The sequence below is a fragment of the Talpa occidentalis genome, unplaced genomic scaffold (assembly GCF_014898055.3).
Source record: "Talpa occidentalis isolate TD23 unplaced genomic scaffold, MPIMG_talOcc4v2.1 talOcc4.14, whole genome shotgun sequence".
Taxonomy (NCBI): domain Eukaryota; kingdom Metazoa; phylum Chordata; class Mammalia; order Eulipotyphla; family Talpidae; genus Talpa; species Talpa occidentalis.
In genome coordinates, this window is record NW_023601433.1 from 26,568,543 (window position 1) to 26,640,631 (window position 72,089).

Genomic DNA, 72,089 nt, shown 5'->3' on the forward strand with positions numbered 1-72,089 from the left:
ACCTGCACCCTGAGCAGCGGATTCAGTGTTGGGGATTTCTGGATATGCTGGTACCAGCAGAAGCCAGGGAGCCCTCCTGGGTATCTCCTGTGCTACGCCTCAGACTCAGATAAGCACCAGGGCCCCGGGGTCCACAGCTGCTTCTCTGGATCCAGTGATACCTCAGACAATGCGGGGCTCCTGCTCATCTCGGGACTGCAGCATGAGGACGAGGTCGACTACTACTGCAGAATATATCATGGAAACACAGACTCTTCACAGTGCTCCAGACCCAGGGGGAAGTGAGACAAAATCCTCCCCACTGCTCTGCTCTGCTGACAAAGGGAGCCTGGGGGGACCTTCCACACCCACATGGGTGGGCTCTCACCCTGCACAGACAGAGCCTCATACACATTCCTCAGCCCTGGGAGACCCTCAGGTTCTGGGCCTGTCCATGTCAGCAGAGACCTGGGCCCACAGCGCCCATCCCTTGATGCCCCACGTTCAGTTCCCAACTCCAGGAAGGACTTAATCTTTGACTCCTCATCTTGAATGTCCGATAGGGTTTGTCTTCTTCATAGGTTTGGAGGATTAAATTATGTCATCATGTGAATTATTTCATGTGTGGCCCCCACAGCTGCCAAATTCATTGTCCCCACTCACCCACCTGTTCTAGGAGCAGACACCCCAGGATGGCCTCTTCCAGATCCTCCTTGACTCCTGCTCTTTCCCTTCCCCCCGTTCCATGACTTACCCTTCAAGGCAGGGAATGTAAAGAGAACTGGTTTTCATTTGAAAAAATGAATTAAAACCCAGGATCTTTCAGATACTGGACGGTCATGATGGACAGGGTGTGAATCTCTGGGTGTCAGCGCGGTTGTCTGCAGCCCCGACACAGGTTCTCCCCTCTCTCCCTGGGCACGGGGACACGGGACATGGAGACACATGTGGGCTCAGTGTGGTGATAAGATTGGACAGTGCTGACCCGATCCTGACCGCAAATGCCCACTGGGCTCTCCTCTCACGTGGGCCCAGGCCCCTCTATTATGCCGAGAACCTGAAGGTGAATCCCAACCACTCGGACATTGTGGACTCCAGGGGAGAAGCCCTGTTGGTGAAGACATGAGCAGATTTGGACATTTTTACAGATTTCAATGATGTTCTCATCCAACCCATGGGCCCCTAAGGGCTGCCAACTGTGCTAAGTGGGCAAGGAGAGATGAAGACCCGCAGACTGTGCATCTGTGAAAAGAAGGGGAAAGCAGTGTGTCCTCCAGAACTTTGTCTTCAGTGTCCTCCTGTGTGTGATGTGGGGAGGGTGGGGTGGAGAAAACTCTCAGGTGTTACAGCTTCATAAGCAAAGTGGCCCTTAGTTGAGTGACCTGGATTATTCTTCAAAAGAAATGAGGTTTCTTATAATTCTAGTTCACTTGTTTCTAGTCTATTTTTATGTCTAATTTCAACTCTTCATAGTATTTATTTATTATGGGCTCTGAAAAATTTCCTTCTGGCTCATGCTCTCTACACTCACCTCCGTCTACTCAGAATTTTTCAGTTTTCTCGTGACTTGTGACGATGGAATCTGTAGAGCACCCCATGGCTCCTCCCTCTTCCTGCCTGAGTGTTGGGGCCTCCTTTATGGCAGGGGCTCACACCTTGCCCCTTGGTCTCTTGTGGAAAAGACAGAGGCCTCACCTCCATTCCCTCCATGAGGAGCCCCCTCACCCATGACAGTCTTTCGTTTTTTAAGATTTATTTATTTATGCATACAAGAACTGGGGTACAGGCCAGAGATGTGGGGGGGGGGAGAGGATCCACCAGAGACAGAGTGGGGAGCTGAACAGGTGGATCTACTGAAACACACTGCTGAAGGTAGTAGTGGACGAGTCAGGAGAAGTCTGCTGCACCATGTGGGTAGACCCCTGGCTGGGGATCAAACTCGTGCTGTAGCAGCTGCATTCAGCTTCATAGGTTGTGTCCTAACCCCTTGCGCCACCAGGGAGGCCCTGACCCCATGACATTCTACACTGCCAATGACACGGAGTAGCTCCACTTGTCTCGGGCCCTTTGCGTAGGAGGGATGTTTATATGCAGTGAGCTGAGGCTGTTGTGCAGACACCTTGGCTGTGGGTCTGGAATGTGAGGGGTGCTGGGCACCAGGCCTGGTCCAGGATCCACATGTCTCCTGCCCCACAGGGTGCTGTGTCTGGGCCCTGCTCAATCCCTGCCACCTGAGAGCTGTGAGAGCTCCCCTTGTCCTGCAGAGGTCCCCCACCTTTCCAGGTGTGACCCATTTCATATCACTTCTTGTCTCTCTTTACTGATCTGGATCCTGCCTTAAGTAGAGGAGGGGCTTGTACAACCTTGAAAAAGTACGTCTTCATGGAGATCTCTCTCCTTCAGTGTTGCGGGAAAGAAATACATTTGATGGTTGACGTCACAAATCAGATCAGGGGTTCATCTCCACCATGAACTCATCTCCTCTCCTCTCACCCTGCTTGCTCTCTGCACAAGAGCTGGCTGCAAGGAATTCTGGGAGCACGCCTTCGTGTCATCTGGGCGATGATGCCTACCCCCTGCCCGAGAGCAGTCATTTCTGCTGTTTCTTGTGCATTAGTTGAGGAACATTATAAACGTACACACACATGCCAGGGCATAGACCAGTGAAGTGATATGGTGCTTAGGAATTTTTCACACTCAGTGAGGAAGGAGATTGAGGGATAAAGAGGAAAGTTCAACAAGATGAGTCTCATTGATAATGGTTCAGGTGGGATGTTAAGTGAAGTAAGTTTTTGATTATTCTGTATCCTTTGTGCTTCTATAAATTGGCCTCATATATATTATCAATTCTCTAATCCTGCCTGTGATGAAGGGGGTACATCCTGCCGTGAAGAATTTTGTCCCTCAGACTTGACACCCTGTGTCTTCATCATGATCTCAAGCCAAGCCCTCCCCTCTCCCACACAGAGGAAGTGTCTCCTTGGGGACCTTATGAGAGACATGAGTCAGGAATGTGAAGCTAGGAGTATGAGTATGAGGGAGCGGGATGTCTGAGAACAAGGAAGCCTTGTGAGGGGTCAGGGCAGACCCTGCAGGCTCTGAGGGCAGGCAGGGGTTGGGGCTCATGCCCAGAGCAGTGAGGGTCCTCAGGGTATGAGCAGCTACTGACCTGACTGATGTGAAGGAGGAGGATACGCTGGAATGATTAAGAGTGAATGTGAGATCACAGGTACTTTTTCAAGGTGCTTGAGTCTAGAATTGGGAACATTTGTAAAATAAATAGGGGTGTGATGAGGAAATGGGTTGTGGTTTCTGAATTCACCTCTCCAACATTCCCAGAATCTATGATAACATTAAACTCTTACATTATTTTTTACTAAACTACAATAGAGGGAATAACATACAGGGATGAAAATTTTATTTAAACTAAAAATTGCATGTGATCTATGACAAAATTTTGACAAAATACATGATACAGATATGCAACAATTAAAATCTTGAGATTATGAACTGCATATGGAACTTAGAACAGTATTTTACAGGCTCCACTGGTGTGACGCTTCCAAAGCCTTTTATTAAACAGTCACTGAATCAATTCTTTTTTTTGTTTGTTTTTGTTTTAATAATAAATTTTATTTTTATATTCCCCATATAATTGCAACCCCTTATTTTGACCCCAATCACTCCCCTCCCGCCCCCTACCCCCCATACAGTGTCTCTGGTTCATAGTTTTTTGTTCATTTTGATTTTCACTTTCTTATAGTTATTCGTTTTCCTGGTCCCTTATTTAAGTTTTCTAGATTCCTGCTGTGAATGAGACCATCCAGTATTTTTCTTTTTCTTTCTGGCTTATTTCGCTGAGCATGATCCCTTCCAGCGCCATCCATGTTGCTGCAAATTGCATGTGTTTATCTTTTTTGAATGCTGAGTAATATTCCATGGTGTATATGTACCACATCTTCTTGATCCAGTCATCTATTTTTGGGCATTTGGGTTGTTTCCAAAGCTTAGCTATTGTAAATAGTGCTGCTATAAACATAGGGATGCAGGTGTTCTTTGGAATTGATGTTTCTGTGTCCTTTGGGTAAATACCTAGGAGTGGAATTGCTGGATCTTATGGAAACTCTATGTTTAGTAGGTCCAGAAATCTCCACACAGCTCTCCATAGTGGTTGGACCAGTTTGCATTCCCACCAACAGTGCAGGAGAGTTCCTTTTTCTCCACATCCTCGCCTACATTTGTTGTTGCTAGTTTTTTTAATATGTGCCATTCTCACTGGTGTGAGATGGTATCTCATGGTAGTTTTGATTTGCATTTCCCTGATTACAAGTCATGTTGAACATTTTTTCATATGCCTGTTGGCCATTTGCATTTCCTCTTCATCACTGAATCAATTCTAACCCGCAAACAAAATTATATACGTTACAAGATACTTTGAAACATTTGCTGAATTACCCACTTTTGATTATGACACTGAGTTTATTCTTAGAAATACCCATTCTGTATTTGTTACCTGAGCTTCCTCCAAAGCCCTGCAGCACTCCATGCCCATCCTCTGTGGCACCTGAGTGGATGCACATCTGGGTCCACTTTTTTACCTTTTTGTATAAAGTACTCATAATAGGTCTCTATGTATTTTTTTCTGCTTCCATGACAGTAACCAAATGCAATGTATGGAATCACAGTCCCTAGGAATCACACCTGCAGGAGTGAATAGACAGTTTATTGTGAGCTGTAGACACCAGCTGGGCTCTTGAGCTTTGGGCCATGGTGACTGTGTGCCCTGAGACCAGCAGGGTGCACTGTGGGACTGCCCTGTGCTCTACACACAGTAGCCTTGGGAGTGTATTCACTCTAGGTTGCCTGGGTCTAGGTCTGTGCCCTGGGAACTCTTTCTGAAAGCATCTATCTCCTAACTTTCTTAAATAGGATGCCCCTGTTTGCTGAGGATCCAAGAACAATTTCCTTCTCAGAGGGAAGGCTGAGTCGGCAGCTGCAAGCTCAGTTTGCGTCTCCTTGTTCTCATCAGAAAGGAGCTCAGGGAGAGGGTTTCAGAGCACAGTTGCCAGGGAAGGACGGCTCAGGACTCGCTATTTTCTTTGTAAAGACTTCATCGAATTCCCTCTTCAAACCTGTTCTCATTGTATCAGAAAGAAAGAGACTGGGAAGATGGGTAATATTTCTTGACTTGACACTTGACACCTTCATCAACGATTCTGTTTTCAATTTCCTGAAGGCTCCCATGAGCACCTTCACACTGTGCTCCAGCTCTTCACAGACGACATCTAACACACCACGTGTGGGAAGGCCACTCGGGCATGAATTACCCCCCGATCCTCTACATCCTCATGTGTACCCGAACCCCAGCATTAAGGCCAGCACAGAGATGTGATGCCATCAGCCTTTCCTTTCTTTCTGTATATCCCTCCTCCTCCTCCTCGTTTATTTCTACGGTGATCTGAAGCACGTCTGTGTCACACTCCAGCGAAGGCTACTCCAGGGGGCACGACGTTGGGTCCAGGCCCCAAACCAGCTGGTTTCGTCTGCCCCTAGCGGGAAGTCAAGCCAGGAAGGCATCAGGCAGATGCAGGTGTCTGAGCCTTCACGCAGGGGGAGGCTGCTGAGACCCAGCCGAACATGGCCACGGCCTGGGAGATAAGGAGGCTGTGTCCATAGCCCTGCCACACATACTGCTGGCCCAACAGCTACCACCCAGAGACACCCACCTCCAAGTCCACTCCCCATCCAATTCACACCTTCTCGAAGCCTTCTCTGGCTGTGCTTCATTTTTTTAACTAGGGACTTTGATAGCACACGCCTAAATTGTCAGCCTGTGGAGATCTGTATGTGCATTTCTTGCCACCTATGAAGACATTTGGGGCTGTTGCCTTCATGATGTTCTCTTGTGGGTTTCAAACCACTTGGCAGTACACATGACCAACGGAAGCTGAGTGTACCGAGTGGATATGAGTGACTGGTGATGAAACCCAGGTACTGTTTTGCTGACAGTACAAGTTATGATCAGGAAAGGGAGGAAGATTGACAGCCTGAATTCTGGACTCATGTCCTAAATGGAAGTGACTGGCCTCACACAAATGACTTTGCTGCTATCACTTGCCCACTTTTGGGGGCACATTCCATGGAAACAAGAGACTTAGATTTATTATATAAAAATAATAGCAAAGAATGGTTTTAAAGTGTTATTCCACTTATGCTATAAATTTATACTTCTCACCTATATATTCTGCAGATAAAAAATTTAAATTGTAGCCAAATATATTGATTTGTGTGCTCGGATTATACTTAGGCTTGTAAGTACGAACAGGGTAGTGGGTACCTTTGTGCAACTGGAACACATCGTATTTGCCTTTATAGAGTATAAGAGCTGGGCACCTCTCTTTACTTTGCAGGTCAGAAATGCTATCTGGGTCCCACTGTAGAGGGACAAGGTGCTCAGGGGCTGGCTGGGGGCTGCTGAGATAGCACAAGCCCTGCCTTTCCTGATGAAGGAGGCCCCACAGTGGAGTCCCTGAGGGAGAGTATTCCTCCAGGATATCCAGGGACCTTTGCCAAATTCTGGCCTTGACAAGAGTCGTTTCTCAGTCATGGATTTCACATACTGCCTCCCCTCTGCTCTCTAGCTCCATAGGCCCTGCTGTGGAGGCAGGGGACAGAGACTGGGGACAAGTCCACTAAATAGGGCCACCTCCTGTGGCCTCAGCAGGAGGTCTCATCCAGGGAACAGAGGAGGGAACTGCATGAAAAGTCCCTCTCTCAGTGACATACAGTTGCATGAGGGAAGTTGAAGAATCCAGCAGGTCCAAAGATATTGGGGTGCAGAACCCATGGTTGGCTGTGCCCATATCCTGGACCCATATCCTCCCCCATGTTCCTCGCTTTCTAGAGAGGTGACAACTTGGGGGCAGAGGGCTGACTTACTCTCTGCCTCTCCTCAAATACAGGTGTGTTGTCATGGGGCAACTTCGAAGGAGACTTGACATGACACACCAGACCCCTGACCCATCAACACCCCACCATCTGTGGACTCCTTTCTTGCAACGTCTTCCCCAACCCGAAATGAATCTGAGGATTGTGATGCTGAGAAGCCACACTCCAAAACGAAATGAAAATAGACAAAGACTTGAATGTAAGGCCTGAGATCTGAAAACAGATAGAACAAAAACAAACTCCATACAGCAGACTAGTGGTATCTTTGTGCATCTGACTCAGACAGGAAGGGAAATAAGAGCAAAAATAAACAAAAGGAGGGCCTCCCTGGTCATGCAGGCGGTTGAGCCCAGAGCTGTGAAGGTGTCTGCAGCCTCTGCAGTGCAGGTTCCATCCCCGCCACCTCAGAGCAACCCACATGTTGAGCAGACCTTTCCTGTCTCACCCGCTGCTCCCCTCAGCAGTGTATTTCATCAGTCTGCCTATTCCATTCCCTGCTTGTGTCTGGTGAATCCCCTCACCCTCCCGCACTTCTGTCCTGTACCCTGTTTCTTGTATAAATAAAATAAATCTAGGGCCTCCCCAGTGTTGCAGTGGTTGAGCACTGGGCTACGAAGCTGCCCGCAGCCTCTGCAGCGCAGGTTATGATCCCCGGCCACCTGCGAGGGTCCCGCTGGCATGCAGACCTCTCCTGCCACCCGCTGCTTCCCTCAGCAGTGTACCTCAGTCCTTCTGCCTGTTCTGCTCCCGCTCTGGCTCTGCTAAATTCTCTCACCCTCCCGCGCTTCTGACTGTACCCATTGCTTGTATAAATAAATAAATCTTTAAAAAAATAAATTAAATAAATCTTTAAAGAATAAAAATAAAAAATAAACAAAAGGAGCAACCTGGAACTCAAAAGCTTCTACAAAGAGAAAGAAAATATCAAAGCAAAAAGGTAACCTATGGGATGGGAGAAAATAATTACAATTCTATATCTGACTAGGGATTATCCAAAATATGTGTTATGAAAATATGTATAAAGAATACACAAAAACAACAACAAAAAACAAAAATCCGATTTTAAATGGGGAGAGGATGTGAATACACAATTCAAGAAAGAAGACATGCAGATGGCCAACAGGCTCATGAAAAAATGTTCACTCTCCCTTATTGTTAGGGAAAGGCGTATCAAAATCACAATGAGATATCATCATACATCTGGTAGAATTGCAATTATTATAAAATCTAGAAATAAGCATGATGGGGATGTAGAGAAAAGGGAACCTTCACCCACTATTAGTAGGGATGTGAATTAGAACAGCCTCTAAGGAAACTGTATGGAGGTTTCACCAAAAACCATATTTCTATGGAATAGAAATACCATAGGATACAGCTATTCCACCTTTGGATATTTAATTTTAAAAAGCCTAACTGTAAAAGATATAGGAATCCTTACATTCACTGCAGCATTATCTATAATAGTCATTATGTCGAAACAACCTTATTTCCCATCAGAAGATGAATGCATAAAAAATGTGATATCTTATATATACTTGATACATATGTGTATAATGAAATACTACTCAGCTACAAAAAAAAAGGATGAAATTTTGCCAGTGTGACCACTGGCAATGGACCTTGAGAGTATTACGGCAACTAAAACAAGTCGGAGAAAGTAAGACAAACACTGAATGATTTCAATCATATACGAACATAAAGAAACAAACAAAGCAAAACAAAACTCCGATACAGGGCACAGTCTGGTTGTTCCCACAAGGGAAGGGGCTGAGGGTGTGGGTGGAAAAGGAAAGGGACAGATGGACGGGGATGGATGGAAACTAACACTTTGGTGATGGTCATGACGTGGTGACCAGGTAGGTTGAGTTATAATGATGTACACCTGCCACTTAACCAAAGTTATAAACCAGTGACCTCAATAAAATGTATTGAAGGGAAATAGGCTCCGTCCTGCCACTCCATGCACAGCTGTCAGAGATGGATGCTACTAAGAAGGGTGACCTCCGATGCAGGACAGAGAAATGGCCAGAATGAGCAGAGTCTTTCCTGGCGCCAGGTGCTCCTGCAGCGCACAGGATCCCGAGGCGCCCTCTGGTGGTGGGCGCAAGCACTGCCCAAAGCAGGAAGACAGGACAGAACCTTTGGATCTTTAAGGCACCAGCTCTCCTGGGATACAGGGAGCAAAAAAACAGAATCTGCAGGACACAGGACTTTCACTCAACCTGGAAGCTTCCCATGTCTCCTGATGTTGTCTCTGGTCTGTGACTTTGCAGGGAAGAGATTTAGGACTGAGGAAACCAGAGACTCGGAGTGGCATTTGGTGAACTATGTTACCCCCTCACTCAGTGCCCCAGTCACTGTGTCTGAGGTCCCAGCATCTGCTTCTTTCAATATCTCCCCAGGAGACAGCAGGGGGGCCCTGGGGCAGGAGGAGAGAGGAAGCCGATTTGCATGAAGCATCTTTTCCCCCAGTGTGTCCAGGAGGCATGAAAAGGCCCGAGGACACCACACTCCAGCCCAAGAGCTGAGGAGGCCACATCTTGGGAGGGTCCCCACCATGGCCTGGATAGTGCTTCTGTTTGGGCTCCTCTCTTACAGCTCAGGTCAGCGGAAGGGACTCTCTCCTAGGTCTGGGGGGCACATAAAGCAGGGTGACCCGGGTCTCATAACAATACCTGCTTCTCTCCTATCATTTCAGGGGCTGATTCTCAGACTGTGACCCAGGAGTCATCACTGTCAGTGTCCCCAGTAGGGACTTTCACATTCACCTGTGGCCTTAGCTCTGGGTCAGTCTCTACTGGTAACTGCCCCACCTGGTTCCAGCAGACCCCAGGCTGGGCTCCACACAGGCTGATATACACAAATAACTGCCCCTCTGGGGTACCAAATCGCTTCTCAGGCTCCATCTCTGAGAACAAAGCCACCCTCACATTGTTACAGGCCAAGCCCAATATGAAGTGGGTTGCCTGACTGTGGGGCCTCACCCGTGCGCTTAAAAGGGACTTATTGATACTCAACTGCAGGCACACACAAAAGGTTAATAAAAGGTTTATTTACAAAAGACAGGGGAAATGAAGAAATGAATAACTCAGGGAGAGAACGAGGGATATAAACAAACAAATGCATCCTACCCGTTCTGCTGCCTTGGAATCCCAATGGCAGGCTGAGAGCTGGTGAAGAGCCAAGAGCCGTGAGGCCAAGAGAGAGAGACCCAAGGCCCATATGTCTGGTTTTATACCAAACCTGGCAGCTTAACTCCTCGCTCAGGTCCCAGCAAGCCTCCCTTTGGTGATGATGGGATTTGTCATATCTAGTGTCTTGATGGCTTTGGTCTGGGGTGGGCGTGGAGTCCACAAAGCCTGTATGGAATTAGCTCAGGACATCCTTCCCCCCTAACAACATCACTGGGGCTGAGACAGAGGATGAAGCCAAGTATTACTGTGTACTATAAGTGGGTAATGCCATTTACACAGTGATGTGAACTTAAGAGGAAGAGCAGCCAAAACTTCCTTAGATGCCCAGAAATGCTCAGCTTCAGAAGGAGGAAAGAGAAAGGCTCCCTACCCCGGAGGGAGGCTCCATGACCTTGTATCTGCTGGTTCAGCCCCAGGTGCCTCCTCCTGGCCCACAGAATATGTCCATCTCCAGTGTGACTCCTCTAGACTGTGCCTCCTCCCTTTCTCTCAACCCATGATGACAGGGAGGGGCCCAGCTTCAATTGTGTGATCAACGCTGAGACTCAGAGACCCCAGCACTCCAGGAAGACTCTTACTCAAAGAGCACAAACAGCTACACCCTCATCCATGAATTAACCGTGCAGAGAAAGGAGCATTTCCTCTTGAGGTGAAATGGGAGCATTACTGGGAACTTCTGAAAATACAATCCCCCTCTCAAGCCACTGAGCAGAAGCCTGTGCTGTGAGCAAGATTCTCCTTGAACCAGCATCTGAGACTTGTGTGACTATCAAAGATTATTCGGTACCTCTACCTCTATAGTTATCAAAGCACTGTTTAAAATCTTGTGAGAGTAACATTCTAGGACATACTCGCTCTGAAATTACCCTTTAAAAATTTCAAGACCTTCAGAAATAAATTGAAAATCTGAAGCCATCACTGAAATTGTGGTGGGTGTCAAAATACACTCTGGAATTGAGAATTTTCACCCACATCTTCTCTAAGGATCTAAGAGTTTAGAAAATCAAAATTTGATGAAGATAAAATATATAGACAACAGCTTGAGAGGATTCAGATGCTGATATAAGATATTTTTATTCAATAATCATAATTCTCTTGACCAAGTACAAAAATGCTTGGTACAAAAAAGAGAAAATCTCAGAACTTAAACTGTTATAAATATCAGCAAAATTAGAAAATAAAATTAAACTAACAGTTGAGCAAGATGAAATCTCTCTTCAGGCACTCAAGAGTAACAATTATTCATTTAAAGTAAACAAGAGGGGCCTCACAGGTGGCAGAAGGGGTTAAGCACAGCACTGTAAGGTATCCACAGCCTCTGCAGCACAAATAATGATCCCGGGTGGGCCAGGGAGCTAGCCATAAGGCACAGCCGACCTCTCCTAACTAGCCCACTGCTCCCCTCAGCAGCGTATTTCAGTCAACCTGTTCTGTTCCATGCTCTGTCTCTGGTGAATTCTCTCACCCCCGCACATCTGGCCTGTACCCCAGTTCTTGCATGCATAAATAAATAGATCTTTAAAAATATAAATTAAAGTAAAAAAGGGCTCAAGTTTTTTCTGCATATGTCCTCACATCGCTAATAGTCTCCTGTGTGTGCCAGCAGGGGCTGCTGTGGGACTTCTCATGAGGGCAAGGCTATAGTGAAACTCAAAGCATTCTGTGTGACAGATCTTGGCTGTGCTCATGGCCCCAGTGATGGTGACAGCAGGTACTTCCTCCCAAGGGACACACTCAGACACCCAAACACTTCAGGCCTCCTCCTGAGAGTGAAGCTCCGAACTGGGCTGCGGACCCAGAACTGAATGGTGGTGAGACTCATGTTTGCGTAGTGCACCACAAACACACCCTTACCCAGGGAGCTGAGAGAGAGAAAGGGACATCACAGACACCAGCACCAGCTGTGAGTTCAGGGGAACTTTGGAAAGTCTTCACCATTCACTGGGTACCTGTCCTCCACCTCCCCGTCCTTGCTCACTGCCCAGCTTCATGAGGTTTCAGAGTCCTGCCTTTCAGGGAAGCACTTGTCATTTCCTTCTGGTGTGTTGATTTCCTTTTCAGGGTCCAGGTGTCAGGCTGCGGTGACCCAGGAGCCCTCACTGACCATGTCCCCAAGAGGGACAGTCACTCTCACCTCTGGTTCTGGCACTGGAGAGGTCACCAATGGTCTCCGTGCATACTGCTTCCAGGAGAAGCCTGTTCAGGCCCTCAGGACAGTGATGTGTGGGAAAGAGAATAAACACCCCTGATGGGGCCCAGTTCTCAGGTCCATCCTTTGGGCCAAAGCCTCCCTCACTCTGTCAGGGGCCGAGCTCAAGGTGAGGCTGAGAACTGCAGCTCTCTGTCCGTCAGTGGGTACAACACTGTGAGAGGCCAGGATGGGGAGCCGGAACACAAACCTGTGCTTGATGAGACCAGGTACAAATATGATCTCTTGACATCAGGATGACACACCAGACATCTGAGATCTCGGGCAGCCTGAATGCTCACGATCCTTAGAGAGAAATGTGCAGGAATAGATCTGAATTGATTTCCATTCCTGTTGAGGCCTATTGTGGAGGAATATTGTGAATCACTTAGGAGAATCTTGTCTAGAAAATTCAATTCCAATTCTATATTCCAGGAAGAAGAGTTCCTTCTGCGTCAGATCTAAAGACGAAGTCAAAAATACATTCTGCAGACAATTCATCTCCAGTGATTTCCTTGGTCACCCAGGAGTTGACAAAATCAACAAAACAAAACAAAAAGTCTTCCTTTTCTGTATTACTAAATTTTATTTAATAAGAAAGCATTGTAATGCATTCTAGCTGTGTTGTGTTTTAAAGTACAATGTCTTGGGAAGATTCTTCTTCCCAAACGTTGCTGTTAAATTGCTTACCCTAAGAAGATATGTTGAAGTGAAATAACAAAAATTATTTCAAAAGATGATTTTATTTTAAATTTTATTTTGAAGATGAAGTCTTATGGGAGTAGGGTGGCCTCCTAATCTAATATGACCTCCAAGGACGTTCCTTGGAGGCAGAAATTGTAACTACTCATCTGAAGGTAAAGAAAATCCAAAGATTTCATACAAATCACCAGTAACTCTGAAGAGGCAAGAAAGATGCCACTCCACAGTTCAGAGGTAACAAGACCCTGGCAATTAGAGTTTGGGATTTCTAGAGTCCAGAATTATCAGACAAAACTTATACTTTCTAGATTACCCAGTGTGGTGCACTAATTGCTAAAGCATCACTAGGAGGCCAACACACCAAGCATCCGTTTAATTATATTTCTAAATTTGCATGCATTTCTTTCACCTCAATATTCAAGTTTTTTAAAAATGATTCATGTAATCTACATAATGAATAGGCTGAAAGATGAAAAATCACATGATGTTATCAATCAATCAAGATGGAAAAGACATTCATAAAAGTCAACCCCATTCATGAGACCAACCCAGAGAAGGAGGCAGCCCTTGCAGCATCCTCAGTGGTTATCGGGAACTAGGGGGCCCCTGCAGCTCAGGTCACACCTAAGGTGAAACCCTGAAGACGCTCTCCCTAGAGCTGCATGAGGTGAGCACATCCACGGTCACCATGGCCCATCAATCTGGACTGGATGATCCTGCAGAGTCACAGGCAAGAAAACCATGAAGGCCACAGACTCAAAAGAACAGGATGCATTTGCCCCCTTTATTACAAAGGAGATGATGCAATGCATAGAAATGCAAAAGAATATACATGTATATAAATTCCAAAAGTCATAATTTCAAGAAGTCTCTATAATGCCAGAACAATACAAATATTATTTAGAAACAATAAGTGAAAACTAACTGGCAATGCTAGCTAAAATCTGTCAAATCAAAATATCTGGGAGTACATTTATCAAATGATATAGAAACATACATGCAGAAAACTGGACAGTGGAGGTAAAAGTCATCTAAGGGATTGACATCAGTGGATCCGATCATAGAGAGAAGACTTGCCTTGGAAAAGGTATCAGTTATTTTCAAATTGACTTAAAGTTTATTTCTATTTCTACTGCAACAAGATAGAGCGTTTAGATCAGTGATAGACACATATGTCATTGTAACAGAATAGAAAATCCAGAAATAGACCCAGTAATGTAGGGATCATTGTTGCAAACATGCAAAAGCCTTTCAGACAAGGACAGTCTTTTCCACAAAAGGAGATAGACAGTTGCACATCCACTGGGGTCAATGAATGACTTAAATCTCTTGCGTCATAAAAAATTCACTCAAACAGTTGAAAGAGTTAACTACAAAATAAAAAAAAAAAATGAAGAAAACATGGGTGGAAATATCTGTAAACATGTTTTGTAAAAAATTTTTTATAAGACCCCAAAAGTATAATCCATCCTAAAATAATTTGGACATCAGTAATAATTCATTGTTCTTCATTCACTTTGTGAATTAGTAAAATGATTAAATTCCCTAAAAATAGAAGGTAAAGGTAGGTGCAAACTAATGTACAGGAGAGTAGTTGTAGTGCATTGCTTTAAAACATATGATTTTGGGAAACTGAAAATGCATCCAAATTCAAAATTGTCTACCAGTGGAAGAATAAGATGCCTGCCATGTCTTCTCTGGACATAAAAAATAAGCGGTTATTTATGTCCATGCGGCATCTCATTCACCAGGTCGTCACTGAGAGTAGGGGCGCCTCAGTGACCCTGTGCAAACTGCGGGTCACACAGCCTGTGAGTCAGTCCCAGGAGTGTGACCTACACAGTGACCTTGGGATATGCAGACCCCAGCTGGGCTCCCAAGGCTTTGGGTCTTGGTGAGTGTGTGCCCTGTGACCAGCAGGGGGCGCTTTGGGGCTGTCCTGTGGGTCCTGAGCACTGTATAGTAAGGATTATTTATGCAGAAATGCCTGAGTACTGAGGGGCTGAGCCCTGAATCCATGAGGGCACTCAGCAGCTGTGTCCTCTTGGGTTGGCACAGTCCCTTGAGCAGGGACCCTTGTGTGGTGCCAGCAGGTGCTTCCTCCCACCGATTTCCCTAGGGGTGAAGCCAACCTCCCTCCTGCTCAATGTGGGGCATGAGCTGAGCCCCACCACCAGGGCGCAGGGAGGTGCTGGGCAGTCCCTGGGTGAACAATTTGCATGCACAGCCCCTCCTGTGGCAGAGGGTGGGGAAGAAAAGGAGGCCTAGGGCAGCCCAGACCCAAGTGGACCTCAGGGGCTGTGAGCACCATGGCCTGGACGCCTCGCCTCCTAGTGCTTCTCTTGTTTTGCACAGGTAACTCAATTTGGGGACAGAAGATGCATGGGGGCCTGATAAATAATCTTGTGCCCAGTATCTCCATCTCCTATTCTCTCTCCCTTCCAGGATCCTGGTCCCAGTCTGTGCTGACTCAGCCACAGTCAGTCTCTGGGAACCTGGGCCAGAGGGTCACCATCTCCTGCACTGGAAGCAGCTCCAACATCGGGAGTAATTCTGTGCACTGGCACCAACAGCTCCCAGGAACAGCCCCCAAACTCCTGATATATTGGGATGATGTACGACCTTCAGGGGTCCCTGATCGATTCTCTGGCTCCAAGTCTGGCAGCTCAGCCACCCTGACCATCACGGGGCTCCAGCCTGAGGACGAGGCTGATTATTACTGCACAAGTTGGGACAACAGTCTGAGTGGTCCCACAATGCTCCAAGCCTGTAAGGAAGTGAACAAAAACCCCCTTTCTCTTCAGCCAAGGGCAGGCACCCCTGGCAGCTGCTGCTGAGGCTCAGCCTGGGGCTCTGCTTCTTCTCTGCTGCTGTCCTGGCCCAGGCTCCACAGGGCAGCCCCTGGCACAGGCCCCTCCCTCCCTCTGTCCTCAGAGTCACTCCCAGCAGCACATCCCCAGGTGAAGCTGTCACATGGTGTGACCAGGTCACGTCAGGATTGCCTCAGCTGCCTGGTTTTAGGGCCATCCTGAGCAAGCAGCCTGTGGGCCAGCGGTGGGGCTCCAATAGCAGTGACACTTGCCTTGTCCATAGCACAAGCCTTAATGGCACTGCAAGTCTCCCAAACCTGCACACCTGCCCTTGGGTTTGGACTGTGCTACAGCTGCCCTGGATACTCAGGGGAGGTCTGGTCCTGTTGAAGCAAGGTGGACACAGTGAGCACATGGGCTCTCTGCATGACTCCATCCCACCCGACTGAAGGGTCACTCCTGCCCAAGACCACCCAACCTCAGCTTAGGTCTCCTTTGAATTGTGGCAGGTTTTCACATTCCAATGTCACCCAGTAATGTAAACAGACAAAACATGTTCAAGCTCAATGAGCAACAATCAAACAGCTGGAATTGTAAATGGACCTTCCGGGCTTGAATGACTCGGACCCTATAGGTGGGTGTGAGCCATGGGAACAGCCAGATTGGGCCCATTCATAAGATGGCTTCAGATCAGATGTCTCAGGCATCCTGGAAAGACCGTCACAGACAGGTTCATCAGGAAGATTGGTTGGGACACAGACCATCACAGACCTTCCCAGAGGCCTTCCCAGACCTTTGCATCTGATCTCCACTTTGATCTGCAGCCTGAGGGTGGCATGTGCCTCCATCCCGCCTCTAATATTGACTGCAGAGAGCACCACGGGCCTGTGCTTGATGTCTCTAATACAACTGCTGTTGGCACAAGGCAACTGTAAGAGCTGTAGCACTGCTGCCGTTCTCTGCTGCCATTGCTTGTGGACCAGAGCTGGCCAGCATTATGGCCAGTGACCAGCATTCTAAGCTGTACCAGCCACCTCTGACAGCCTGCACCACTTCTCATCCTCCACTGCCTCCTGGTGCTCTTACACCCAGTGCTGTGTAGTCAGCATGTGGTGCTGCCCAATGACCTTCAGACTGGAACTGTTGGGGGAGTCAGTATGGGCAAGCAAGGAATGAAGCTTTATTATGCGGGAAAGTGCTTGCTTGAGAGTGAAGGGGTCACATTCAGGGACTTGCCCCTGGGTCTTAAGGCTACTGATGGAAACACGTGTTTAGTTTGAGGGGCAGGAGCTCACAGATGGGATCCTGAATGGATTTGACAACTTTTGCTTAAGGAAAGGGCAGGAATTTATGGGCCTATTTGTTGACCCAAAACCAACAGCCTCTCCAGGCCTGTTAGATAAGACAGGAGAGTTACACAAGCAGTGGCTCCCCTGTGGGACATAAACTAATAGGCTTAGAATCAATCTAGTGAGTCACTTTGTTTTGAAATGTGCATGACTATGTTTCAGAAATACAATATGGGCGAGTAGGAGTCTGCAGCCATTGTGCCCAGGTCCTGTTCTTCCTCACCACAGGCCCTGTTCAGTGAAATGGGTTGGGGGAGGGAGTTGCTGGGTCTTGGATGAACAATCCAGAATGGGACAGGGTGGACAATGGTGGGAGCAGGTTTCTCACTTTGGAAGTGGAAATGCACGTGAGTAACCAAGGGAAGGAGGCCGAGTGACCACGTGGAGATGGACAAGGATGGGATATGTCACGCAGAGCTCGTGCTGGTATCAGGGAGACAAACACGGGCACATGGTCTCCTGGGTTACCTCAGTCATCTCTGTACACGTGTTTCCCACTCTGTCAGAGGAGAAGGACTTACAATAATGACACCCCAACAGCAAGGAGTGTGCTTTTTGGCAGAAAATTGATTCTGCATACCTTTCTTTAATAAACAAGAGAAGGGTTTGTATGAAGAAATTTTCAATTCCAGGTTGAGAATCATTTAATATGAGCGTGGAACATCTTGCTTTAACAAAAAGTAGCTTTTCAAACATTTATCTCAGCACATAGAGTCAGCTCACACACATATGCACACAGGACAGGGGGTGTCACAGAGCGCCTGAACCCACCTTAAGGACCCCCATTGGGTGAAATGGAAACAACTGGAGCAACCAAATAAAAAGACTAGAACGGGGGTGTATTTCTGTGAACATTCAAGGACAGAAAAATTAAAAAAGACAGAGACTCAAAGGAACGAGAAATAATTATCCCAGCATTCCAGATGAGATGGTGCAACACACAGAATATACAAAGGAATCTACAAATATGATGTGAATTCCAATAGTCAAGTGATTTCAAGGTTATATGATACAGGAGCATTAGGAAGATCTGTTAAGTGTGTGTATACCAGCAAAGAATACGTGAGAACTATTGGGGGTTATAGGCTTGAAAGAGAGATCCTGCTCCTTGTCAGTAGACAAGGATGAGAGATTAAACAGAAAAGAGAAGCTGAGGAGTTACCATGGGAATCAGGTAACCTCCAGCACAGGAGGGTAGCAAATGGTGGTTACTGAATCAGGGCCAGGACCAGGAAGCACACCTGTGGCCATTAAAGGCTGATGTAAATTCTAAAGCAGAGCAAAGTCTGGCCTGACTTTAGATAAAAGCCAGTGAAGGCAGAAGCCCTAAACATTAGAAAACCAGCAAGGTCAGAGTGTAAGTGGTCCCTCGAACATCCTTCTTCTTAGAGGGGAGCTCTTGCCTCATGCCCCCCACTCCCTTACTGGGTATTCAATCAAGCTGCCTTTTCTATCCTCCACCCTGTCTCTGTGAATTCTTTCACCCACACAACAAAAACTGAATTACAGTAATAGTCGAAACCTGTCTAACTGAAATATTCAGGAGCGTATTTATGAGAGGATGTTCAGCTCGTGTGTGGTAGAAACTGGACAGTGGTGGTAAAAGATACCAAGATGACGGACATCAGTGGAGACCTGTCCTGCTCGTGGAGAGAAGACTCGGTGTAGTAAAGATGCCAGTTCTTGCCAAATCATAGTTTGAATGATTTCTATCTGAACATGACAGACTGGTTTGGATAAAGGGGATAAAGAAAGAGGTCAGTGTAACAGAACAGAGGATGCAGAAAAAGACTCAGCTACTTGTTGATAAAGTTGCAAAATCCTTCCCAGGAAGGATTGTCTTCTGCACAAAAGGTGACAGACATCCGGGATTAGCCATCCATCAATGCATATCAACTACATCTCGCACCTGATGAAATGTTCACTTAAGTGTATCAAAGAACTAACTAAAAACATGACTTTTTGAAGAAAATAGGGGAAAATAATTGTTAACATTTCTTGGTAAATACTTATAGGCAAGACACCAACAGCATAGTGTTTCAAAAATATAAGTTGGACATCATAAAAAATAAATCTGTTGCGGCCTTCCTGGTGGCACAAGAGGTTAAGTACCACACTCTGAAGCTATCCGCAGCCCTGCAGCACTAGTTCAATGCCCCGCCGCCAGGGAGAACACCACATGGCGAAGGAAACCTCTCCTCTCTGCCCGCTGCTCCCCTGAGCAGTATATTTCCGTCAGTCTGACTGTTCTGCTCCCCAAGTGTTTCTGGTGAATCCTCTCACACCCCGCATATCTGGCCTGTATGCCAGCTCTTGTACGCATAAATAAATCTTTTTTTAAAAATGTGTTGTTCTTCCCTCACTTTGTGAAATAATAAGACAATTACTCAAAAATAGATTATTAAGATGCAAAGTAACTTACAGAAGCTTAGCTGGAATCCATTCCTTTCATACACATGAGTGTGGGATACTGAAAATGCTCCAGTTTTTAAATTGCAAACGGATGGAGAAATTGGATGTTTGGAGTATCTGCTCTGGGCAAACCAGATTTAAGCAATTATGTACGTACATGCCGCGTCTTCCTACACCAGGACTCCACTGGGAGTGGAGACGCCTCAGTGACTCTGTCAGCACTAAGGGTCTAGGACTCAAACCTTGCATGTGTGACTAGACACAGGACCTGGTGATCTGCAGACAGCAGCTGGGCTCCCAGGGCTGTTACTCCTGGTGAATATGCCCTGTGACCAGAAGGGGGCGCTGTGGGACTGTCTTCTGGGCCCTCAACAGCTGCTCAGTGAGGATATTTTTACAGAGGTGCCTGGGCCTGGGGACTGGGCTCTGGGGTCCCAGATGAAGAGTCAGCAGCTCTTATCACTCTGCCTGTCACATTATCTGAGCAGGAACTTCAGGGTGGGGTCTGCAGGTGCTTCCTCCCAGGCCTCTCCCAGAGGGGGAAGCATAGCCTACTCCTCTTCAGTGCTGGGTGTGAGCTGAGCTCCAGCCACAGTGCTCAGGGAGGGGCTGGGCAGCCCCTGGTGAGAACCCATTTGCATGCATAGCCCCTCCTGTGGCAGAAGCTGGAGAAGAAAAGGGGGCCTGGGCCTGGCCTGGGCAACTATAGGGCTCAGCAGGGTTGTGAGCACCATGGCCTGGTCCCCTCTGCTCCTCATGCTCCTCTCTCACTACACAGGTAATTGGCTATGGGGAGCAGGGAGGTGGAACTGTCTTTGTCTTGAGACCCCAGCAAAATCATCTCCATGTCTCTCCTTCTTCCAGGATCCTGGGCCCAGTCTGTGCTGACTCAGCCACAGTCAGTCTCTGGGAACCTGGGCCAGAGGGTCACCATCTCCTGCACTGGAAGCAGCTCCAACATCGGGAGTAATTCTGTGCAGTGGTACCAACAGCTCCCAGGGACAGCCCCCAAACTCCTGATATATTGGAATGATGTACGACCTTCAGGGATCCCTGAACGATTCACTGGCTCCAAGACTGGCAGCTCAGCCACCCTGACCATCACTGGGCTCCAGCCTGAGGACGAGGCTGATTATTACTGTGCAAGTTGGGATGATAGTCTGAGTGGTCCCACAGTGCTCCAGGCCTGTGGGGAAGTGAGACACAAACTCCCTTTCTCTTCTGCCAAGAGCAGGCACCCCTGGCAGCTGCTGCTGAGGCTCAGCCTGGGGCTCTGCTTCTTTTCTGCTGCTGTCCTGGCCCAGGCTCTTCCAGGGCAGCCCCTGGGGGAGGCCCCTCCCTCCCTCTGTCCTCATGGTCACTCCCAGCAGCACATCCTTAAGTTGAGGGGTCTCCATAGAAACATAGTGTCTTAATCTCTTCAGGTTAGGGCTGATTGCATTCAGACTGCTTTATATTCATTTTTTTCCCATTCCAATATATTAAGAATTCATTTTCTGTGCCCTTGAATGTATCACTGGACCTCACACCCTCCATGCTGTGCTTAATAGGATAAGTCAGCCCTGCTGCAGCTGTCATCTTATTTATCTAACTTGAACCAGTGCTGAGTACTTTTTCTTATTCTATGATTTTTCATGAAAAGGATTCGGTTTAACGTTATGCAATCATAAAAATGAATCTAAGAAATTTGTCCACAGAAAAACATCCAGATGACTGTTTATATCTACATTTCCATCATTTTTTAAGGATTTATTTTATTTATTTTATACAAGAACCGGGGTACAGGCCAGATGCGTGGGAGAGCGAGGTGATTCACCAGAGACAGAGCAGGGAACAGAACAGGCAGACTGACGTAATACATTGCTGAGGGTAGCAGTGGGCACCACAGGAGAGGTCTGTCGCATGTGTGGGACTGTCGCCAGCTGGCCAGGATCAAACTGGCGCTGCAGAGGATTCACAGCGCGGCTCTCAACTGCCTACACCCCCAGGGGAGGCCTGCAACTTTTCCATCATAATCAACAACTGAAAACAAACAAAAATCTGGGCATGATGCTAAAGGATCTTTGTATCTAATCACGAAAAATGGAGTCAACTTTGACGGCCTTCCCAAGGTAGCGTTTGTGTACCAGGGGATTTTTTAGAACTAAGAAGAATGAACTATACAGTTACCTAATGAGATATATGGTGATAAATTAACTTGTAAGGAAAAGAAAGTGACTGAAAAGCTCATCTGTGCCCACTTCCAGAGTGAGCTCACCCCACAGTCTGTTCCACCTGCTCATCTCTATTAATGGTGTGTTTACACCCTCATGTCATTTATAGCAAATACTTGGATTCAAATATCAATTCTTATCACCAATCAGTGTCTCTGTGGAAACAAGTGAGAGCAGGAAGGTAACCTGGACCCCTGTCTGGCTGAGAGTGACAGTGCAGAGTAGGAGCCAAAAGGCTAAGATGGGGGGAGTCTGAGCACGCCTGTTCTTATTTTATTTTTATGTATATGTATGTATGTATATACGTGCGTGTGTGTATATATATATATATATTTACATAGTTGTTCATTTTTGTATAATGTTTGATTTCTCCTCTCACGTGTAATCCCCATAAAATTCCCACCACCAAGTCACCCCTGAACATCCTCATAGTCTCTTGTGCCCCTCCCTCCTCTTTTTTGACCCCTCTCTCTCCCTTTTCTCCCCATTAGGTCTCATTATTTTGTCTCATTTCCCTTCAGTTTGCCTACAAGTTTTGTCTTTTTTATTTTCCTGATCCCTTGTTCGATTTCCCTTCACTTATAAGTGAAGCCATCCGAAATTTTTTCCTTTTTCCTTCTGACTGATTTCACTGAGCATTATCTCTTCAGCTCTATCCATGCTGCAGCAAATGGCATGAGTTTTGGTCCTTTTTATTTGAAATTCCCCACCCCACCACAGCCACTCCCACTCCCCTGAGGATTCCAGGACAAAACCTTTTCAGTCTGTTCCTGGCCAGCAGCCAAGAAAGTGGGAACAACAGGCAAGAGGAGAAACAGCCCAAGCAACATCCTCTGACCTCCACCACAATAGTCAAAGGGGAGGGATTTCCTCCTGGTTTCAGAAATGCCTGAGAGCTCATTTCCAAAATGTTACCTCTACCTGGGGTCATCCATTCTTTTTCTATACAGGCTATCTGATTCCACAAAGTGGGAGAAACCCAGGAAAGGAAACAAAAAGCCAAGGGCGGGGCCCCTGCTGTGTGAGGGAAGGGCCTGTCCTACACTACTGCACTGGTCTCATCAGTGACAGTGGGTGGGCAGTGGCACTAGAGGAAGTGTCATTTACCTTGCACTGTGAGTCCTTCCCGCAAGGAATTTCTCCTGGAGAAATAAAAATTTCAACCCTGGTCATTCATCCCCAAAAGACACTGTGAGCCTGGTTAGATCCTTCAAGTAGGGATCCCCTGCTGCAGACACTGTTGTCCACTGACTTCCAGGCTCACCGCACAGTAGTTGAAGCACCTGGCAAATCGGTGATTTCAGTAAATGTCCTTTGCCCCTATTTCTCAGTTCACTATTCAGTCACTGCTTTCTAAATTCGCTTCACAAACTCAAGGAACTAATCAGGTACAGCCTTTCTCAGTCTAGTAGTTTCCAGGGTGGTGTTACCTGCTGAGGAGCCTCCTCTGCCTCCTAAGAAACAGGATGCTCCCCCCACAGCCCTTTGCATATCAGATTTCCACAATCTTTAAAAGTGTCCAAGCAAATTCAGTTGCAAACATTATTGAATAACTGGGTTAATCATTGATGTGAAGGAAATGGAGGAGCAACAATAGCACACACAAAAAAAGTGCTTTAAATCAAATACATTTCCTTTGTATTTTCATTTTAATTTTCAGAGGCAGAGGCTCTCCCCAGTTCTCTGGCAGGTTTAAACGACAGCGAATGGACGACTGATGGACAAGATCCAGTCACTGTTAACTTTCTCAGCAATAGGCTTAAGCTACTGCTTTCACTCCCTGCACCCCTACATATATAGTCACGCTGGGCACAGAGTCCACATCCACAAAGGAAGCTGTCAATCAAGTGTCACTCAAGTGTCACGGGGGGAGCATCTTTCATCCTTAATACATTTTTTGTAACCCAAGGGTCTCCACATTGTCCAAGGATCTGCATGGGTAAGGTTGGTGACAGCTGCCTGAATCACCCTTACCCATAAAGCTTCTATACTTGGTATTGCACACACAGTCTCACTCTTTGATTTAATAAGCCCCCTAGAAAACAAATACTTTTCCCTTCAGTCAATTCCCTTTCAGTGTGCATTGCAAAAGCTGAACTCAAGAAATGAGACTCCCCACTCTAACTCATGGCGAGATCATTACTCCTTCTTCCTAAAACTGTCAAGCCCTATATAATCAAGGTGACTCATGATTGAACATGAGTCTTCAACAATTTGGCAACTTGAGTGTAGAAACTGGTGTCTAGATTCCACCTCTTGTGTGAAAGCAGCTGTGTCCAAACTGCCTTAAACAGACAGCCCTGTTTGCTGAGGATCCAAGAACAGTTCCCTTCTCTAGGGAGGGCAGAGCCAGTGCTGCAAGCTCAGTTTGCCCCTGCTCTCTCATCAGAAAGGAGTTCAGAGAGAGAGAGTTTCATTGTGCAGTTGCCAGGGAAGGACAGCTCAGGATTCACTCATTTTCTTTTTAAAATTTCATCAAATTCCCTCATTGCACCTGTTCTCATCCGAAAAAATATAGGCTGGAAGATGGTTTATATTTCTGTCAGCTTCATCTTCTTCAGCAACTATGCTGTCTTCAGTTTCCTGACACTCCCTTTGAGCAACTTCACTCTGTGGTTCTCCACTTCCCTGCTCCACACTTCACAGATAACGTCTAATATGCTGCGTGCAAAAGGCCACAGGCGCATGAATTACCCCCTGAACCTGACCTCCTCATGTGGACATGGACCCTGTCATAAGACCAGCACAGCAGTATGTTCCCATCAGCCTTTCCTTATCAGACCGTCTTCCTCCTACTTCTTCTCCTCCTCATGTTTATTTTTACAATGAACTGAAGCATCTCCGTGTCACACGCCAGCCAAGGCTGCTCAAGGGGGACAAAGCTGGATCCAGAGGTGGCTGGCACTTGAAAAAATGTTCACCTTTCCTTATAATTAGGGAAATCAAAATCAAAATCACAATGAGATATAATCATACACCTGTAAGAATTGCAACTATTATAATATCTAGAAATAGACATGATGGGGATATAGAATAAAGGGAAATCTCATCCACTATCACTAGAAATGTAAATTGGAACAGCTGCTCATTAGAGAAAACTGCATGGAGGTTTCACAAAAAAGATATTTATATGGACTAGAAATACAATAGAATACAGCTACTCCACCATTGGGTATTATATTTTTTTAAAAAGAGCTTAGCTATAAAAGATATAGGCATCCTTTCATTCATTGCAGCATGATCTATAACAGCCAAGTTGTCAAACAACCTAATTTTCCATCAGCAGATGTGAGCATAAAGAAGACGTGACATTGCGCCTCCCAGTGGCGCAGCGGTTGAGCGCTGGGCTGCGAAGCTGCCTGCAGCCTCCTCAATGCTGGTTTGATCCCTTACCAGCCTGCGAGGGTCCCACACGTCATGAGATCTCTCCTGCAGTGCCTCCTGCTCCCGTCAGCAGTGTATTTCCTCAGTCCTCCTGTTCTGCTCCCCGCTCTGGCTCTGATGAATTCTCTCACCCTCCGGTGCTTCTGATTGTACTCAGTGCTTGTATAAATAAATAAATAAATCTTTAAAAAAAGATGTGATATACATTATATTTATGAGAGAAATATATAATAAAATATGACTGCTACAAAAAAGATAACACATGAATGGACTTTACAGTATTATGGTAAGGAATATAAATCAGAGAAAGTAAGACAAATACTGCATGATTTCAATCATATGTTGAACATAAAGAAAGCAAAACAAAACTCTCTGATACAGGGCAGTCTGGTGGTTCCCAGAAGGGAAGGGGCTGAGGGTGTGGGTGGAAAAGGAAAGGGACAGATGGACGGGGATGGATGGAAACTAACCCTTCGGTGATGGTCATGACGTGGTGACCACCCAGGTTGAGTTATAATGATGTACACCTGGCACTCAACATTATAAACCAGTGTTTCTCAATAATTGTATTGAAGGGAATAGGCTCCATCCTGCCACTCTCTGCACAGCTGTCAGAGATGGATGCCATTAAGGGGGGGTGACTTCTGATGAAGGACAGAGCAAGGCCAGAATGAGCAGAGTCTTTCCTGGCACCAGGTGCTCCTGCAGCGCACAGGGTCCCGAGGCGCCCTCTGGTGGTGGGCGCAAGCACTGCCCAAAGCATGAAGGCAGGACAGAACCTCTGGATCTTTAAAGCACCAGAATCCTGGGCTACAGGGGAGGAAAGAACAAAATTTGCAGGACACAGGGCTTTTACTCAACCTGAAAAAGTCTCTTATCCCTTGATGTTCTCTCTGATATTGTGACTTTCCAGAGAAGAGATTTAGGACTGAGGTACCCAGAGACTTGGACTGATGATTTGGTGAACGATGTCAGCCCATCACTCAGTGTCCTGGTCAGTGTGTCTGAGGTCCCAGCATCTGCTTCTTTCAATCTCCCCAGGAGACAGCAGGGGGACCCAGGGGCAGGAGGAGAGAGGAAGCTGGTTTGCATGAAGCATCTTCCCCCTAATGAGTCCAGGAGGCATGAAAAGGCCGAGGACAACACACTCCAGCCCGGGAGCCTAGGAGGCCACATTTCAGGAGTATCCCCACCACGGCCTGGACAGTGCTTCTGCTCAGGCTCCTCACTTACAGCTCAGGTCAGGAGAAGGGACTCTCTCCTAGGTCTGGGGGAGGGAGGGTAGAACACATAAAAGCAGGATAACCCTGGTCTCTTAACAACACCTGCCTCTCTCCTTCATTTCAGGGGCTGATTCTCAGACTGTGACCCAAGAGCTATCTCTGTCAGTGTCCCTAGGAGGGACGGTCACACTCACCTGTGGCCTTAGCTCTGGGCCAGTTTCTACTGGTAACTATCTGGGCTGGTTCCAGCAGACCCCAGGCCGCGCTCCATACACGCTGATCTACAGTACAAATAACCGCCCCTCTGGAGTCCAAATCGCTTCTCAGTCTCCATCTCTGGGAACAAAGCCGCCCTCACCATCACTGGGGCTAGACGGAGGATGAGGCCGAGTATCACTGTGTACTGTACAAGGGTAATGGTGTTTGCACAACGATGTGAACCCATGGGGACTTGCAGCCAAAAACTCCTCAGATGCCCAGAAGGGCTCAGCCTCAGAAGGAGGAAAGAGAAAGGCTGAGGGTAAATCCACTGGGGAGAGGGAGGCTCTGTGACCTTGTATGTGTTGGTTCTTTCCCAGGTGCCTCCTCCTGGCCCCCCAGGCTGTGTCCATCTCCAGTGTGAGTCCTGGGGTCTGTGCCTGTGCCTTCTTCCTCCCTCGCTGCAGGCGATGACCAGGAGGGCCCCCAGCTCCCCAGCTCAGAGGCTCCTGAACCCCAGGAAGACTTCTTATTCAAAGAGCACTAATAGCTATACCCTCATCCATGAATTAAGCATGCAGAGAAAGGAGCATTTCCTCTCAGAGTTAAATGGGAGCATCACTGGGAGCTTCTAGAAATGAAATTCCCCTTCTCAACCCACTGAGCAGAAGCTTGTGCTGTAAGTGAGGAATGGCTTTAAGCAGCATCCAGGAGACTTGTGTGAACAAGAAAGGTGGTGCCCTGTCTCTGCCTCTATTGTTATCAAGGCAATGTTTAACATGTTGTTAGGGTGACATCCCATGACACATTCACCCCCTCCCGAATTACCCTTCAATAATCCAAGACCCTCAGAAACAGTTTTAAAAACGAAGCCATCACTGAAATTGTGGTTGAAATCAAACTACAGCCAGGAATGGAAAGATTTCAGGCAAAGGTCCTCTAAGGATTTAAGAGGAAAATAAAAATCTGAATAAGAGGTAATATACAGACACTAGCCGTGAGATGATTTAGACTGATGTAAGTGCTAGATATTTTTATTCAACTATCATAAAATCCATTTTATCACTCAGTACAAAAACTCGCAACAAATGAAAAAGGAGAAAATCTTAGAACTTATAAGAGTTGCTAAACATAAACTAAATGAAAAATAAATTTGAAAAAATATAATTTTTCAAATAGTAGGTGAAAACTCTCTTCAGTGACTCAAGCATAAAAAACAATTACTCATGGGCCTCCCCGGTGGCGCAGCGGTTGAGCGCTGGGTTGCGAAGCTGCCCGCGGCCTCTGCGGCGCCGTTCGATCCACGGCTGCTCCCCGGAGACCGGAGGAGGGTCCCACATGGCTCGCAGACCTCTCCTGCCTCCCGCTGCTCCCCTCAGCAGTGTACTTCGGTCCTTCTGCCTCCTCTGCTCCCCGCTCTGGCTCTGGTGAATTCTCTCACCCTCCCGTGCTTCTGACTGTACCCAGTGTTTGTATAAACAAAAACAAACAAACAAACAAATAAATAAATAAAACATGCCTCTATTTAAAAAAAAAAAAGAACAAAAAAAGAACAAAAAAAACCCCAATTACTCATTAAAAGTAAAAAAGGGCTCAAGTTTCCTCTGCCTACCTCCCAACACCACTAATATTCTCTAGAGCACACACCAGGGGGCGCTGTGGGACTTATCAGAGTTGGCCAGACTCACTCAAATGGTTCTGATATCTGTGCCTGTGCTCATGGCCCACGTGAGAGCTGACAGCAGGTGCTTCCACCCAAAGGACAAACACAGACACCCAGATACCCCAGGACAGCGCCTTGAATGAAGCTACACACTGGACTGAGGACCCGAATTGACTCGTGGTGTGCCCTCCTGGGAGAGTTGAAGGGACATTGCAGACACCAACACCATCTGTGAGTTCAGGGGAACTTAGAAGTCTTCGCTATGACCTAGGTTTCGCTGTCCAAATCCCCCACCTCACTGACTGCCCAGTGTCATTGGAAACACTCTGTACTGAAATCCTTGATTTTTCAAATACTATACAAGTGTCGTGGACATGGCTTCTGGATTTATCTCTGTGTCAGTGTGGTGATCTATACCATCAACACAGGGTACTCACCTCGTCACTCTGGTGAGTAGAGCACATGGGATGGGACACAGGACATTGAGTGCAGAGCAGGGTTCAGTGTGGTGATAGGAATGGACATTGCTGACCCCCATCCTGACCACAAATGCCCACTGAGCTCTCCTCTCACCTGGGCCCAGGACCTCTCCGATACCCAGGAGCCTGGAGGTGAATCCCAACCACACAGACATGGTGGGCTCATGAGAAGAAGCCCGTTGTGTGGAATATGAGCAGAGTTGGACATTTTTGCAGAAATTAACAAGGTTAACATTCAACTCATGTGCTCCTAGGGGATGCCAACTGTGCTAGCTGGGCGAGGGCAGATGAAGACCCACAGACTGTGCACCTGTGAAAAGAAGGGGAAAGCACTGTACCCTCCAAAACCTTGTCTTCAGTGCCCTCCTGTGTGTGAATATGGGGAGGGTGGGGTGGAGCAGGAAAGTCAGGTGTTGTAGCTTCATAAGCAGAGTGGCTCTCAGTTTGTTCTCATGGAATATTCTGCAACGAGAAAATGAGGTTTCTTAACATTTTAGGGCAACTCTTGCTGCTCCATTTTCATGCCTAATCTCAATACTTCCTCGCATTTATTTATTATAACCAATGAATAAATTTTCCCCCTGACTCACCATCACTCATCTCACCGGCCTCCTCAGAATATTCCATGAAGAAAGATGGACTGCTTCCCAGGGCTCCTCCATGACCTGTCTGAGTTGAAAGAGAAGATCCTCTGAGTGACTGAAAGGAGAATGTGTGATCACAGGTATTTTCTCACGACCCCTGAGTCTAGGATTTGGGGGATATTTGCAGGGTGAAAGCAGAGCAGAGAAGGAGTTGTTCAGAAACGGGTTATGGTGTCTGCAGTCACCTCTCCACACATTCACAGCAACAGCAGGAACAAAACTCTCACATTTTTTTTGTTATTAAACTAAGATAGAGAGTAAATCAGGGAGGATAACTTTATTTAAAATACAAACAAATTGCAAGTGACCTAAGGCAAAAATATGATCAAAAAATGACAGATACACTGACACTAAATTCTTAGTATTACACAGCTCCATAAGTCACTTCAAAAACGAAGTCACATTTTTCACTGGTGTGAGGCTTTCCAAAGCCTTTATTACAGCCAAGCACTAAATCCAATATAATCTGTAAACAAAATGATATGCATCAAATGAAACTTTGAAATATTGCTGAATTATCCACTTTTAAATATGGCATTGGGGTGATCCCTAGAAGTTATCTGAAGAGTCATTTACTTGCGCTTCCTCTGAAGCCCTTCACAGCTCACTGGTCCTTCCCCTGCAGCAGCTGACTATACACATCTGCGGCATTTAGATGTTGTATAATGTACTCACAATCTTTCTATACGTACCTGTTTGTGCTTCCCTGTCAGCAAACACACGCAAAGTGGTGAATCACAAGCCCTGGGGTCGGAGCCTGCAGGTGTGAACAGAGAGATTTTCTTGGTGAGCTGCACACCCCAGCTGGGCTCTCAGGACTTGGGGCCATGGTGACTGTGAGTTCTGCGACCAGCAGGGGGCGCTGTGGGGCTGCCCTATAGTCCACATGCTGCAGCCCAGGGAGGACATTCATACAAAGGAGCCTGGGCTGGGGCTGGTCCTGGGCTCCCTGATGGGGACTCGGCAGCCAAATGTCCTCTTGCTAGGCACAGTCCCCTGAGTAGGGGCCTGAGTGTGGTGGCAGAGGTGCTTCCTCCCAGGGCTCTCCCAAGGAAGAATCAAACCTCTCTCCCCAGTGTGGGGTATGAGCTGAGATCTAGCACCAGGTTCAGGGGTGAGGCTGGGCAGTCCCTGGATGGAACCCCATTTGGATGCACAGCCCCTCCTGTGGGAAGAAAATAAGGCCTGGGGCAGCCCAGCCCCAGGTGGGCTCAGGGGCTGTGAGCACCATGGCCTGGACGCCCTTCTAGTCCTCCTCTCTCACTGCACAGGTGGGGACAGACCTCCGAGAACCCGAACTATCCCGAGTCTCATTTAATCCCAGTAGATCTTATACCTATCTGGGATCGATGTTTATTTGGATTGGTCATATCTGTGTCTGCAGGTTCCCTCTCCCAGCCTGTGCTCACTCAGCCGCCCTCCCTCTCTGCCTCTCCTGAGGCCACAGACAGACTCACCTGCAGCCTGGGCAGTGGATACAATGATGGTAGTTTCAAGATACTCTGGTACCAACAGAAGCCAGGGAGCCCTCCCAGATATCTCCGGAACTACAACACAGAATAAGAGAAGGACCAGGGCCCCCGGGGTCCCCAGCCATTTCTCTGGGGCCAAAGATGCCTTGGCCAATGCAGGCCTCCTGCTCATCTCGGGGCCGCAGCCTGAGGATGAGGCCGACTACTACTGCAGTATATATCATGGAAACACAGACTCTTCACAGTGCTCCAGACCCAGGGGAAGTGAGGCAAAACCTCCCCACTGCTCTGCTCTGATCACAAAGGGATCCTGGGGGGACCTTCCACACCCACATGGGTGGGCTCTCACCCTGCACAGACAGAGCCTCATACACATTCCTCAGCCCTGGGAGACCCTCAGGATCGGGCCTGCCCATGTCAGCAGGGACCAGGGCCCACAGCGCCCATCCCTTGATGCCCCAGGTTCAGTTCTCAACTCCAGGGAGGACTTACTTTGACTCTTCACCTTTGAACGGCCAGTCAGGCCATTGCCTCCTTCATACGTTTGGAGGATTAAATTATGTCATCATATGAATTATGTCATGTGTGGCCCCCACAGCTGCCAAATTCATTATCCCCACTCACCCACCTGTTCTAGGAGCAGACACCCCAAGATGGTCTCTTCCAAATCCTCCTTGACTCCTGCTCTTTCCCTTCCCCCCGTTCCATGACTTACCTGTCAAGGCAGGGAATGTAAAAAGAGCAGTTTTTCTTTCGAAAAAATCTGGATTAAAACCCAGGATCTATCAGATACGGGACAGTCGTGATGGACAGGGCGTGAATCTCTGGGTGTCAGCGTGGGAGTCTGCAGCCTGACACGGATTCTCCCCTCTCTCCCTGGGGATGGGGACACGGGACATGGAGACACACGTAGCCCAGTGTGGTGATAAATTGGACAGTGCTGACCCCATCCTGACCGCAAATGCCCACTGGGCTCTCCTCTCACATGGGCGCAGGCCCCTCTATTGTGCCGAGAACCTGAAGGTGAATCCCAACCACTGGGACATTGTAGACTCCAGGGGAGAAGCCCTGTGGGAGCAGACATGAGCAGAGTTGGACATTTTTACAGATTTCAGTGTTGTTCTCATCCAAACCATAGGTCCCTAGGGGCTGCCAACTGTGCTAACTGAGCAAAGAGAGATGAAGACCCACAGACTGTGCATCTGTGAAAAGAAGGGGAAATCAATGTGTCCCCCAAAACACTGTCTAAGCGTCCTCCTGTGTGTGATGTAGGGAAGGTGGGGGTGGAGGAAAATCTCAGGTGTTACAGCTTCATAAGCATGTGGCCCTTAGTTTGAGTGACATGGAATATTCTGCAAAAAAATGAGGTTTCTTGTAATTCCAGTTCAATTGTTTCTATTCCATGTTCATGTCTCATTTCAGTTCTTCATGGTATTTATTGATTAAGGCCTCTGAAGCATTTTCCTTCTGGCTCATATCTCTACACTCAACTCTGTCTCCTCAGAATTTTTCTGGTTTCTTGTGACTGTGATGGTGGAGTCTGAACAGCACCCCAGTGCTCCTCCCTCTTCCTGCCTGAGTGTTGGGGTCTCCAATATGGCAGCGGCTCACAGACTTGCCCTTGGTCCCTTCTGGAGAAGACAGAGGCCTGGTCTCCCTTTCCTCCCTGCAGAGCCCACTCACCCCATGACCTTCTACACCTCCGATGACACGGAGTAGCTCCGCTTGTTTGGGCCCTTTGCACAGGTGGGATGTTGACGTGCAGTGAGCTGAGGCTGCTGTGCAGACACCTTGGCTGTTAGTATAGAATGTGAGGGGTGCTAGGTGCAGAGGGTGAGCCCTGACCCCAGCACTGACCAGGATGCCCATGTGTCCAGTAGCAGAGTCTGCTGTGTCTAGACCTTGCTCATGGCCCCACAACTGAATGCTTTGAGAGCTCCCCTTGTGCTGCAGAGGTCCCCCAACCCTACCAGGTGTAACACATTTCCTACCACTTCTGGTCCTCATTATTCAACTGGATCCTGGTTTAAGTAGAGGAGGGGCTTGTGCAGCCATGAAAACGTAGAGAATTTGCATGGAGACCTCTCACCTTCAGGAGGGGACATATAAGAGTCCTGGGTGGGCTCAGGTCTGGTGTGGGGTCAAGAATAGGACCCGGGGGAGCTTCATCCCCATGACCGAGGCTCCCCTCTCTTCACCATGCCTGCTCTCTGCACAAGAGCTGCCTACAAGGAATTCTGGGAGATGACACCTACCTCCTCCTTGAGAAAGCACTGCTATTATTCATTGCACAATCGTTTAGGGACATTATAAATGTCTGTACCTGCCAGAGCATAGAGCAATGCAATGATATGGTGCTGAGGTTTCTTGTCACATTCAGTGAGGAAGGGGAGATGAGGGATAAAGAGGAAGATGTAACACCTTGAGTCTTATTGATGTTGCTTGAGGTAGGATGAGATGTGAATCAAGATTTGGATTATTTGCATAGTTTTTCCTCCGAAAATGGCTCAAAGCAATATTATCAATTCTGTTTTACTGTCCAGGATGATAAGGGTGTGAGCTGCTGTGAATGATCCAGGGTGTCTGATACCCTGTGATTTCACCAGATCCCAAGTCAAGCCCTTCTCTCCCCCACAAAGAAGGGCATCACCTTGGGAACCATAGAAGGAACATATGAAGCCATGAGTGTGAGGAATATAGGAGGTCTGAAAACAAGGAAGGGTGTGAGGTGTCTGAGGGGACAGGGCAGACCCTGCAGCTCCTGAGTGGAAGCCGGGGTAGGGTTCATGCCCAGAGCAGTGAGGGTCCTGAGGGGGTGAGCAGCTACTGACCTGCCTGGGATGAAGGAGGAGGATCCTCTGAATGACTGAGGAGAGAATGTGAGATCACAGGTATTTGTTCAAGACCCCCAGAGTCTAGAAGTTTGGGGACTTCTGCAAGGGGCAAGCAGAGTAGAAAACGGGTGTGGTGAGGAAAATGGGTTGTGGTTTCTGAATTCAGCTCTCCTCACATTCCCGGCTACATGAAAACATTAAACTCTCACTTTCATTTGTTATTTAAACTATCATAGTGAGTAACTCATACAGGAAAAAAATTATTTAAAATAAAAACAATTTGTATGTGTCCTGAGAAAAAATTCTAACAAATTATACGACACAGATATTGCAAAAGCCAAAATCTTAAGATTACAAAGCTCCATGTAGTACTCAAGAAATATGTTACAGGCTTCACCACTGTTAAGTTTTCCAAAGACTTTCACTAAATAATTTCTAATCGATAAACAATATTAAATTTTCAATATGCCGTTGATGTCATTTCTAGGAATTTCCATTCTGTGACATTTCCCTGAGCTTTCTCTAAAGCCTTTCACAGCTCAAAGGGCCCATCCTCAATAGCACAGGGTTTGATGCACTTCTGGATCATTTAGCTTTTAGTATAATGTTCTCAAAATACTTCTGTAAGTACCTCTGTGCACCTCATTGACAGTACCCAAATGCAGTGCCTGGGAATCACAGTCCTAGGAATCAGAACATGCAACTGTGAATAGAGACAGCCTCTCCTGAGCTGCAGACACCCATTGGGCTCTCAGAACTTTGGGCGAATGTGAGTGTTTGCCTAGAGACCAGCAGGGGGCGCTGTGGAACTGCCCAGTGTTCTACACACACCAGGCAGTGAGGTCATTCAACACCAAGGAGCTTGGCCTAAGTCTAGGCCCTGTGCTCCCAGGTGGGAACAGCAGTGCTTTCTTGTCTGGCACAACTGCTGAGCAGGGACCTGTGTGTGGTGGCAGCAGGTGCTTCCTCCCAGGGTTTTCCCAGGGGTGAAGAAACCCTGCTCTTCCTGAGTGTGGGTGTGAGCTGAGCTCCTGCACCAGGGCTCAGGGAGGGGCTGGGCAGTCACAGCTTGAAACACATTTGCATGCACAGCCCCTCCTGGGGCAGAGGGTGGAGGAGAAAAGGAGCCCTGGGGCAGCCTAGTGCCATATGGGCTCAGGGAAGTGTGAGCACCATGGCCTGGACCCCTCTCCTCCTTGTTCTCCTCTCTCACTGCACAGGTAACTGGATTTGGGGCTGGGAAGAGCCCTGGGAAGATGCATGGACCCCGGATAAGTCCTCTTGTTTCTAGAGCCCAGCATCACCATCTCTGTGTCTCTCCTTCTTCTAGGATCCTGGGCCCAGTCTGCGCTGACTCAGCCACAGTCAGTCTCTGGGAACCTGGGCCAGAGGGTCACCATCTCCTGCACTGGAAGCAGCAACAATATCGGGCGTGGTAATGGTGTGGGCTGGTACCAACAGCTCCCCAGAACAGCCCCCAAAACCCTTATATATGGTACTAGCATTCGACCCTCAGGGGTCCCTGATCGATTTTCGGGCTCCAGATCTGGCAGCTCAGCCACCCTGACCATCGCTGGTCTTGAGCCTGAGGACGAGGCTGATTATTTCTGCGCAAGTTGGGACAGCAGTCTGAGTGGTCCCACAGTGCTCCAGGCCTGTGGGGAAGTGAGACAAAAACCGTTTTTCTCTTCAGCCAAGAGCAGGTACCCCTGGCAGCTGCTGCTGAGGCTTAGCCTGGGGCTCTGCTCCTTCTGGGCTGCTGTCCTGGCCCAGGCTCCTCCAGGGCACCTCCTGGCACAGGCCCTTCCCTCCCTCTGTCCTCAGAGTCACTCCCAGTAGCACATACCTAGGTGAGGGGTCTTCAAAAAAAGAGAATTTCCTTTGCCTCAGGAATAATTTACTAGTTCTAAGGTGGTTTGAATTAGTATATTTTCTTTGAGTTTTCAATAAGTGAAACAAACCTTGGACTGTGAACCTGTTAAGGGGCCTCAGCACGACTTGGCTGCTCTGGAAGGATCAGCCACTGCCCTTGCACCTGATTTAATTATTTGCTTAATTGAAAGAAAGGACTGGTTTTGTGTAATTTCCATCTCTGAGTTGGTCATACAGGAAATAACAACAAATAAAATTATTAAAAATTACCTAATTCACAACAAGCAAAAATGAAAACAACCAAAACTCTTTACCACCTGGATGTTTGTAACAGCATTATGCATCCCAACACCCCACCCTCCACCACGGGAAAAGCACTGGTGTCTCCTGTAGGTTGTACATTTAGGGAAAATTGAGAGGAATGAACTATCAGTCACAAGCATGGATGTTAATTTCAAATGGGTATTTCTTACAAAAGAATAATGTCTAGGACCTCCCTGGTGGCGCAGTAGTTGAGCACTGTGTTGCAAAGCTGCCCGCAGCCTCTGCAGTGCCAGTTCGATCCCCAGCTGCCGGGAGAGGATCCCACATGGTGTGCAGAACTCTCTGGCCGCCCGCTGCTCCCCTCAGCAGTGTACTTCGGTCCTTCTGCTTGCTCTGCTCCCCGCTCTGGCTCTGGTGAATTCTCTCACCCTTCTGCGCTTCTGACTGTGCCCAGTGCTTGTATAAATAAATAAATAAATCTTAAAAAAAAAAAAAGAAAGAAAAATATCTACAACATTACATAAAGCTATTTGTCATTCTATCACAACCTGTAAAAACAAAAGATGGAAAAATGATCTGACAGGCGTGGGATGAGGGGCAGGGTGAGTAGGTGAAGCAGAGCCATGCTGTTGAATGTCAAGGACACTCCAATGAGTGCTTTCCACACAGCGAAGGTCATACGCTTGGCGTTGCCAGCACTTGTGGGAAACTGTTGAATCCAAGGGCAAGTTAGGGAGAATTAGGCAGCCTCAGGAACAGTGCAGGTGGGGGCCTCGGGAGAATTAAGGAAGGCTTCAGAGATAAGGGCAGCAAGAGGACTGTAACTAATTCCACTGGGAATAATAAATATCCCAGGACTTAGGTCAACAGTGTCCAGCAATAAATGTGAAAACATGACCCTGATGGACATGATCAGCAGAACCCCACATGCTGAATGTGGACACACATCTCTAGGGTAAGGTAAAAAATGTCAGGCTTTTCTGCCCTCCCGCCATCAGGATAGATGATGGATCCTTGAGGTCCTGAATGCATGCCTGATGGCGGGCACCTGGAGTAGGGTGTGGGCATAGGTAGATGGGATTCACCTGGGTTAAGTCTGGGCTTTTAAGGGCGGCGTCACGGGGACGCCAGCAGCAGCAAGAGAAGCCTAAGCAGAAGCCCAAAGAGAAGCCGAGAAGCAGCAGAATGAACGCAAGAGAGCCTCGATAGAGTGAAGACTTGCTGGGGGATAGGAGGCCTGCCAGCCTCCCAGCCTCCCAGCCCCCCAGCCCGCACCCCTGCCTGCCATATGCCTGGTGAACCCCAATAAAAGACCTGCAAAGCCACTGAGGACTCTGACTCCTCCTTTAACCGGTCTGCATGGGATCAGAAAACATGCACTGTGCCCTATTCCTGCCTTTACAACATCAGAACAGGGGACTCTGACACTGTCACAGCCAGAAGGAGCCCAACGGAGCTTGGTGACATGTTGCAGGCAGGGAATCTGGCTGAGACCTTAGAGCAGAATATGTTATTCAGCAAAGAGTAAGGAAATCTTAATACGATGTGGCAATGATTAGGCATTGTGCTCTGTTCCCGAGTTCTTGTTATGACACCCCCCCAAAAAAAATATCTTTCCAGAAGAAGTGATCTTAACTGAAAAAGGGATGCTGACATACACTTAGTGAAGATGAGGCCTGTAGTGGGGTTCCCTGGTGCATGGGAACTGGAGCCCTTTAAAAGAGACCCTTGAGCAGAAACATGCACACAAGGAGATGCCAGGTGAGGATGGAGTCTTGCTGCCTCAGGTGAAAGAACTCCAGGTAGCCAGGCCAGAGGTCAGGACCAGATCCCCCCAGGTTGCCATGGGGTCGAGCAGGTGCAGGCAGAGCTCACAGGTGAGTGAGCTGTGCCAGGTGCCCAAGTAGGAGAGAGGCAGTGGGGAGGCTAGGGGAGCATCTGCCATATGGGGAGGGGATCGTGAGCCCCCAGATGTTGATGGAGGGGTGACTGTCTCAGCCTCACTCTCAGATGTCACTGTGCTTGGCCAGGTCTTCAGGTGGGCAGGAAATCATGGGGTCCTGAGGCCCATAGAATGGCCGCACAGGGGAGGGAGTCATCTGGGCATCAGGAAAAGGTGACTTATGGGGGCTGAGGTCGTGGAGCCCAGAGTACCTCCCAAAGAGGGGTGAGGGCAGGGGATGTGCCACCTACAAGAAATAGATACTTCAAGGGGTGTGTATTGAAGTCTCTGTGCCCCATTTTTATGGGCACAGTTACAGCCACCATGGCCTGGCAGGAAAAGCAATGGAGACCCCAGGCACTCGGGAGAGAGGCAGGTCCCAAGCACAGGAGCAGCCTGGATCAGTTGAACTTCAGGTGGCTGAAAAATCTGTCAGAAAGTAACATCGGTCATGGATTTCATTTCATAACTTACAAATTATAATTATAAATTACAGGTTCACCATCTAGAGAACATCAGGAAGGTGGTATTAATGAAAACTGAGTCAGGTAACACTCGATGGTGGGGGTAGAGGGGAAGAGTTACAGGAAATTGTGTAATAACCTCTTAGGTGCTTAAGTCTTCAGAAATTTCGTGTAAACTTTCCGCATTAGAGAGCCAGTCACTATCCAGGCCGGAGAAAATCACAAAGATGCGTAGATTAGAAACATAACTGACCACTCTGACCTTAAGATTTTGTTAAAATATTGTAGGACAGCTAAGTTTTAACCCACAACCTGGGGTTGGGAAGTGGCATTTAATCTCCAGGCACATGGTCTTTCACCCCTACTCCGTGTCCTCTGCTCTCATCATCCAATAAACCTGAATGTCCCCGACCAGGATCTCTTGCCCAGATCTAGAACTTTCCATATAACTCACTCTCTCCTGTGCAGCACTGAAGCATCATACACAGACTAGAGTCGCAAGCACGTGGAGTCCAGGTCCAAGAGGACCTGTCACCCCTGTAGGGTGTCCAGACCCTACTGCCCACTCCCCTCAGCATCCTTGGGGTGCCTGCATCTCCTCTCAGCCCTGCTCTGGAAGGACCAGCATCTGACATTGTGAGTCCTCCTCTTTTGGGATCTGTTCACTACCAGCTCAGGAGAAGCCCATCTCTGGAGCCCCAGTTGACTCTGCCATATATCCAGGCACCTGTCCTCAGCACCACAATGACCACCCACACTCTCAGGAAGAGTCTCCCCACTAGTCAACAAATCTATCATCTAAGCCAGCAGGGAAATCCAAGCCATACCCCTACCCTCTGCCCCAATGAGTTGAACTCTCAGGACTTGGGTACACAGAAGTCTAGAAAACACATGAGGTGATGCTTGATTGAGTGAAAGAAGGATGGTCTCTGCGGACCAGCAGGGGGCGCTGAGCTCTTCTCTGGGAGTTACCTACTGCAGGACAGGATCTTCCAGCTGGGTGCCCCCCACTGCCTGGAGCACCTAGGGTTGGGCCCTTGATTTCTTGTGGGGACTCAGCAGCCCTGCTCTGTCTAGTTCAGGCCAAGTCCTCTGCCAAGAGTCTGTGTGTGGCAGTTGCTTCCTCCCGGTCCACCCACAGGGGAATCTACTCAGCAAACCCTCCTCCCTTTCCAAGGGACCCATGTGCTGCAAGTGCAGTGGTTAGAGGCAGTGGGTGGGACATATTTGCATGGACAGCCCCTCCCCTGTGAGGCCAGAGGGGAGAAGATAACAGAAGCCTGAAGCAGGGCAACTCCAGCTCTGTAAGTAGCCAAGGGGCTGTGAGCACCATGGCCTAGACACCCCTCCTCCTCCTGCTCCTCTGTCTCTGCACAGGTAAAGACAGGACTCAGAGACCCAGACTGTGTCTATCCTGAAGCATTACCACTGGGCCCCACAGCCAGCTAGACTGATCTTCATGTGTATGTGTCTGTGTCTGCAGGTTCCCTCTCCCAGTCTGTGCTCACTCAGCCGCCCTCCCTCTCTGCGTCTCCTGGAGCCACAGCCAGACTCACCTGCACCCTGAGCAGCGGATTCAGTGTTGGGGATTTTTGGATATTCTGGTACCAGCAGAAGGAGGGAGCCCTCCCGGGTATCTCCTGTACTACTCCTCCGACTCAGATAAGCACCAGGGCCCAAGGGTCCCCAGCTGCTTCTCTGGATCCAGTGATACCTCAGAAAATGCGGGGCTCCTGCTCACCTCGGGGCCGCAGGCTGAGGTCGAGGCCGACTACTACTGCAGTATATATCATGGAAACACAGACTCTTCACAATGTTCCAGACCCAGGGGGAAGTGAGACAAAACCTTCCCACTGCTCTGCTCTGCTCACAAAGGGAGCCTGAGGGAACCTCCCACATCCACATGAGTTGGCTCTCACCCTGCACAAACAGAGCCTCATACACATTCCTCAGCCCTGGGAGACCCTCAGGGTCTGGGCCTGTCCATGTCAGCAGGGACCTGGGCCCACAGCGCCCATCCCTTGATGCCCCAGGTTTCATTTCCCAACTCCGGGGAGGACTTAATCTTTGACTCCTCATCTTTGAATGGCCGGTCAGGGATTGTCTCCTTCATAGGTTTGGAGGATTAAATTACATCATCATGTGAATTATTTCATGTGTGGCCCCCACAGTTGCCAAATTCATTGTCCCCACTCACCCACCTGTTCTAGGAGCAGACACCCCAGGATGGCCTCTTCCCGATCCTCCTTGACTCCTGCTCTTTCCCTTCCCCCCGTTCCATGACTTACCCATCAAGGCAGGCAATGTAAAGAGAACTGGTTTTCCTTTGAAAAATGGATAAAACCCAGGATCTATAAGGTACGGGACAGTCGTGATGGACAGGGCGTGAATCTCTGGGTGTCAGCGCGGGTGTCCGCAGCCCCGACACAGGTTCTCCCCTCTCTCCCTGGGGACGGGGACATGGGACATGGAGACACACGTGGCTCAGCGTGGTGATAAGATTGGACAGTGCTGACCCCGTCCTGACCGCAAATGCCCACTGGGCTCGCCTCTCACGTGGGCCCAGGCCCCTCTATTGTGCCGAGGACCTGAAGGTGAATCCCAACCACTCGGACATTGTGGACTCCAGGGGAGAAGCCCTGTGGGTGCAGATATGAGCAGAGTTGGACATTTTTACAGATTTCAATGATGTTCTCATCCAACCCATGGGCCCCTAGGGGCTGCCAACTGTGCTAAGTGGGCAAGGAGAGATGAAGACCCACAGACTGTATCTGTGAAAAGAAGGGGGAAAGCAGTGTGTCCTCCAGAACTTTGTCTCAGTGTCCTCCTGTGTGTGATGTGGGGAGCTTGGGGGTGGAGAAAACTCTCAGGTGTTACAGCTTCATAAGCAAAGTGGCCCTTAGTTGAGTGACATGGATTATTCTTCAAAAGAAATGAGGTTTCTTATAATTCTAGTTCACTTGTTTCTAGTCTATTTTCATTTCTAATTTCAACTCTTCATAGTATTTATCTATTATGAGCTCTGATAAATTTCCTTTTGGCTCATACTCTCTACACTCACCTCTGTCTCCTCAGAATTTTTCTGTTTTTTGTGACTTGTGACGATGGAATCTGAGAGCAGGGCACCCCATCAGCAGAGCTGAGTGGTTGCTGCTGCTCTGGGCACCAGCAGCCAGGTCCAGGATCCACATGTCTCCTGCCCCACAGGGTGCTATGTCTGGGCCCTGCTAAATCCCTACCACCTGAGAGCTGTGAGAGCTCCCCTTGTCCTGCAGAGGTCCCCCACCTTTCCAGGTGTGACCCATTTCATATCACTTCTTGTCTCTCTTTACTGATCTGGATCCTGCCTTAAGTAGAGGAGGGGCTTGTACAACCTTGAAAAAGTACGTCTTCATGGAGATCTCTCACCTTCAGTGATGCGGGAAAGAAATGCATTTGATGGGTTCATGTCACAAATCAGATCAGGGGTTCATCTCCACCATGAACTCATCTCCTCTCCTCTCACCCTGCTTGTTCTCTGCACAAGAGCTGGCTGCAAGGAATTCTGGGAGCATGCCTTCGTGTCATCTGGGAGATGACACCTACCCCCTGCCCAAAAGCAGTCATTTCTGCTGTTTCTTGTGCATTAGTTGGGGGACATTATAAATGTACGCACATGCCAGAGCATAGAGACCAGTGAAGCGATGTGGTGCTTAGGATTTTTTTCACACTCAGTGAGGAAGGAGAATGAGGGATATAGAGGAAAGTTCAACAAGATGAGTCTTATTGATAATGGTTCAGGTGGGATGTTAAGTGAAGTGAGTTTTTGATTATTCTGTATCCTTTGTGCTTCTATACATTGGCCTCATATATATTATCAATTCTCTAATCCTGTCTGTGATGAAGGGGGTACATCCTGCTGTGAAGAATTTTGTCCCTCAGACTTGACACCCTGTGTCTTCACCATGATCTCAAGCCAAGCCCTCCCCTCCCCCACACAGAGGAAGTGTCTCCTTGGGGACCATAGGAGAGACAGGAGTCAGGAATGTGAAGCTACCAGTATGGGTAAGAGGGAAGACAGATGTCTGAAAACAAGGAAGCGTGTAAGGGGTCAGGACTGACCCTGCAGGCTTCTGAGGGGAGGCAGGGGTTGGGGTTCATGCCCAGAGCAGTGAGGGTCCTCAGGGTGTGAGCAGCTAGTGACCTGCCTGAAGTGAAGGAGGAGGATCCTCTGGAATGATTAAGAGTGAATGTGAGATCACAGGTACTTTTTCAAGGTGCTTGAGTCTAGAATTGGGAACATTTGTAAGATAAATAGGGATGTGATGAGGAAATGGGTTGTGGTTTCTGAATTCAACTCTCCAATATTCCCAGAATCTATGATAACATTAAACCTTTACATTGTTTTTTACTAAACTACAATAGAAAGAATAACATGCAGGGATGAAAATTTTATTTAAAATAAAAATTGCATGTGATCTATGACAAAATTTTGACAAAATACATGATACAGATGTGCAACAATTAAAATATTAAGATTATGAACTGCATATGGAACTTAGAGCAATATTTTACAGGTTCCACTGGTGTGACATTTCCAAAGCCTTTTATTAAACAGTCACTGAATCAATTCTAACCCGCAAACAAAATTATATGCGTTACAAGAACTTTGAAACTTTTGCTGAATTACCCACTTTTGATTATGCCACTGAGTTTATTCATAGAAATTCCCATTCTGTATTTGTTACTTGAGCTTCCTCCAAAGCCCTGCACCACTCCATGCCCATCCTCTGTGGCACCTGAGTGGATGCACATCTGGATCCACTTTTTTACCTTTTTGTATAAAGTACTCATAATAGGTCTCTATGTATTTTTTTCTGCTTCCATGACAGTAACCAAATGCAATGTATGGATTCACAGTCCCTAAGTAGGAATCACACCTGCAGGAGTGAATAGACAGTTTATTGTGAGCTGTAGACAGCAGCTGGGCTCTTGAGCTTTGGGCCATGGTGACTGTGTGCCCTGAGACCAGTAGGGTGCACTGTGGGACTGCCCCGTGCTCCACACACAGTAGCCCTGGGAGCACATTCACACTAGGTTGCCTGGGTCTAGGACTATGCCCTGGGAACTCTTTCTGAAAGCATCTATCTCCTAACGTTCTTAAGCAGGATGCCCCTGTTTGCTGAGGATCCAAGAACAATTTCCTTCTCAGAGGGAAGGCTGAGTCAGCAGCTGCAAGCTCAGTTTGCGTCTCCTTGTTCTCATCAGAAAGGAGCTCAGGGAGAGGGTTTCAGAGCGCAGTTGCCAGGGAAGGATGGCTCAGGACTCGCTATTTTCTTTGTAAAGACTTCATCGAATTCCCTCTTCAAACCTGTTCTCATTGTATCAGAAAGAAAGAGACTGGGAAGATGGGTAATATTTCTTGACTTGACACTTGACACCTTCATCAACGATTCTGTTTTCAATTTCCTGAAGGCTCCCATGAGCACCTTCACCCTGTGCTCCAGCTCTTCACAGATGACATCTAACACACCACGTGTGGGAAGGCCACTCGGGCATGAATTACCCTTGATCCTCTACATCCTCATGTGCACCTGAACCCCAGCATTAAGACCAGCACAGAGATGTGATGCCATCAGCCTTTCCTTTCTTTCTGTATAGTCCTCCTCCTCCTCGATTATTTCTACAGTGACCTGAAGCGCATCTGTGTCACACGCCAGCGAAGGCTACTCCAGGGGAGAAGATGTTGGGTCCAGGCCACAGGGCCAGCTGGTTTCGTCTGCCCCTAACGGGAAGTCCAGCCAGGAAAGGCAGCAGGCAGATGCAGGTGTCTGAGCCTTCACGCAGGGGGAGGCTGCTGAGAGTCCAGCCGAACATGGCCACGGCCTGGGAGAGAAGGAGGTTGTGTCCATAGCCCGGCCACCCACACCCCTGGCCCAACAGCTACCACCCAGAGACACCCACCTCCAAGTCCACTCCCCATCCAATTCACACCTTCTCGAAGCCTTCCTTCCCTGGCTGTGCTTCATTTTTTTTAACTAGGGACTTTTGCCGCGGACCAGCACAGCAGTGAACGATGAGGCCGTCTGCAGTGGGAGGTGCAGCAGACTTTGATATCACACCCCTAAATTTTCAGCCTGTGAAGATATGTATGTGCATTTCTTGCCACCTATGAAGACATTTGGGGGTGTTGCCTCCATGATGTTCTCTTGCGGGCTTCAAACCACATGGCAGTACCCATGGCCAACGGAAGCTGAGTGTACCGAGTGGATATGAGTGACTAGTAACCGAAACTCAGGTACTGTTTTGCTGACAGTACAAGTTATGATCAGGAGAGAGAGGAAGATTGACAGCCTGAATTCTGGTCTCATGTCCTAAATGGAAGTGACTGGCCTCACACAAATGACTTTGCTGCTATCACTTGCCTACTTTTGGGGGCGTATTCCATGGAAACAAGAGACTTAGATTTATTATATAAAAATAATAGCAAATAATTGTTTTAAAGTGTTATTCCACTTATGCTATAAATTTATACTTCTCACCTATATATTCTGCAGATAAAAAATTTAAATTGTAGTCAAATATATTGATTTGTGTGCACGGATTATACTTAGGCTTGTAATTACGAACAGGGTGGTGGGTACCTTTGTGCAACTGGAATGCATCTATTTGCCTTGATAGAGTGTAAGAGCTGGGCACCTCTCTTTACTTTGCAGGTCAGAAATGCTATCTGGGTCCCACTGTAGAGGGACAAGGTGCTCAGGGGCTGGCTGGGGGCTGCTGAGACAGCACAAGCCCTGCCTTTCCTGGTGAAGGAGGTCCCACAGTGGAGTCCCTGAGGGAGAGCATCCCTCCAGGATATCCAGGGACCTTTGCCAAATTCTGGCCTTGGCAAGAGTCGTTTCTCAGTCATGGATTTCACGTACTGCCTCCCCTCTGTTCTCTATCTCAGTCAGCCCTGCTGTGGAGGAAGGGGACAGAGACTGGGGCCAGGTCCACTAAATAGGGCCACCTCCTGTGGCCTCAGCAGGAGGTCTCATCCAGGGAACACAGGGGGGAACTGCATGAAAAGTCCCTCTCTCATTGACATGCAGTTGCATGAGGGAAGATGAAGAATTCAGCAGGTCCGAAGATATTGGTGTGCAGAACCCATGGTTGGCTGTGCCCATATCCTGGACCCATATTCCTCGCTTTCTAAAGAGGTGACAACTTGGGGGCAGAGGGCTGATTTACTCTCTGCCTCACCTCAAATACAGGTGTGTTGTCATGGGGCAACTTCATAGGAGACTTGACATGACACACCAGACCCCTGACCATCAACACCCCACCATCTGTGGGCTCCTTTCTTGCAACGTCTTCCCCAACCTGAAATGAATCTGAGGATTGTGATGCTTGAGAAGCCACACTCCAAAACGAAATCAAAATAGACAAAGACTTGAATGTAAGACCTGAGATCTGAAAACAGATAGAACAAAAACAAACTCCTTACACCAGACTTACTGGTATCTTTGTGCATCTGACTCAGACAGGAAGGTAAATAAGAGCAAAAATAAACAAAAGGAGGGCCTCCCTGGTCATGCAGGTGGTTGAGCCCAGAGCTGTGAAGGTGTCTGCAGCCTCTGCAGTGCAGGTTCCATCCCCGCCACCTCAGAGCAACCCACATGTTGAGCAGACCTTTCCTGTCTCACCCGCTGCTCCCCTCAGCAGTGTATTTCATCAGTCTGCCTATTCTATTCCCTGCTTGTGTCTGGTGAATCCCCTCACCCTCCCGTGTGCTTCTGTCTTGTACCCTGTTTCTTGTATAAATAAAATAAATCTAGGGTCTCCCCAGTGGTGCAGTGGTTGAGCGCTGGGCTGCGAAGCTGCCCGCAGCCTCTGCAGCGCTGGTTACGATCCCCGGCCACCTGTGAGGGTCCCACTGGCGCGCAGACCTCTCCTGCCACCCGCTGCTTCCCTCAGCAGTGTACCTCAGTCCTCTGCCTGTTCTGCTCCCGCTCTGGCTCTGGAGAATTCTCTCACCCTCCTGCGCTTTGATTGTACCCATTGCTTGTATAAATAAATAAAGCTTTTTTAAAAACAAATTAAATAAATCTTTAAAGAATAAAAATAAAAAATAAACAAAAGGAGCAACCTGGAACTCAAAAGTTTCTACAAAGAGAAAGAAAATATCAAAGCAAAAATAAAACCTACGGGATGGGAGAAAATAATTACAAATTCTATATCTGACTAGGGATTATCCATAATATGTGTAATGAAAATATATATAAGGAATACACAAAAACAACAACAAAAAACAAAAATCTGATTTTAAATGGGGAGAGGATGTGAATACACAATTCAAGAAAGAAGACATGCAGATGGCCAACAGGCTCATGAAAAAATTTTCACTCTCCCTTATTGTTAGGGAAAGGCATATCAAATCACAATGAGATATCATCGTCCATTAGGTAGAATTGCAATTATTATAAAATCTAGAAATAAGCATGATGGGGATGTAGAGAAAAGGAAACCTTCACCCACTATTAGTAGGGATGTGAATTGGAACAGCCTCTAAGGAAACTGAATGGAGGTTTCACCAAAAACCATATTTCTATGGAATAGAAACACCATAGGAAACAGCTAGTCCACCATTGGATATTTAATTTTAAAAAGCCTAACTGTAAAAGGTATAGGAATCCTTACATTCACTGCAGCATTATCTATAATAGTCACTGTGTCGAAACAACCTTATTTCCCATCAGAAGATGAATGCATAAAAAGACGTGATATATGTTATATATACTTGATATATATGTGTATAATGAAATATTACTCAGCTACAAAAAAAAGATGAAATTTTGCCAGTGTGACCACTGGCAATGGACCTTGAGAGTATTATGGCAACTAAAACAAGTCGGAGAAAGTAAGACAAACACTGAATGATTTCAATCATATACGAACATAGGGAAACAAACAATGCGAAATAAAACTCCGATACAGGGCACAGTCTGGTTGTTCCCACAAGGGAAGGGGCTGAGGGTGTGGGTGGAAAAGGAAAGGGACAGATGGACGGGGATGGATGGAATCTAACCCTTTGGTGATGGTCATGACGTGGTGACCAGGTAGGTTGAGTTATAATGATGTACACCTGGCACTTAACCAAAGTTATAAACCAGTTACCACAATAAAATGTATTGAAGGGAAATAGGCTTCATCCTGCCACTCCATGCACAGCTGTCAGAGATGGATGCTACTAAGAAGGGTGACCTCCGATGCAGGACAGAGAAATGGCCAGAATGAGCAGAGTCTTTCCTGGCGCCAGGTGCTCCTGCAGCGCACAGGGTCCCCAGGCGCCCTCTGGTGGTGGGCGCAAGCACTGCCCAAAGCAGGAAGACAGGACAAAACCTTTGGATCTTAAGGCACCAGCTCTCCTGGGATACAGGGAGCAAAAAAACAGAATCTGCAGGACACAGGACTTTCACTCAACCTGGAAGCTTCCCTGGTCTCCTGATGTTGTCTCTTGTCCTGTGACTTTGCAGGGAAGAGATTTAGGACTGAGGAAACCAGAGACTCGGAGTGGCATTTGGTGAACTATGTTACCCCATCACTCAGTGCCCCAGTCACTGTGTCTGAGGTCCCAGCATCTGCTTCTTTCAATATCTCCCCAGGAGACAGCAGGGGGGCCCTGGGGCAGGAGAAGAGAGGAAGCCGTTGCATGAAGCATCTTTTCCCCCAGTGTGTCCAGGAGGCATGAAAAGGCCCGAGGACACCACACTCCAGCCCAAGAGCTGAGGAGGCCGCATCTTGGGAGGGTCCCCACCATGGCCTGGATGGTGCTTCTGCTCGGGCTCCTCTCTTACAGCTCAGGTCAGCGGAAAGGACTCTCTCCTAGGTCTGGGGGGCACATAAAGCAGGGTGACCCGGGTCTCATAACAATACCTGCCTCTCTTCTGTCATTTCAGGGGCTGATTCTCAGACTGTGACCCAGGAGCAATCACTGTCAGTGTCCCTAGGAGGGACGGTCACACTCACCTGTGGCCTTAGCTCTGGGTCAGTCTCTACTGGTAACTGCCCCACCTGGTTCCAGCAGATCCCAGGCTGCGCTCCACACAGGCTGATCTACAACACAAATAACCGCCCCTCTTGTGTACCAAATAGCTTCTCGGGTTCCATCTCTGAGAACAAAGCCACCCTCACATTGTTACAGGCCAAACCCAATATAAAGTGGGTAGCCTGACTGAGGGTCCTCACCCGAGCGCTTAAAAGGGACTTACTGATACTTAACTGCAGGCACACACAACAGGTTAATAAAAGGTTTATTTACAAAAGAAAGGGGAAATGAAGAAATGAATAATTCAGGGAGAGTAAGAGGGATGTAAACACAGAAATGCGTCCTACCCGTTCTGCTGTCCTGGTATCCCAATGGCAGGCTGAGAGCTGGGGAAGAGTTATGACACCAAGAGAGAGGGACCCAAGGCCCACATATCTGGTTTTATACCAAACCTAGCAGCTTAACTTTGCCCTCAAGTCCCAGCAACCCTCCCTTTGGTGATGATGGGATTTGTCATATCTAGTGTCTTGATGGCTTTGGTCTGGGGTGGGCGTGGAGTCCACAAAGCCTGTGTGGAATTAGCTCAGGACATCCTTTCCCCTTAACAACATCACTGGGGCTGAGACAGAGGATGAAGCCAAGTATTACTGTGTACTATAAGTGGGTAATGCCATTTACACAGTGATGTGAACTTAAGAGGAAGAGCAGCCAAAACTTCCTTATATGCCCAGAAATGCTCAGCTTCAGAAGGAGGAAAGAGAAAGGCTCCCTACCCCAGAGGGAGGCTCCATGACCTTGTATCTGCTGGTTCAGCCCCAGGTGCCTCCTCCTGGCCCCCAGGCTGTGTCCATCTCCAGTGTGACTCCTCTAGACTGTGCCTCTTCCCTTTCTCTCAGCCCATGATGACAGGGAGGGGCCCAGCTTCAACTGTGTGATCAACATTGAGACTCAGAGACCCCAGCACTCCAGGAAGACTCTTACTCAAAGAGCACAAACAGCTACACCCTCATCCATGAATTAACCGTGCAGAGAAAGGAGCATTTCCTCTTGAGGTGAAATGGGAGCATTACTGGGAACTTCTGAAATTACAATCCCCCCTCTCAAGCCATTGAGCAGAAGCCTGTGCTGTGAGCAAGATTCTCCTTGAACCAGCATCCAGGACACTTGTGTCAACATGAAGGATTGTTCCGTACCTCTACCTCTATAGTTATTAAAGCAATGTTTTAAATCTTGTGAGAGTAACATTCCAGGACATACTCGCTCTGAAATTACCCTTTAAAAATTTCAAGGCCTTCAGAAATAAATTGAAAATCTGAAGCCATCACTGAAATTGTGGTGGATGTCAAAATACACTCTGAATTGAGAATTTTCACCCACATCTTCTCTAAGGATCTAAGAGCTTAGAAAATCAAAATTTGATGAAGATAAAATATACAGACAACAGCTTGAGAGGATTCAGATGCTGATATGAGATATTTTTATTCAATAATCATAATTCTCTTGACCAAGTACAAAAATGCTTGGTACAAAAAAGAGAAAATCTCAGAACTTAAAGAGTTATAAATATCAGCAAAATTAGAAAGTAAAATTAAAATAACAGTTGAGTAAGATGAAATCTCTCTTCAGGCACACAAGAGTAACAATTATTCATTTAAAGTAAACAAGGGGGGCCTCACAGGTGGCAGAAGGGGTTAAGCACAGCACTGTGAAGCTATCCACAGCCTCTGCAGCACAAGAAGGATCCCTGGTGGGCCAGGGGCTAGCCATAAGGCACAGCTGACCTCTCCTGACTAGCCCGCTGCTCCCCTCAGCAGCGTATTTCAGTCAACCTGTTCTGTTCCATGCTCTGTCTCTGGTGAATTCTCTCACCCCCGCACATCTGGCCTGTACCCCAGTTTTTGCATGCATAAATAAATAGATCTTTAAAAATATAAAATAAAGTAAAAAAAAAGGTTCAAGTTTCTTCTTCATACTTCCCCACATCACTAATAATCTCCTGTGTCTGCCACCAGGGGCTGCTGTGGGACTTCCCATGAGGGCAAGGCTGTAGTTAAACTCAAAGCATTCTGTGTGACAGATCCCTGGCTGTGCTCATGGCCCCAGTGATGGTGACAGCAGGTGCTTCCTCCCAAGGGACACACTCAGACACCCAAACACTCCAGGCCTCCTCCTGAGAGTGAAGCTCCGAACTGGGCTGCGGACCCAGAACTGAATGGTGGTGAGACTCATATTTGCGTAGTGCACCACAAACACACCCTTACCCAGAGAGCTGAGAGAGAGAAAGGGACATCGCAGACACCAGCACCAGCTGTGAGTTCAGGGGAACTTTGGAAAGTCTTCACCATTCACTGGGTGCCTGTCCTCCACCTCCCCGTCCTTGCTCACTGTCCAGGTTCATGAGGTTTCAGTGCCCTGCCTTTCAGGGAATCACTTGTCTTTTCTCTTCCTTCTGGTGTGTTGATTTCCTTTTCAGGGTCCAGGTGTCAGGCTCTGGTGGCCCAGGAGCCCTCACTGACCACGTCCCCAAGAGGGACATCACTTTCCTCTCTGGCTCTAGCACTGGAGAGGTCACCAATGGTCTCCGTGCATACTGCTTCCAGAAGAAGCCTGCTCAGGCCCTCAGGACAGTGATGTGTGGGAAAGAGAATAAACACCCCTGATGGGGCCCAGTTCTTAGGTCCATCCTTTGGGTCAAAGCTGCCCTCACTCTGTCAGGGGCCCAGCTCAAGGCTGTGGCTGTGGACTGGAGCTCTCTGGCCGACAGTGGGTACAACACTGTGAGAGGCCAGGATGGGGAGCCGGGACACAAACCTGTGCTTGATGAGACTGGGTACAAATATGATCTCTTGACATCAGGATGACATACCGGACATCTGAGATCTCGGCAGCCTGAATGCTCACGATCCTTAGAGAGAAATGTGCAGGAATAGATCCTAATTGATTTCCATTCTGTTGAGGCCTAATGTGGAGGAATATTGTGAATCACTTAGGAGAATCTTGTCCAGAAAATTCAATTCCAATTCTATATTCCAGGAAGGGTCAGATCTAAGGACTGAAGTCAAAAATACATTCTGCAGACAAATCATCTCCAGTGATTTCCTTGGTCACCCAGGAGTTGACAAAATCAACAAAACAAAACAAAAAGTCTTCCTTTTCTGTATTACTAAATTTTATTTAATAAGAAAGCATTGTAATGCATTCTAGCTGTGTTGTGTTTTAAAGTACAATGTCTTGGGAAGATTCTTCTTCCCAAACGTTGCTGTTAAATTGCTTACCCTAAGAAGATATGTTGAAGTGAAATAACAAAAATTATTTCAAAAGATGATTTTATTTTAAATTTTATTTTGAAGATGAAGTCTTATGGGAGTAGGGTGGCCTCCTAATCTAATATGACCTCCAAGGACATTCCTTGGAGGCAGAAATTGTAACTACTCATCTGAAGGTAAAGAAAATCCAAAGATTTCATACAAATCATCAGTAACTCTGAAAAGGCAAGAAAGATGCCACTCCACAGTTCAGAGGTAACAAGACCCTGGCAATCAGAGTTTGGGATTTCTAGAGTCCAGAATTATCAGACGAAACTTATACTTTCTAGATTACCCAGTGTGGTGCACTAATTGCTAAAGCATCACTAGGAGGCCAACACACCAAGCATCCGTTTAATTATATTTCTAAATTTGCATGCATTTCTTTCACCTCAATATTCAAGTTTTTTAAAAATGATTCATGTAATCTACATAATGAATAGGCTGAAGGAGGAAAAATCACATGATGTTATCAATCAATCAAGATGGAAAAGACATTCATGAAAGTCACCCCCATTCATGAGAACAACCCAGAGAAGGAGGCAGCCCTTGCAGCATCTTCAGTGGATAAAGGGAACTAGGGGGCCCCTGCAGCTCAGGTCACACCTAAGGTGAAACCCTGAAGACGCTCCCCCTAGAGCTGCATGAGGTGAGCACATCCACTGTCACCAAGGCCCATCGATCTGGACTGGATGATCCTGCAGAGCCACAGGCAAGAAAACCATGAAGGCCACAGACTCAAAAGAACAGGATGCATTTGCCCCCTTTATTACAAAGGATATGATGCAATGCATAGATATACAAAAGAATATACATGTATATAAATTCCAAATGTTATAATTTCAAGAAGTCTCTATAATGCCAGAACAATACAAATATTATTTAGGTGCATTTTTTAGAAACAATAGGTGAAAACTAACTGGCAATGCTAGCTAAAATCTGTCAAATCAAAATATCTGGGAGTACATTTATCAAATGATATAAAAACATACATGCAGAAAACTGGACAGCGGAGTTAAAAGTCATCTAAGGGATTGACATCAGTGGAGACGTGTCCTGATCATAGAGAGAAGACTCGCCTTGGAAAAGGTATCAATTATTTTCAAATTGACTTAAAATTTATTTCTATTTCTACTGAAACAAGATAGAGAGTTTAGATCAGTGATAGATACATATGTCATTGTAACAGAATAGAAAAATCCAGAAATAGACCCAGTAATGTAGGGATAATTGTTGCAAACATGCAAAAGCCTTTCAGAGAAGGACAGTCTTTTCCACAAAAGGAGATAGACAGTTGCACATCCACTGGGGTCAATGAATGACTTAAATCTCTTGCCTCATAAAAAATTCACTCAAACAGTTGAAAGAGTTGACTACAAAATAAAAAAAAAAAAATGAAGAAAACATGGGTGGAAATATCTGTAAACATGTTTTGTAAAAAAATTTTATAAGACCCCAAAAGTATAATCCATCCTAAAATAATTTGGACATCAGTAATAATTAATTGTTCTTCAATTCACTTTGTGAATTAGTAAAATGATTAAATTCCCTAAAAATAGAAGGTAAAGATAGGTGCAAACTAATTTACAGGAGAGTAGTTGCAGTGCATTGCTTTAAAACATATGATTTTGGGAAACTGAAAATGCATCCAAATTCAAAATTGTCTACCAGTGGAAGAATAAGATGCTTGCAGTGTCTTTTCTAGTCATAAAAAATAAACGGTTATTTGGTCCATGTGGCATCTCATTCACCAGGTCGCCACTGAGAGTAGGGGCGCCTCAGTGACCCTGTGCAGTTCTGCGGGTCACACAGCCTGTGAGTCAGTCCCACGAGTGTGACCTACAATGTGACCTGGGGATGTGCAGACACCAGCTGGGCTCTCAGGGCTTTGGGTCTTGGTGAGTGTGTGCCATGTGACCAGCAGGGGGCGCTTTGGGGCTGTCCTGTGGTTCCTGAGCACTGTATAGTAAGGATTATTTATGCAGAAATGCCTGAGTACTGAGGGGCTGAGCCCTGAATCCATGTGGGCACTCAGCAGCTGTGTCCTCTTGGGCTGGCACAGTCCCTTGAGCAGGGACCCGTGTGTGGTGCCAGCAGGTGCTTCCTCCCACCGATTTCCCTAGGGGTGAAGCCAACCTCCCTCCTGCTCAATGTGGGGTGTGAACTGAGCCCTACCACCAGGGCGCAGGGAGGGGCTGGGCAGTCCCTGGGTGAACAATTTGCATGCAAAGCCCCTCCTGTGGCAGAGGGTGGGGAAGAAAAGGAGGCCTGGGGCAACTCAGACCCAAGTGGACCTCAGGGGCTGTGAACACCATGGCCTGGACGCCTCACCTCCTAGTGCTTCTGTCATTTTGCACAGGTAACTCAATTTGGGGACAGAAGATGCATGGGGGCCTGATAAATCCTCTTGTGCCCAGCATCGCCATCTCCTGTTCTCTCTCCCTTCCAGGGTCCTGGGCCCAGTCTGTGCTGACTCAGCCACAGTCAGTCTCTGGAAACCTGGGCCAGAGGATCACCATCTCCTGCACTGGAAGCAGCTCCAACATCGGGAGTAATTATGTGCACTGGCACCAACAGCTCCCAGGAACAGCCCCCAAACTCCTGATATATGATAATGACAAACGGCCCTCAGGGGTCCCTGATCGATTCTCTGGCTCCAAGTCTGGCACCTCAGCCACCCTGACCGTCACGGGGCTCCAGCCTGAGGACGAGGCTGATTATTACTGCTTAAGTTGGGACAACAGTCTGAGTGGTCCCACAGTGCTCCAGGCCTGTGGGGAAGTGAGATACAAACCCCCTTTCTCTTCTGCTAAGAGCAGGCACCCTTGGCAGCTGCTGCTGAGGCTCAGCCTGGGGCTCTGCTTCTTCTCTGCTGCTGTCCTGGCCCAGGCTCCTCCAGGGCAGCCCCTGGCACAGGCCCCTCCCTCCCTCTGTCCTCAGAGTCACTCCCAGCAGCATATCCCTAAGTTGAGGGGTCTCCATAGAAACATAGTGTCTTGATCTCTTCAGGTTAGGGCTGGTTACATTCAGACTGCTTTATATTCATTTTTTTCCCATTCCAAAATATTAAGAATTCATTTTCTGTGCCCTTGAATGAATCACTGGACCTCACACCCTCCATGCTGTGCTTAATAGGATAAGTCAGCCCTGCTGCAGCTGCCAACTTGTTTATCTAACTTGAACCAGTGCTGACTACTTTTTCTTATTCTATGCTTTTTCATGAAAAGGAATCAGTTTAACGTTATACAATCATAAAAATGAATCTAAGTAATTTGTCCACAGAAAAACATCCAGATGACTGTTTATATCTACATTTCCATCATTTTTTAAAGGATTTATTTTGTTTATTTTATACAAGAACTGGGGTACAGGCCAGTTGCGCGGGAGAGCAAGATGATTCACCAGAGACAGAGAGGGGAACAGAACAGGCAGACTGACATAATACATTGCTGAGGGTAGCAGTGGGCACCACAGGAGAGGTCTGTCGCACCTTGTGGGACGCTCGCCAGCTGGCCAGGATCGAACTGGCGCTGCAGAGGATTCACAGTGCGGCGCTCAACCACCTGCGCCCCCAGGGGAGGCCTACAACTTTTCCATCATTATCAACAACTGAAAACAAACAAAAATCTTGGCATGATGCTTATTAGATCTTTGCGTCTAATCATGAAAAATGGAGTCAACTTTGACAGCCTTCGCAAGGTAGCGTTTGTGTACCAGGGGATGTTTTTCAGAACTAAGAAGAATGAACTATACAGTTACCTAATGAGACATGTGGTGATGAATTAAGTTGTAAGGAAAAGAAAGTGACTGAAAAGCTCATCTGTGCCCACTTCCAGAGTGAGCTCACCCCACAGTCTGTTCCACCTACTCATCTCTATTAATGGTGTGTTTACACCCTCATGTCATTTATAGAAAATACTTGGATTCAAATATCAATTCTTATCACCAATCAGTGTCTCTGTGGAAACAAGTGAGAGCAGGAAGGTAACCTGGACCCCTGTCTGGCTGAGAGTGACAGTGCAGAGTAGGAGCCAAAAGGCTGAGGAGCAGGGAGTCTGAGCGCGCCTGTTCTTATTTTTTTTAATATATTCGTATGTATGTATATACGTGTGTGTGTATATATATATATATATATTTACATATTTGTTCGTTTTTGTATAATGTTTGATTTCTCCCCTCAGGTGTAATCCCCATAAAATTCCTACCACCAAGTCACCCTAAACATCCCCATACTCTCTTGTGTTCCTCCCTCCTCTTTTTTGACCCCTCTCTCTCCCTTTCCCCCATTAGGTCTCATTTCTAGTTTGCCTGCAAGTTTTGTCCTTTCTTTTTTTTTTTCCTGATCCCTTGTTAAATTTCCCTGTATTCCTCATATAAGTGAATCCATCCAAAATTTTTTTCTTTTTCCTTCTGACTGATTTCACTGAGCATTATCCCTTCAGCTCTAAACATGCTGCAGCAAATGGCATGAATTTTGGTCCTTTTTATTTGAAATTCCCTCCACCCCACCACGGCCACTTCCACTCCCCTGACGCTCCCAGGACAAAGATTTTTCAGTCTGTTCCTGGGCAGCAGCCAAGGTAGTGGGAACAACAGGCAAGAGGAGAAACAGCCCAAGCAACATCCTCTGACCTCCACCACAACAGTCTAAGGGGAGGGATTTCCTAGTGGTTTCAGAAATGCCTGAGAGCTCATTACCAAAACGTTACCTCTACCTGGGGCCATCCATTCTTTTTCTATACAAGCTGTCTGATTCCCACAAAGTGGGAGAAACCCAGGAAAACAAACAAAAAGCCAAGGGCCGATCCCCTGCTGTGCGCACTGGTCTCTTCAGTGACAGTGGGTGGGTAGAGGCACTAGAGGAACTGTCATTTTACCTTGCACTGTGAGTCCTTCCTACAAGGAATTTCTCCTGGCGAAATAAAAATTTCAACCCTGGTCATTCATCCCCAAAAGACACCGTAAACCTGGTTAGGTCCTCCAAGTAGGGATCCCCTGCAGAGGACACTGTCATCCACTGACTTCCAGGCTCACTGCCCAGTAGTTGAAGCACCTGGCAAATTGGTGATTTCAGTAAATGTCCTTTGCCCCTATTTCTCGGTTCACTATTCAGTCGCTGCTTTCTAAATTCGCTTCACAAACTCAAGGAACTAATCAGGTACAGCCTTTCTCACTCTAGTAGTTGTCAGTGTGGTGTTACCTGCTGAGGAGCCTCCTCTGCCACCTAAGGAACAGGATGCTCCCCCCACAGCCCTTTGTATATCAGATTTCCACAATCTTTAAAAGTATCCAAACAAATTCAGTTGCAAACATTATTGAATAACTGGGTTAATCATTGATGTGAAGGAAACGGAGGAGCAAAAACAGCACACACAAAAAAAGTACCTTAAAGCAAATACATTTCCTTTGTATTTTCGTTTTAATTTTCACAGGCAGAGGTTCTCTGGCAGGTTTATGATGACAATGAATGGACGACTGATGGACAAGATCCAGTCACTGTTAACTTTCTCAGCAATAGGCTTAAGCTACTGCTTTCACCCCATGCACCCCTACATATGAAGTCACGCTGGGCACAGAGTCCACATCTACAGAGGAAGCTGTCACTCAAGTGTCAGGGGAGTATCCTGGGGGGAGCATCTTTCATCCTTAATACATCTTTTGTAACCCAGGGGTCTTCACATTGTCCAAGGATCTGCATGGTTAAGGTTGGTGACAGCTCCCTGAAGTCACCCTTACCCATAAAGCTCTATACTTGGTATTGCACACACAATCTCACTCTTTGATTTAATAAGCCCCCTAGAAAACGAATACTTTTCCCTTCAGTCAATTCCCCTCAGTGTGCATTGCAAAAGGTGAACACAAGAAATGAGACTCCCTACTCTAACTCACAGGTGGAGAGATCATTACTCCCTATTCCTAAAACTGTCAAGCCCTATACAATCAAGTAGACTCATGATTGAACATGAGTCTTCAACAAGTTGGTAACTTGAGTGTAGAAACTGGTCTCTAGATTTCACCTCTTGTGTGAAATCCCTGTGTCCAAACTGCCTTAAACAGACTGCCCAGTTTGCTGAGGATCCAAGAACAGTTCCCTTCTCTGAGGGAAGGCAGAGCCAGTGCTGCAAGCTCAGTTTGCCCCCCTGTGTCCTCAGAGAGAGGGTTTCATTGTGCAGTTGCCAGGGAAGTACAGCTCAGGATTCGCTCATTTTCTTTTTAAAATTTCATCAAATTCCCTCATCGAAACTGTTCTCATTGTATCTGAAAAAATATAAGCTGGAAGATGGTTTATATTTCTGTCAGCTTCATCTTCTTCAGCAGCTATGCTGTCTTCAGTTTCCTGACACTCCCTTTGAGCAACTTCACCCTGTCGTTCTCCACTTCCCTGCTCCACCTCTTCACAGATAACGTCTAACACGCTGCGTGCAAAAGGCCACGGGCGCATGAATTACCCCCTGATCCTGACCTCCTCATGTGCACACGGACCCTGTCACAAGACCAGCACAGCAGTATGTTCCCATCAGCCTTTCCTTATCAGACCGTCTTCCTCCTACTTCTCCTCCTAGTAGTGTTTATTTTTACAGTGAACTGAAGCATCTCCCTGTCACACGCCAGCCAAGGCTGCTCAAGGGGGACAAAGCTGGATCCAGCGGTGGCTGGCACTTGAAAAAGTGTTCACCTTTCCTTATAATTAGAGAAATGAAAATCAAAATCACAATGAGATATCATCATACACCTGTAAGAATTGCAACTATTATATTATCTAGAAATAGACATGATGGGGATATTGAATAAAGAGAAATCTCATCCACTATTACTAGAAATGTAAATTGGAACAGCTGCTCATTAGAGAAAACCACATGGAGTTTTCACAAAAAAGATATTTATATGGACTAGAAATACAATAGAATACAGCTACTCCACCATTGGTTATTATAATTGTTTTAAAAGAGCTTAGCTATAAAAGATATAGGCATCCTTTCATTTATTGCAGCATGATCTATAACAGCCAAGTTGTCAAACAACCTAATTTTCCATGAGCAGATGTGTGCATAAAGAAGATGTTATATTGGGCCTCCCGGTGGCGCAGCAGTTGAGCGCTGGCCTGCGAAGCTGCCTGCAGCTTCCTCAATGCCGGTTTGATCCCTCACTTGCCTGTGAGGGTCCGACACGTCACACAGATCTCTCCTGCAGTGCCCCCGGCTCCCCTCAGCAGTGTATTTCCTCAGTCCGCCTGTTCTGCTCCCTGTTCTGGCTTTGATGAATTCTCTCACCCTCCGGCACTTCTGACTGTACCCAGTCCTTGTATAAATAAATAAGTAAATCTTAAAAAAATAGATGTGATATACATTATATTTATGAGAGAAATATATAATAAAATATGACTGCTACAAAAAAGATAACACATGAAAGGACTACAGTATTATGGTAAGGAATATAAATCAGAGAAAGTAAGACAAATACTGCATGATTTCAATCATATGTTGAACATAAACAAAGCAAAACAAAACTCTCTGATACAGGGCACAGTCTGGTGGTCCCAGAAGGGAAGGGGCTGAGGGTGTGGGTGGAAAAGGAAAGGGACAGATGGACGGGGATGGATGGGAACTAACCCTTCAGTGATGGTCATGACATGGTGACCACCCAGGTTGAGTTATAATGATGTACACCTGCCACTCAACATTATAAACCAGTGTTTCTCAATAATTGTACTGAAGGGAATAGGCTCCGTCCTGCCACTCAATGCACAGCTGTCAGAGATGGATGCTACTAAGAAGGGTGACCTCCGATGCAGAACAGAGAAATGGCCAGAATGAGCAGTCTTTCCTGGCACCAGGTGCTCCTGCAGCGCACAGGGTCCCGAGGCGCCCTCTGGTGGTGGACGCAAGCACTGCCCAAAGCAGGAAGGCAGGACATGACCTCTGGATCTTTAAAGCACCAGAATCCTGGGTTAAAGGGGAGCAAAGGACAAAATCTGTAGGACACAGGGCTTTCACTCAACCTGGAAGCGTCTCTTATCCCTTGATGTTCTCTCTGATGTTGTGACTGTCCAGAGAAGAGATTTAGGACTGAGGTACCCAGAGACTTGGACTGATGATTTGGTGAACGATGTCAGCACTTCACTCCTGGTCAGCGTGTCTGAGGTCCCAGCATCTGCTTCTTTCAATCTCCCCAGGAGACAGCAGGGGGACCCCGGGGCAGGAGGAGAGAGGAAGCTGGTTTGCATGAAGCATCTTCCCCCCTAATGAGTACAGGAGGCATGAAAAGGCCGAGGACACCACACTCCAGCCTAGGATCCCAGGAGGCCGCATTTCAGGAGTGTCCCCACAATGGCCTGGACAGTGCTTCTGCTCAGGCTCATCATTTACAGCTCAGGTCAGGGGAAGGGACTCTCTCCTAAAGAAAGGCTAATGGTAAATCCACTGGGGAGAGCGAGGCTCTGTGACTTTGTGTGTGTTGGTTCTTCCCCAGGTGCCTCCTCCTGGCCCCCAGGCTGTGTCCATCTCCAGCGTGAATCCTGGGGTCTGTGCCTGTGCCTCCTTCCTCCCTCTCTGTAGGTGATGACCAGGAGGGCCCCCAGCTCTCCAGCTCAGAGGCTCCTGGACCCCAGAAAGACTTCTTATTCAAAGAGCACTAACAGCTACACCATCATCCATGAATTAAGCATGCAGAGAAAGGAGCATTTCCTCTCAGGATTAAATGGCAGCATTATTGGAGGTTCTGGAAATGAAATTCCCCTTCTCAATCCACTGAGAAGAAGCCTGTGCTGTAAGTGAGGAATGGCTCTAACCAACATCCAGGAGACCTGTGTGAACAAGAAAGGTGATGCCCTGTCTCTGCCTCTATTGTTATCAAGGCAATGTTTAACATGTTGTTAGGGAGACATTCTATGACACATTCACCCCCCAAATTACCCTTCAATAATCCAAGACCCTCAGAAACAGATTTAAAAACGAAGCCATCACTGAAATTGTGGTTGAAATCAAACTACAGCCAGGAATGGAAAGATTTCAGGCAAAGGTCCTCTAAGGATTTAAGAGGAAAATAAAAATCTGAATAAGAGGTAATATACAGACACTAGCTGTGAGATGATTTAGACTGATATAAGTGCTAGATATCTTTATTCAACTATCATAAAATCTATTTTATCATTAAGTACAAAAACTCGCGACAAATGAAATAGGAGAAAATCTTAGCACTTATAAGAGTTCTTAAACATAAACTAAATGGAAAAATAAATTTGAAAAAATGTAATTTTTCAAATATTAGGTGAAAACTCTCTTCAGTGACTCAAGCATAAAAAACAATTACTCATTTAAAGTAAAAAAGGGCTCAAGTTTCTTCTGCCTACCTCCCCGCACCACTAATATTCTCTAGAGCACACACCAGGGGGCGCTGTGGGACTTCTCAGAGTTGGCCAGGCTCACTCAAATGGTTCTGACTGATATCTGTGCCTGTGCTCATGGCCCATGTGAGAGCTGACAGCAGGTGATTCCACCCAAAGGACAAACACAGACACCCAGATACCCCAGGACAACGCCTTGTATGAAGCTACACACTGGACTGAGGACCCGAATTGACTCGTGGTGTGCCCTCATATTTGCATAATGTACCCCATAGCCACCTGGGAGAGTTGAAGGGACATTGCAGACACCAACACCATCTGTGAGTTCAGGGGGACTTAGAAGTCTTCACTATGGCCTAGGTTCTCACTCCTAATCCCCCACCTCACTCACTGCCCAGTGTCACTGAAAACAATCTGTAGTGAAATCCTTGATTTTTCAAATACTATACAAGTGTTGTGGACATGGCTTCCGGATTTATCTCTGTGTCAGTGTGATGATCTATACCATCAACACAGGGTACTCACCTCGTCACTCTGGTGAGTGGAGCACATGGGATGGGACACAGGACATTGAGTGCAGAGCAGGGCTCAGTGTGGTGATAGGAATGGACATTGCTGACCCCCATCCTGACCACAAATGCCCACTGAGTTCTCCTCTCACCCGGGCCCAGGCCCCCTCTGTTACCCAGGAGCCTGTAGGTGAATCCCAACCACACAGACATGGTGGGCTCATGGGAAGAAGCCCGTTGTGTGGAATATGAGCAGAGTTGGACATTGTTGCAGAAATTAACAAGGTTCACATTCAACCCATGTGCTCCTAGGGGATGCCAACTGTGCTACCTGGGCGAGGGCAGATGAAGACCCACAGACTGCGCATCTGTGAAAAGAAGGGAAAGCATTGTATCCTCCAAAACCTTGTCTTCAGTGCCCTCCTGTGTGTGAATATGGGGAGGGTGGGGTGGAGCAGGAAAGTCAGGTGTTGTAGCTTCATAAGCAGAGTGGCTCTCAGTTTGTTCTCATGGAATATTCTGCAAGGAGAAAATGAGGTTTCTTAACATTTTAGGTCTACTCTTGCTGCTCCATTTTCATGCCTAATCTCAATACTTCCTCGCATTTATTTATTATAACCAATGAATAAATTTTCCCCCTGACTCACCATCACTCATCTCACCGGCCTCCTCAGAATATTCCATGAAGAAAGATGGACTGCTCCCCAGGGCTCCTCCATGACTGGTCTGAGTTGAAAGAGAAGATCCTCAGAGTGACTGAAAGGAGAATGTGTGATCACAGGTATTTTCTCACGACCCCTGAGTCTAGGATTTGGGGGATATTTGCAAGGTGAAAGCAGAGCAGAAGAGGAGTTGTTCAGGAAACGGGTTATGGTTTCTGCAGTCACCTCTCCACACATTCACAGCAACAGCAGGAACAAAACTCTCACATTTATTTGTTATTAAACTAAGAGAGTAAATCAGGGAGGATAACTTTATTTAAAATACAAACAAATTGCAAGTGACCTAAGGCAAAAAATATGATCAAAAAATGACACAGATACACAGACACTAAAATCTTAGTATTACACAGCTCCATAAGTCACTTCAAAAAATAAGTCACATTTTTCACTGGTGTGAGGCTTTCCAAAGGCTTTTATTACAGCCAAGCACTAAGTCCGATATAATCTGTAAACAAAATGATATGCATCAAATGATACTTTGAAATTTTGCTGAATTATCCACTTTTGAATATGCCATTGGGGTGATGCCTAGAAGTTATCTGTTGAGTCATTTACTTGCGCTTCCTCTAAAGCCCTTCATAGCTCACTGGTCCTTCCCCTGCAGCAGCTGACTAAGTACACATCTGCGGCATTTAGATGTTGTATAATGTACTCACAATCTTTCTATACGTACCTGTTTGTGCTTCCCTGTCAGCAAACACACACAAAGTGGTGAATCACAATCCCTGGGGTCGGAGCCTGCAGGTGTGAACAGAGACATTTTCTTGGTGAGCTGCAGACCCCAGCTGGGCTCTCAGGACTTGGGACCATGGTGAGTGTGTGTCTTCTGACCAGCAGGGGGCGCTGTGGGGCTGCCCTGTAGTCCACATGCAGCAGCCCAGGGAGGACATTCATACAAAGGAGCCTGGGCTGGGGCTGGTCCTGGGCTCCCTGATGGGGACTCGGCAGCCAAATGTCCTCTTGCTAGGCACAGTCCCCTGAGTAGGGGCCTGAGTGTGGTGGCAGCAGGTGCTTCCTCCCAGGGCTCTCCCAAGGGTGAATCAAACCTCCCTCCCCAGTGTTGGGTATGAGCTGAGATCTAGCACCAGGTTCAGGGGTGAGGCAGGGCAGCCCTTGGATGGAACCCCATTTGCATGCACAGCCCCTCCTGTGGCAGAAGGTGGGAAGAAAAGGAGGCCTGGGGCAGCCCAGCCCCAGGTGGGCTCAGGGGCTGTGAGCACCATGGCCTGGACGCCCTTCTAGTCCTCCACTCTCACTGCACAGCTGGAAACAGACCTCCGAGACCCCGAACTATCCCTCGTCTCATTTAATCCCAGGAGATCCTATCTGAGATCGATGTTTATTTGGATTTGTCATGTCTGTGATTCAGGTTTCCTCTCCCAGCCTGTGCTCACTCAGCCGCCCTCCCTCTCTGCCTCTCCTGAGACCACAGCCAGACTCACCTGTAGCCTGAGCAGTGGATACAATGTTGGAAGTTTCAAGATATTCTGGTACCAACAGAAGGCAGGGAGCCCTCCCCGGTATCTCCTGAACTACAACACAGAATCAGAGAAGGACCAGGACCCCGGGGTCCCCAGCCGCTTCTCTGGAGCCAAAGACGCCTTGGCCAATGCAGGCCTCCTGCTCATCTCGGGGCCGCAGCCTGAGGACGAGGCTGACAAATACTGCAGTATATATCATGGAAACACAGACTCTTCACAGTAATCCAGACCCAGGGGAAGTGAGTCAAAATCCTCCCCACTGCTCTGCTCTGCTCACAAAGGGAGCCTGGGGGGACCTTCCCACCCATGGGTGGGCTCTCACCCTGCACAGACAGAGCCTCATTACATTCCTCAGCCCTGGGACACCCTCAGGATCGGCCTGCCCATGTCAGCAGGGACCGGGGCCCACAGCGCCCATCCCTTGATGCCCCACATTCAGTTCTCAACTCCAGGGAGGACTTACTTTGACTCCTCACCTTTGAATGGCCAGTCAGGCCATTGTCTCCTTCATAGGTTTGGAGGATTAAATTACGTCATCGTGTGAATTATTTCATGGGTGTCCCCCACAGCTGCCAAATTCATTGTCCCCACTCACCCACCTGTTCTAGGAGCAGACACCCCAGGATGGCCTCTTCCCGATCCTCCTTGTCTCCTGCTTTTTCCCTTCCCCCCGTTCCGTGACTTACCCGTCAAGGCAGGGAATGTAAAGAGAACTGGTTTTCTTTCGAAAAACTCTGGATTAAAACCCAGGATCTATCAGATACGGGACAGTTGTGATGGACAGGGTGTGAATGTCTGGGTGTCAGCGTGGGAGTCTGCAGCCCGACATGGGTTCTCAACTTTCTCCCTGGGGACAGGGACACGGGACATGGAGACACACGTGGACCAGCGTGGTGATAAGATTGGACAGTGCTGACCCCGTCCTGACCGCAAATGCCCACTGGGCTCCGTCTCACATGGGCCCAGGCCCCTCTATTGTGCCGAGAACCTGAAGTTAAATCCCAACCACTGGGACATTGTGGACTCCAGGGGAGAAGCCCTGTGGGTGCAGACATGAGCAGAGTTGGACATTTTTACAGATTTCAATGATGTTCTCATCCAACCCATGGGCCCCTAGGGGCTGCCAACTGTGCTAATTGAGCAAGGAGAGATGAAGACCCGCAGACTGTGCATCTGTGAAAAGAAGGGGAAAGCAGTGTGTCCTCCAAAACACTGTCTCAGCGTCCTCCTGTGTGTGATGTGGAGAGGGTGGGGGTGGAGAAAAATCTCAGGTGTTAGAGCTTCATAAGCATGTGGCCCTTAGTTTGAGTGACATGGAATATTCTGCAAAAAATGAGGTTTCTTATAATTACAGTTCACTTGTTTCTATTCCATGTTTTCATGTCTTATTTCAGTTCTTCATGGTATTTATTGATTAAGGCCTCTGATGCATTTTCCTTCTAGCTCATATCTCTACACTCACCTCTGTCTCCTCAGAATTTTTCTGGTTTCTTGCGACTGTGACGATGGAGTCTGAACAGCACCCCAGTGCTCCTCCCTCTTCCTGCCTGAGTGTTGGGGTCTCCAATATGGCAGAGGCTCACAGACTTGCCCTTGGCCCCCTCTGGAGAAGACAGAGGGCTGGTCTCCCTTTCTTCCCTGCAGAGCCCACTCACCCCATGACATTCTACACCTCCGATTCTACACGGACTAGCTCCGATTGTTTGGGCCCTTTGCACAGGTGGGATGTTTACGTGCAGTGAGCTGAGGCTGCTGTGCAGACACCTTGGCTGTTACTCTAGAATGTGAGGGGTGCTAGGTGCAGAGGGCGAGCCCCGTGCCCAGCACTGACCAGGATGCCCATGTGTCCAGTAGCAGAGTCTGCTGTGTCTAGACCTTGCTCATGGCCCCACAACTGAACGCTTTGAGAGCTCCCCTTGTGCTGCAGAGGTCCCCCAACCCTACCAGGTGTAACACATTTCCTACCACTTCTGGTCCTCATTATTCAACTGGATCCTGGTTTAAGTAGAGGAGGGGCTTGTGCAGCCATCAAAAAGTAGAGTATTTGCACGGAGAACTCTCACCTTCATGAGGGGACATATAAGACTGCTGGTGGGCTCAGGTCTGGTGTGGGGTCAAGAATAGGACCTGGGGGACCATCACCGCTATGAGCCAGGCTCTACTCCTCCTCACCATGCTTGCTCTCTGCACAAGAGCTGCCTACAAGGAATTCTGGGAGATGACACCTACCTCCTCCTTGAGAACAGGCACTGCTATTGTTCATTGCACAATCATTTAGGGACATTATAAATGTCTGTACCTGCCAGAGCATCGAGCAATGCAGTGATATGGTGCTGAGGATTCTTGTCACATTCAATGAGGAAGGGGAGATGAGTGATAAAGAGGAAGATGTAACACCTTGAGTCTTATTGATGTTGCTTGAGGTAGGATGAGATGTGAATCAAGATTTGCATTATTTGCATAGTTTTCCTTCCTAAAATGGCTCACAGTACTATTATCTATTCTGTTTTACTATCCAGGGTGATATGGGTGTGTGCTGCTGTGAATGATCCAGGGTGTCTGATACCCTGTGATTTCACCAGACCCCAAGTCAAGCCCTTCTCTCCCCCACAAAGAGGGGCATCACCTAGGAAACCATAGAAGGGACATATGAAGCCATGAGTGTGAGGGATGTAGGAAGTCTGAGAACAAGGAAGGGTGTGAGGTGTGTGAGGGGACAGGGCAAAACTTGCAGGCTTCTGAGGGGAAGCAGGGCGTAGGGTTCATGCTCAGAGCAATGAGGGTCCTGAGGGGGTGAGCAGGTAATGACCTGCCTGAGATGAAGGAGGAGGATCCTCTGAATGACTGAGGAGAGAATTTGAGATCACAGGTATTTGCTCAAGACCCCCAGAGTCTAGAAGTTTGGGGACTTCTGCAAGGGGAAAGCAGAGTAGAAAATGGGTGTGGTGAGGGAAATGGGTTGTGGTTTCTGAATTCAGCTCTCCTCACATTCCCGGCTACGTGAAAACATTAAACTCTCACTTTCATTTGTTATTTAAACTATCATAGTGAGTAACTCATACAGGAAAAAAAATTATTTAAAATAAAAACAAATTGTATGTGTCCTGAGAATAAATTCTAACAAATTATATGACACAGATATGCAAAAGCCAAAATCTTAAGGTTACAAAGCTCCATGTGGTACTCAAGAAATATGTTACAGGTTTCACCGGCGTTAATTTTTCCAAAGACTTTCACTAAATCATTTCTAATCGGTAAACAATATTAAATACATTTTGTATTTTCAAATTGTTGCTGAATTACTGACTTTTCAACATGCCGTTGATGTCATTTCTGGGAATTTCCATTCTGTGACATTTCCCTGAGCTTTCTCTAAAGCCCTTCACAGCTCAACCAGCCCAGCCTCAATAGCACAGGATTTGATGCTCTTCTGGATCATTTAGATTTTAGTATAATGTTCTCAAAATACTTCTGTAAGTGCCTCTTGCACCTCATTGACAGTACCCAAATGCAATGTATTGGAATCACAGTCCTAGGAATCAGAACATGCAACTGTGAATAGAGACAGTCTCTCCTGAGCTGCAACACCAATTGGGCTCTTGGAATTGTGGGTCAATGTGAGTGTTTGCCCAGAGACCAGCAGGGGGCGCTGTGGGACTGCCCAGTTTTCTACACACACCAGGCAGTGAGGTCATTCAACACCAAGGAGCTTGGCCTAAGTCTAGGCCCTGTGCTCCCAGATGGGAACTCAGCGCTGTGTTCTTTCTTGTGTGGCACAACTGCTGAGCAGGAACGTGTGCATGGTGGCAGCAGGTGCTTCCTCCCAGAGTTTTCCCAGGGGTGAAGAAACCCTGCTCTTCCTGAGTGTGGGTGTGAGCTGAGCTTCTGCACCAGGGCTCAGGGAGGGGCTGGGCAGTCACAGCTTGAAACACATTTGCATACACAGCCCCTCCTGGGGCAGAAGGTGGAGGAGAAAAGGAGCCCTGGGGCAGCACAGTGCCATGTGTGCTCAGGGAAGTGTGAGCACCATGGCCTGGACCCCTCTCCTCCTTGTTCTCCTCTCTCACTGCACAGGTAACTGGATTTGGGGCTGGGAAGTGCCCTGGGAAGATGCATGGGCCCCAGATAAGTCCTCTTGTGTCTAGACCAGAGCATCACCATCTCTGTGTCTCTCCTTCCAGGATCCTGGGCCCAGTCTGTACTGACACAACCACAGTCAGTCTCTAGAAACCTGGGCCAGACAGTCACCATCTCCTGCACTGGAAGCAACTCCAACATCGGGAGTGGTTATGGTGTGGGCTGGCACCAACAGCTCCCCGGAACAGCCCCCAAAACCCTGATATATGGTACCAGCAGTCGACCCTCAGGGGTCCCTGAACGATTTTCAGGCTCCAGGTCTGGCAGCACAGCCACCCTGACTATCAATGGTCTCCAGTCTGAGGACGAGGCTGATTATTTCTGCTCAAGTTGGGACAACAGTCTGAGTGTTCACACAGTGCTCCAGGCCTGTGGGGAAGTGAGACAAAAACCCTTTTTCTCTTCAGCCAAGAGCAGGCACCCCTGACAGATGCTGCTGAGCCTTAGCCTGGGGCTCTGCTTTTCTCTGCTGCTGTCCTGGCCCAGGCTCCTCCAGGGCTCCCCCTGGGGCATGCCTGCCCCTCCCTCTGTCCTCAGAGTCACTTCCAGTAGCACATCCCTAGGTGAGGAGTCTTCAAGAAAAGAGAATTTCCTTTGCCTCAGGAATAGTTTACTTCTAAGGTGTTTTGAATTCGTTTATTTTCTTTGAGTTTTCAAGATGAGAAACAAGCCTTGGACTGTGAATCTGTCAAGGGGTCTCAGCACTGACTTGGTTGCTCTGGAAGGATCGGCCAGTACAGTTTGCACCTAATTTTATTATTTGCTTAATTGAAAGAAAGGGCTGGTTTTGTGTGATTTCCATCTCTGAGTTGGTCATACAGAAAATAACAACGAATAAAATTATTAAAATTTTAAAAACTTTTCTCCTGAGATAAACGTTTTTGTGAATATTCGAATTACCTAATTCACAAGAAGCAAATGTGAAAACAACCAAAACTCTTCACCTGGATGTTTGTTTTTTTTTTTGTTTTTTTTTTAATATTAAATTTTATTTTTATATTCCCCCATACAATTGCAAACGCCCCATTCTGACCCCAATCCTTCCCCTCCCGCCCCCCACCCCCCAAAGTGTCTCTGGTTCATAGTTTTTTGTTGATTTTGATTTTCACTTTCTTATATTCATTTTCCTGGTCCCTTATTTAAGTTTTCTAGATTCCTGCTATGAGTGAGACCATCCGGTATTTTTCTTTTTCTTTTTGGCTTATTTCGCTGAGCATGATCCCTTCCAGTGCCATCCATGTTGCTGCAAATTGCATGTGTTTATCTTTTTTGAATGCTGAGTAATATTCCATGGTATATATGTACCACATCTTCTTGATCCAGTCATCTATTTTTGGGCATTTGGGTTGTTTCCAAAGCTTAGCTATTGTAAACAGTGCTGCTGTAAACATAGGGGTGCAGGTGCTCTTTGGAATTGATGTTTCTGTGTCCTTTGGGTAAATACCTAGGAGTGGAATTGCTGGATCATATGGAAGCTCTATGTTTAGTAGGTTGAGGAATCTCCACACAGCTCTCCATAGTGGTTGGACCAGTTTGCACTCCCACCAGCAGTGCAGAAGAGTTCCTTTTTCTCCACACCCTCGCCAACATTTGTTGTTGCTAGTTTTTTTTAATATGTGCCATTCTCACTGGTGTGAGATGGTATCTCATGGTAGTTTTGATTAGCATTTCCCTGATTACAAGTGATGTTGAACATTTTTTCATATGTCTGTTGGCCATTTGCATTTCCTCTTCAGAGAAGTTTCTTTTTAGCTCTTCTGCCCATTTTTTGACTGGATTATTTTCTTTGTTGTTGCTGAGTCTCATCAGCTCTTTGCAGATTTTTGTGATCAGTCCTTTATCATTAGTGTTGGGTGCAAAAATGTTCTCCCAGTTGGTGGGGTTTCTCTTTGTTTTTGTTATTGTCTCTTTTGCTGTGCAGAAGCTCTTTAATTTGATGTAGTCCCAGCTGTTTATCTTTGCCTTCACTATCACTGCTTTGGGTGATGTGTCTGTAAAGATGTCTTTGATGTGCAAATCCCGTAGTGTTTCGCCTATATTTCCTTCTATGTATTTTATGGTTTCAGGTCTTATGTCTAGTTCTTTAATCCATTTTGAGTTGATTTTTGTGTATGGTGTGAGGTAGTGGTCAAGCTTCATTCTTTTGCATGTAGCGACCCAGTTTTCCCAGCACCATTTATTGAACAAACTTTCTTTGCTCCAATGCATAGTCTTCGCTCCTTTGTCAAAGATTAGTTGACCATAAATCTGTGGGTTTATTTCTGGATTTTCTATTCGATTCCATTGGTCTGTATGTCTGTTCTTGTTCCAATACCATGCAGTTTTGATGATTATGGCTTTGTAGTATAGTTTGAAGTCTGGGAGTGTGATGCCTCCATTTCCTTCTTTTTTTTTCAGTAGAGCTTTGGCTATTCGGGGTTTTTGGTGATTCCATATGAATTTCATCAATAATTGTTCTATTTCTTTGAAGAATGCCATTGAGATTTTGATTGGAATAGCATTGAATCTGTATATTGCTTTTGGTAGGATGGCCATTTTAATAATGTTTATTCTTCCAATCCATGAGCAGGGGATGTCTTTCCATTTCTTTGTGTCTTCTTCTATTTCTTTTAACAGTGTTTTATAGTTTTCTTTGTATAGGTCCTTTACCTCTTTTGTTAGATTTATTCCCAAATATTTGATTTTTTTTGTTTCGATAATAAAAGGGGTGGTTTTTTTGATTTCTTCTTCTTCAGATTTATTGTTTGTGTATAGGAAGGCTACTGACTTTTGCGTGTTGATTTTGTATCCTGCCACTTTACTGAATTGATTGATGAGTTGAATTAGTTTTTCTGTGGAGATTTTGGGGTTCTCTATGTATATTATCATATCATCTGCAAATAGTGATAGTTTGACTTCTTCTTTTCCTATTTGGATTCCTTGGATGTCTTTCTCTTGTCTTATTGCTCTGGCTAGGACTTCCAGTATTATATTGAAAAGCAGTGGTGAGAGTGGACATCCTTGTCTTGTTCCAGATCTTAATGGAATTGCTTTCAGCTTTTCACCATTGAGAATGATACTGGCTGTTGGCTTGTCATAGATGGCCTTTATGATGTTGAGGTATGTTCCTTGTATCCCAAGAATTTCAAGGGCTTTTATCATGAATGGGTGTTGCACTTTGTCGAAAGCTTTCTCAGCATCTATTGATATTATCATATGGTTTTTATATTTCTTTTTGTTGATGTGTTGGATAACGTTGATTGATTTTCGGATGTTAAACCATCCTTGTGCCCCTGGAATGAATCCAACTTGGTCGTGGTGAATTATCTTATGGATACATTGTTGGATTCTGATAGCTAAAATTTTATTGAGGATTTTTGCATCAGTGTTCATTAGGGAGATTGGCCTATAGTTTTCCTTTTTTGTGTTGTCCTTATTCGGTTTTGGTATTAGTGTAATATTGGCTTCATAGAACGTGTTTGGTATTGTCCCTTCCTTCTCAATTTTTTGGAAGAGTTTGTGAAGGATAGGCACTTATTCGTCTCTGAATGTTTGGTAGAATTCATTTGTAAATCCATCAGGTCCTGGGCTTTTGTTTTTGGGGAGGTTTTTAATTACCATTTCAATTTCGCTGCTTGTAATTGGTCTGTTTAGGTGTTCTATTTCTTCTTTATCTAGCTTTGGGTGATTGTAGAGTTGTAGGAATTTGTCCATCTCCTCTAGATTGTTGAACTTGTTTCCATATAACTGTTCATAGTAGTTCATAGTAGTTTCCTGGAGACAGCAAAAGGTTGGGTTTTGTTTCTTAATCCAGGCTGCAACTCTGTGTCTTTTTATTGAAGAGTTTAGTCCATTTACATTTAGAGTTAATATTGATATGTTAGCATCTTTTGATTTATTCTTTTGATTTCTGCTGTGTCCGTTGTGATTTCTCCTCTTTCATTTATGATCCTGTGTATTTGTGCTTTCTCCCTTTTTTCCTTTGTGAGCCTGGCTAGGGGTTTGTCTATTTTATTTATTTTTTCAAAGAACCAGCTCTTGGTTTCATTGATCTTTTGGATTGTTTTTTTAGTTTCAATTTCATTTATTTCTGCTTTGGTTTTTATTATTTCTTTTCTTCTACTGGTTTTGGGGTTTTTTTGTTGTTCTTTTTCTAGATCTTTGAGCTTCGAGATTAGGTTGTTTCTTTGAGTTCTTTCTTGTTTTTTGATGTGAGCTTCTATTGCTATATATTTTCCTCTTATTACTGCTTTTGCTGCATCCCATACATTTAGGATATTGGTGTCCTCCTTGTCATTCAATTCAAAGAATTTTTTAATTTCTTCTTTGATCTCCTCGTTAGTCCAGTGGTCTTCCAGTAGTGTGGCTTT

General features: G+C 46.9%; 2 gene segments (V, D, J or C); both read left to right on the forward strand.

Annotated features, from left to right (window-relative positions):
* Positions 1–15,320: 15,320 nt before the first annotated feature.
* LOC119244038 (immunoglobulin lambda variable 1-40-like) lies at positions 15,321–15,848 on the forward strand. The segment is given in 2 exon segments: positions 15,321–15,366; positions 15,457–15,848. Coding segments are annotated over 2 exon segments (438 nt in total).
* Positions 15,849–20,314: 4,466 nt separating this feature from the next.
* LOC119244039 (immunoglobulin lambda variable 1-44-like) lies at positions 20,315–22,914 on the forward strand. The segment is given in 3 exon segments: positions 20,315–20,360; positions 20,447–20,757; positions 22,867–22,914. Coding segments are annotated over 3 exon segments (405 nt in total).
* The last annotated feature ends 49,175 nt before the right edge of the window (positions 22,915–72,089 follow it).